Source organism: Oryza glaberrima, chromosome 4 (assembly GCF_000147395.1).
Source record: "Oryza glaberrima chromosome 4, OglaRS2, whole genome shotgun sequence".
Taxonomy (NCBI): domain Eukaryota; kingdom Viridiplantae; phylum Streptophyta; class Magnoliopsida; order Poales; family Poaceae; genus Oryza; species Oryza glaberrima.
This window is the reverse complement of record NC_068329.1, coordinates 9,721,064-9,793,152: the sequence shown is the minus strand read 5'-3', so window position 1 is coordinate 9,793,152 and position 72,089 is coordinate 9,721,064. Positions and strand designations below refer to the sequence as shown.

The window sequence follows — 72,089 nt, the reverse complement described above, 5'->3', positions numbered from 1 at the left end:
AATCATCCCCTCTGTTGTAAACTCAGATGCTATGGAACTGTGACTTCCCCTCTGGTCCTGAGGCCTGATTGTTGCAGGTGAAGGTGAGCTCTGTTAGAGGAAAACACGTAAATGTTTTGGCAGACCACAAAGCTAGACCATGGATGCCATCCTGTGGTTGGGGTTTATCCTATAGGCAATTAGTTCTTGAGCTCCACTGTACTTTTGTTCTTAGGCTAATTTTCAATATCATATTCCCATGTGGCAGTAGATTATTATTACATGGTAGCTCAAACTAATGTGATGCAGTTTCTGGGTATTCCAATTTGTGCATTTCTTAATTTAATCATATATTTGACTGGAATGGGCATATATGTGACTTTGATAGCTAGATATGTAAAAAAGTTTTGAGATTTCTGGACATCTTTCATTTGTCAATGCAGTTCCATTTCTTTTCTACTATTGAAGGCAAGAAATATAATTTACCGTACCTTTTTTATCAGCTATAGTGTTTTTGTTGTTAGCCTTTGAAGCTATTGCTTTTAAAGTGCTGTAATCATCTCGAAAAATTATTATTTCAGCCAGTTGACATTGCAAGTTAATTAAGTAAATTTACATGTGGCATAAATCCTTTGTAGCTTGTTTATCCTGTTATGATAATTACCCATATTTTAGATACCATATTTGAATTACACTGCCACAAGGATCACTGCATATCTACAATATTGTTGGTAAGAAATATATACATTGTTAATACTCTTATTTCATATACTCGTAGGAGGAGTTATGGCTTCAATCCATTTCACCTGTTTGGACTGGAGAGCATTGTAATGGACTGAGTATAGACAACATGTCTCAAGATTATTGAAATGTACAGAGTATATATAGACCACATGTCCAAAGATAATTGAAGCAAGGAACGATTTGTTTAGACAGGAGAGCACTGTAAATGTTGCTGCTCTCCAAATTTCTTCTGTAATGTATCTCTTACACTACCTCATATGTATGTATATTGCCTAAAGGGACAATTTAGGCCCATGTGTTGGATACTGCCTAACCCAACTTTGGCGATGAACATCAAGGTTCAGAGAAAAAAATGTTTTTGTTTTACAGTGATTCAGCAGGTGGTATGCGAAGTTCAGATAATTTCAGCAGGGTTTTGTTTTAATGTGTATCTGACAAATCACAACATTCAATGAGATGATTTTGATAAAATTGAGAAAAACAATATGTTCTAAGTCTGTATATAGAAAATGGTTTTATTAGACGTGTATTAAACGTGCTTGACCATTGCAAGATTTTCATATAGTAATTTTGGCAAATTTGGAAGCTGATTGATTGACAGCTGGAGGTGTGGTTTTGTTTGCAGGTGCTCAAACCAGGCTGCTTTAGGGCTTCAACTAGCTCATCCAAGACGTCGCCTCTCACATCTACCTCAACTGAAAAATGACAAAAAAATGCTACAATTTGTAAACAGATTTGCGTACTTCAGTACCATCAGCGTGACAGATGTCACTGTGCCTTTATTCTGCCTTTTGGCTCACAACTTCATCACTATAACTGCAACCTTTTCTTGCAGAAAGATCATATTGTCACAGCAACCTGATGATGTTATTAGCAACCATCCAATTTATCAACCTAATGATGCTGTTAGTAATTATCTAATCAAACCGTAATGAAAGAAATGACCATTTGCATAAACACTAGCAAACAGTTACATGACCATGATAATTTGTAACTTGTATTTCATAATCAAATTTTCTCTTACATAGCATCAATGCGAGACTCTTTGAGTATTGTTGATTTATGCCATTTTTCTCGGAGATTTATCCCTGTCACTATGCTTCCGTTAATCATCCGATTTTAAACTGGACCAGCAAAGCAATTGTTTGCACCACCATTAACAAACAGTAGCACCATTTTGGATAATTATAAATACTAAAAAAATAACTGAATTCTCTCTGCCTAAAAAAGAGAGTGTGGCTTGGGGCCAACATGCAAGGCGTTAAGTAGGCGGGGATGGCAATGGGCCGTAAACAATTATCGGTGATATATTATTTGATTGTTTGTTTTTTAGAAAAAGAATAATCGATTTGTTTCTCTCTATTGTTACAGTAAAGGTTAAGTTTTTTCTGTTCCATATATGTAAAGTATTTACTATTCAATATTGTTGACGTGCCTCGCACGTGCACGCTAACTAGTCAATAGCAAAAAAAAAAAAGAACTTGTTAACGACAAAATTTTAAATTTCTCTTAAACAAGCGGCAGGGTTTTTTTTTCTTGAAATGGCTAGTACTAGTAGAGAGTACTCCTCCGAAGTTTCGGGCTGGTTCAGATTAATACCATTTCAAACCATGTTTTTTTTAAGTTGTCAGATATGTGCATTCATTTACTTTCTTGCCAAATTTTGATAATATATAAGAAATCCTACTAAAATTTTGACAATATACCAAATTTTGATGGGTCCAGATCCCCTGGAGTTGGGGCCAACTCCACCGGGTGGATTTGGCCGAATCTCAACCGTCCTTTTGACTTATACGGCTGAGATTTTCTCTAATCTCTGTAGCCGTGTTTCTTTCCTTTCCTAATTAAATTACTAGTACCAAAGCAGCAGAACATCGTTTCCCCTCCAGAGCCGCGACAGCTTCGTCTTTGTTATCAAACTTTAGTTTAGCTATGGTGATAAAATTGGCATATTGTTCTTCATTGCCTCAAACAGTCAAACTGAAGATTCAAGGGTATTCCACCCACCATCTCCACCTCCAACCATGGTGAAGAACATAATGCTAATGTTTATTTATATGGTTTTGTGATGGCCAGAGTTGTTTTATTGGTACTATTGGTCGGAGAATAATCATGGTTATGGTGGGAAGTACTAAAAAAAAACTAAATATTTTCCTCTAAATCTATATGATTAAGATAGTTGATTAGAAGAATAGTAGGTGCCATGATCCCAGCCGTAGAAGCCAGAAGAACGGTTAAGATTGAGCCAAATCTACCGGTGGAGTTGGCTCCAACTCCAAGGGATCTAGACCCAAATTTTGATAAGGTTTATTTTAGATACAATCTGAACAACCCTTTCATATTGATTGGAGAAAAAACAACAATGTATGATATATGTAGATATTGGTTCATTCTACATTTTGGTATTACTTATTCAATGAATAATGGATCGAGCCAATCTTATGTTATCCGGGCTATTTACAGGTATATTATAATATCATAATTTTAATGGAATGTCAATATAATTGTTAAATTATATCGGCTGATATTATCTTTAAAAAAAAGTATACACGAAAATTAGGACTTGCTAATTATTAATATATATAAATAATTACATAAAGAGTCAAAGATGGTATATATATTCCCAATATCAAAATTATTCATTTTCTTATTTCAAATTTAGAATTTGAAGTTGATTCCTTTTTAAATTACCTTTGAAATTATTTAATTAGTTTTTGGCAATGGTACAATAGGAAAAGAAAAAATAAAATCCAATAAATACCAGCATAAGGAAATTTTGAAAATGGTTTTTAATTATTTCAAGTTTTTGTTTTCTAATTTCAGATTAAAATGCTTTCAAGGTAAGAGGGCCTAGTGATTCCTAAATAACTGCAGTCACCAACCTCTGGTGAACTGTTCTGTAAAATACTTTGTTGTGTGTTCTTTTCTACTTCATTTAACTTTATTTTTTCTCCTTTTTCACGTGCACGTTTAATGAACTATATAAACAATACAGTCTTTACAAAAGTTTTCCGTACGGAAGTTTTTTCACATGCACGTTTAATGAACTATATAAAGAATACAGTCTTTACAAAAGCTTTCCATACGGAAGTTTTTTCTCCTATTTTCCCAACTTCTCTCTCGCTTTTCATTTTCCGCCGTGTTTAGCTCCAAAGTTTTCTTCAAATTTTCAACTTTTCCATCACATCAAAACTTTCCTGCACACACAAACTTTCAACTTTTTCGTCACATCGTTCTAATTTAAACCAAACTTTCAATTTTAGTATAACTAAACACAGCCTTCATAGGCATGCTTTCTGAACAAATGTTTAAATGTTACGTTTCTAAAAAAAAAGAAACTTGATAAAAAGATGCTTTTAAATAATCATATTACTATCCACCATTCCATTTTGCATGCGGAGGAGGAAGGGTTCCTAACCCCCCTCCACAGGAACAGTACCTCATGTACTAAATAGAACGTACTCCCTCCATCCAAAAAAAAACAAAGCCTAAGTTTCCGTGTCCAACGTTTGACCGTCCGTCTTATTTGAAAAAATTATGAAAAAAATTAAAAAGATAAGTCACGCATAAAGTGTTAATCATGTTTTATCATCTAACAATAATGAAAATACTAATTATAGAAAAATTTCATATAAGACGGACAATTAAACGTTGGACACGGAAATCAGGGTTTGTCTTTTTTTAAGGACGGAGAGAGTATGAATTTTATAGTACTAAAATCCGATGTAAGATTATTTGTACACGATTGCTTTGAACAGAGCAAGGAGTCCAACAAAATCCTTTGGAAGCTACTACTAAACCCTAAACCCTAGACCCCTACTCTCTTTCTACTACACCATAAAATTTTTAAAAAATAAAAAAATAAAGTTAAAACCATTGACTTTTTCTCACATGTTTGACTATTTATTTTATTTAAAAAATTTACGTAATTATAATTTATTTTGTTATGAGTTGTTTTATCACTCATAGTATTTAAGTGTGATTTATATCTTATACATTTGCATAAAATTTTTGAATAAAACGAATGGTCAAACATGTGAGAAAAAGTCAACGGTGTCATCTATTAAAAAACGGAGGGAGTACTAGGTTATTATATTTGAATTTTGCATAAACTCAAATATACATTGTCTCATGTAAATTCCACATGATATACATGTTTTTCCAATGGTATTACCAAACGCCGTTTTCTATAAATTTCCGATAGACTCGTAATATTATGATACAACAAACCGTGACATCTAATTTCCAAGTTCTTTTTTTTTCTTACTCCAATGTTCTCAATAAATCATTCATTCCAAAGGGGGAAATAAGGAGCCCTTAAGCAACACCCATTCAATACACCACCCATTCTCTAACCGCAGATACATATCCAGTTTGCAATCTTTGTAACGGGTCAATCAGTTCACCACAGCTGATCGAATCAACAACCATACATACCACGAGTTCGAGTAGAGATATATGAGTATATGACGACGATGATCATGATCAGGTCAGAGATAATCACATATATATATATAACAGAGCACAAGAAGAAATTAAAAAGCACTCATCACTATATATTTAGCTGGAGAGATAAAAGTACTTATTATTATTACTTAATCATGCTCTCGCCTAGCTAGTAGTAGTACCCAAGCACGCAGCGGCTCAAGCTTAGTAGCTGGGGATGTCGTGGTGGTGGTGGTCGTCTTCTTCTTCGTCTCCAGCGGCGGCGGCGATCAGCGGGGGAAGGCGGCGATCTCGACGCCCTTGTTGCCGAGGGAAGGCTGGGGTGGGTCGTAGGCGCTGAAGAGGCGGTAGGAGGAGATGAGGGAGAGGAGGATGTAGCAGGCAACGGAGGCGAAGGTGATGGCCACCGACGTCCTCGCCTGCCGGCAGAATCCACCGAAGACGCCGCACGCCTCGCTCCACGTCACCTCCTTGTCGCCGTTGTACGCCAGGTACAGTAGCTCCCCCGACGCCGCCCCCGCTGCCAGGATCAGGTACGTGAACACCTGCATATATGTGATCTCATCTCAGCTTAGCATGTCCTCTCAGTTGATTTGATAATTTTTTTTGGCGCACATAAAACGAGAAAGTTCATTAGCATATAATTAATTAAGGGAGAATAGCCAACATGATCCTTGAAGTTTTGCTCTAGGAACAATTTGGTCATATGTGTATGGGCAAATTGGGCATTTCATCATATATTTACATTGAAAGATGACGTGGCATTGAAAGATGACATGGCATGCCTACATGGCAATTTCCGATGGGCCAAAGGACTATATATATGTCCACATGATAAAGTTTAAAAAGTTTAAAGGCTCACTTGGACAATTTGAAAGATCATGGACTAAAATGATCTCAGGGCGAAACTTCATGGAGCAAAATGGCTATTCTCCCACTAATTAAGTATTAATTATTATAAAATTTAAAATGGATTTATTTGAATCTTTTAAACAACTTTTACGTAGAAACATTTTGTCAAAAAGTATTATTTAACAGTTTAAAAAACAAGCTAACGGAAAATAATAAGAAAGTTGAAGTTTGAAATTGAGAAAAATATTATGTTCGAGACGGTCCCAAAAACATGGTGGTGTATCAATGTATAATTAATTAAGTATTAGCTTAAAAATAACATAAATATATTAAATGATTTTTTAAAGTAAAACTTTTTTTAAAAATATACCGTTTAGTATTTTAAAAACCATGCATAAGCAAGACGAAAACCATGCATAAGCAAGACGAGAGAGGTGAGTTAGGAAAGAGAAGAAAAGAAGTCAGCCTTAGTTAGTTCATCATATGGATAGGTATGATATGATCCCTCAGAATCTTTTTTGCAGATGTTATCGGTCGGTTCAGTTCGTCAGTTGGGTTATATATGAACTAAAAAGGATCAGATCTTTTTTTACAGGATTTGTTGATTTCTCGGTTTGGTAAGCTAACAGATCCATACGGATCCAAGGAAAGGTTCACACCGAAAACACCGTCCTACAAATACCTCAGTGAGCTCGACACAGACATAACGGAAATTCGGGAACGAAATTTCAAGAACATCTGAAATTTCAGGAATTTCCATCCTCTGATAGGATATTCTTTCGTCCGATATATTCAAAAATAAATAAATTAAGTCAATTTTACTCAAATTTAAACAAAATTTTATCGAACTTCAACTTTCCCCCTCTAAATACCCCGAGATTTCTGCTTTTTATTTCCGACGCATCGAGCTTTTTTTTTTTTCATTCTACTACAGGAGCATGATTGCTCGAGCAAAATGAATCAAAAGGGCTGCAAATTGGAGTGAATCCTTGTTGGGAAGGCAAGAAATGGAGGAAGAAGCAGCAGTGAGGGGAAGGCAACCTGGTCGAGGAGGAAAACGACCCAGGAGCGGGACAACGTCGCCGGCCTCGGCACGGCGATGTAGAACGCCGACGCCAGCGAGTAGGCGGCGCAGAGCCCGTTCGCGTACACCAGGTACCTTGGGAAAAAGAAAAACAACAAAAAGAAATCAGATCAGAGGAGAGTGAGCCATGTCGATCCGCCGCCGCCGCAGGAGAGTTCCAGAAGCGTACTTGAAGCCGCCGAGGTCGGAGTAGGAGACGGTGCCGTACTCGTTGGTGACCGAGTTGCGGAGCATGATGGCCATGGCGGCGACGCAGAGCCCCAGCGGCGCGGCGCGGAGGAGCGTCTCGACGGGCCGCACACGCGCCGCCGCCGCCGACGAAGCCTGCAGGTCCCCTGAGGACTGCATCCCGCCGTCGACGGTGGCCGGCGCCGCCAGCACCTTCTCCTCCGCCATCTTGGACATCTCTCCTCCAAGAACCAAGAAACACACTCTCTCCGGTGGATGTGGAGGAGGAGAGGGAAGGCTCTAGAGCTAGGTGGAGGTGGAGGTGGAGGTGAGGAGGGATGGGAATGGGGGGATGGAGGGGCATTTAAGGCGGTGGGGTGGTTGGAACGCGGCGCGGGCATGAATGCGGGTGGGGGAGTTAATGGCGCGCGGTGGCAGTGTCGTGTGGGCGAGTCGAGCCCTCGAGCAGAGCGATGAGACGACAGACGAGACGAGCAATTGCAATGGCAATGGGGGCGCGCGCCACAACGCGGTCGGCTCGTCTCCGATCGCTAGGGTAGGCGCGTGTGCCACGTTGCCCCGGCGTACGCGCGGTACGGGGCTTGCTGCTGCGTTGTCCGGGCTCACAGTCACATCGTGGACTGATCGTTGGTCCGTTTGTCAAACAAACGAAATTCATTTTTTTGGCGTAAGAACTATACTCCATCTTTCACAAAATAAATTTAGGTTGAATAGTCAAGGTGCTTCTGAGTCTCAGTTTAGTCCTTGATGTTTCAATATATTCGTATTAGTCATTTAAGTTTTCATTTTAGTTCAAATGTAGTTCAAATGTAGCCTTAAACTAACAACTCTCTTGATAAATGACACTTATACCCCTATCATTCACATATATAAGAGAAAAATTGCATGCTTGATTTTCTTATAGGTAAGCATAGTAAATTATGTAAAACGAAAATAAATTATGTACTAGAAAGTATATACAATAGCAATTGCTTAAGTTTTATGTGCACATGTTGAAATAATGGAAAGCACATTTGCAATGTTGTCTATTCATCTTTGGTTTTCTATTTTCTAGTATATAGTTGTATACAAATTAAGTGTAAAAGGGACATTTTCTAATAGAAATATTAACTAGAAATAGCCATATGGCATATTAAGTGGGCCTAAGGTGATTTCAAGCCAAAACAAATATTTAGAGGAGCTATGTGGACAAAATAAAATGTAAAGGACTAAATTGAGCCTTCGGTAAAACTCGAGGGATTAAATTAGCTATTCAGCCATAAATTTATTATTTTACTTATTTATCTACTAGTACTCCCTCAGTCACAATTGCACGTTGAATACAAAGTGTTGTCTAGATTTATGGGACTAGCATATACTGCTGCGTTGTCCGGGCTCACAGTCACAGCGTGGTCTGATCGTTGGTCCGTTTGTCAAACAAACGAAATTCATTTTTGGGTGTAAGAACTATACTCCATCTTTCACAAAATTAATTTATTATTTTACTTATCTACTAGTACTCCCTCCGTCACAAAATATGACTATTTAGGATTGCACGTTGAATATAAAGTGTTGTCCAGATTTATTGGACTAGGATATATCCCATCCAATTATAGGTTGTTATATTTTGGGACGGATATAGTATATATAAATAAAAAACTAAAATACTATCCCTTTATCAAATCCCTAATGTAACTATTTTTATTATTCGGTAGTTTATCTATTCTTAATATATTTATCATCTATTTTTATAATCTCCAAAGTAATAATGGCTGAAAAAATGAACTTATCCGAGGATAAATGGAGGGGGGAAATGAAAAATTTATTCATTCTGAGAATTATGAAGTACTACTCGGACCATATCAAATACAAGCATTTTTCTTTAACTACAAAAGTAGCCCGTGTGAAGCACGGCCATGCATCGTAGGCTACGCTTGACAAGACATATAAATGACATCTAAAGTACGAGTTCTCCATAAAATTTCTTGAATGGTGTTGCTTTGATAAACATTTATGCTATTTGTTAGATTTATACTATGTTGCTTTGATAAACATTTATGCTATTTCTTAGATTTATACTATATAATATCTAAATCATCCCTATTAGCAATTATATCTTCTTTAACATCAGTAAATAATGTAGATATTTTTTTGGCGAGAAAGGTAAACTTAGGCTGCATTCATTTCTCCTCTTTTCCCACTTCCACCCTTTCGTTTTCCATACGCACGCTTCCTGAACTTATTTTTAAAAATACATTTAGAAAGTTGCTTCAGAAAATCATATTAATTAATATTTTAAATCTTTTGTAGCTCATACTTCATTAATCGTACGTTAACAAGGTACCTCATTTTTTTGTCACGCTTGTTTTGTGACAAATTTTTAGCCACGTCGTCTCGCATATTAGAGGAAAAAGCGAATAATGTATTTGCAAACAAAAAAAATTGTGAATAAAACTTTTATGTACTCTCCTGCGTATTTGAGAAAAAAAACTTTTATATACTTATTCTTAACGATCTAAAAGCACAGGCTGAAAAATAAACTACAATCAAAAACCCCGAAATCAGCTCCAAATTTAAAGTTGAAAATTCAAAATTTTGGCTGATAAGTATAAGCATAAGCGAAAATATGAGGTTGTTCGAGTGAAGTATTGTTGACGGTCGTTATTGATCAGTTTCGACCGTCAATATTACCAAAATAGAGGAGAACTAGCCATGCTTGCAATGCATAAACATGTTAGAATAATAATATTCCACTAGTATTAGGTATACTAACCTTTTGCAGAGAATGACAATAAAATGGAGGAGAATTGACGTCAACGCAAATGATAAATCAATCGGACGATGTCGAGCACCAGACTTATCTATGAATGGGCCAAGAACTCAGAGTTGACGAGTTGACACGATGAATTGGGCCAAAATTCATAAATCTGCGGAGAAGAGAATTCCAGGAGGCCACCAGCCAAATTGTGGGCTGGTTGGGCCAGCCCCAGGTTCGGCCGAACCTGGTGGTTTGGCCGAACCCATTTCTCCACCGTTGGATGTGGGGTTTGGCAGAGACGCTCCAGATCTTCTCCTGATGGCGGTTGCGGGGTACTTCGGGTCCACAACCGTCATAACTACCCCTATATAAGGAGCTCACTCTCTTCACTTCAACACACACCTCAAGCAATAGCTTTTCATTTCTCTCAAGTTTAGTTTAGTAGTATCTAGCTGGTGGAATAGGAATAGAGTAGAAATCAGGAGTCCGGAAGCCTTCGGAAGAGTTCGGGTATGGCTCTAATAGCTTCTCTCTTCTCTTTTGTAAGCTTTGTACTTTTATTAGAATACTCTTCTTTATACATTTATGGTATTGGAATACTTTCTGAGTATATGAATGCCTACTTTACATTATGTTTATGTTATACTGAATATACGGCTAGCTTGTCTGGGAGATGCTTTGGTGCGGGTATAATGTTTGCTTATGCAATTACTCTATGTCACGACGATGATATTAGAGTAGTATCTGGTAGTTTAGACGTGGTGTCTAGATTACGGGATATCATTATTTCGGGTTATATATTGCGGATGAGAGGTGGGCCGCTAATTGTGACAGCTCAGTACGGGTATTCCTCCGCGCTGGTATATAATCCTAAGTTAATTTCCTGGGGAGGGTATTCCTCCGTATTTAGCCCCGGTTGTATGGTCATGACGGGTTGTCGTAAGGAACTCGACAGTCAGGGGTGGCTTCTCGAAGTACCAGGAGGGCATCGGATAGAGGGTATTAGCTAGTATATCAGTTAACTAGAATGTATGTATACTATGTATATTAGAAGTATAGGAATAGATTTTCTTTCTCTTTTCTATCCACTTAACTTAGATGATATATTATGAGAACGAGTAGTTAATGCTTGTGTGTCACTCGACCCTTGGATTATCTTAACCCCTGCTTAGAATATGATTATCACAAGTAATATATAAATTATTAATCAAGCTGTTTCTACATGATCTTCCCACGGGATAAAATAAATACGATACCCTTGGAATACTCTCGGGTGAAATGCTACAATGGTATATCCGTGCGCTTACGGATAAACTCTGTAATCATAATATACCAGGAGTATTTCTGCGCCATTTGTGAGAATTATATTTCTATTAATGTCGTTAAGAAATACCAACAAGTATGATGGTTCAAAAGGATCTTTAAAATAATATTCTGTTTAAATGATATAAATAGTTTTATAAAAAGAATACTACTAGTAGTGGTGCAATAGTGCATGAACTACATGGAGTCTTCTTTTTCGAATGATGTACATGAGGGAGAGAGAGAGTATACGGTACTATTTTTGGTAATAACATGAGGCTGTGTTCGGAAATTCTAGTTGCCAATCTCTCTCCCTCATTTTCCACGCGCACGCTTTTCAAACGGCTAAATGGTGTGTTTTTTTTAAAAAAGTTTATATACGAAAGTTGCTTAAAAAAACAAATTAATCTATTTTTTTAAAAAAATAGCTAATACTTAATTAATTACGCACTAATGGACTATTCCATTTTCCGTTCAGGGAGATGGGTTCCCAACCCTCAAGTAACGAACACAGCCGCGTATCTCTTCCTTTGGAATGAAGTGCGTCGCGGTGGTTAGCGCTATAGAGAAAAAGAACCATCCAGAACCACCAATGCTTGCCTTTTTCTTGCCGTGTACTTGTTTTGTTTCTAATCTAATGGTTAAAATTATGGGCCCACCGATTTAAGTGGAAATCGAAAGATAGATATTTTGTTTTGTTTTTACATTCTAGGATTTTTTTTAATTTATTAGAGTGCCACATAGCGACTTAGAAGCATTTGTAGGAGTGTCACTTGGCAGGTTGAGAGAGTTTGTAGGAAGTTTAGTAGGCTTTTAATATATAATAGATATTGTTGCAAAAATAATGTAGCACACACTTTTTCCAAAACATTCTTTATGGTTTACTTTTTTTAAGAAAGAATCTATTAGTGCTACATCATGGTTCTCTACTATAGGATTGAGTGGTTATGGGATAATAGGGCTTGAGGCGAAAGATTGCATGACTTTTAGTGGTGGTAGTAGTGGGACGGCTAAGATTTCAGATGAGTTAGGGTTTCTCCCTAAGGACATTTGGATAATGTTTAGGGGGTTTAGCCTATAAATAGGGAGATGGATGCTAGTGTTTGTTGTGTCCCTTGCGCGCCTCTTTGTGAGAGTTTGCCGCTTTCGGATAGTTTAAAATCAAACATATGTGAAGTTGTATGTTTGCTTGTCTTTGAGTGTTTTCTTTCAACACTTTTGTAATGAATATTTTCTGAAGTTATGAAATTTAATTTCAGTTCTTGCATCCTCTCTCTCCATCCACAATTTAAATTTCGCAATTTGGATGTTTTTGTCTTGCCATGAATGAAGCGACAACCGTATTTGTTTTTGGGCACGTGGAGAGGTTGAAATCCTCAAACTAGAGAGGTCTTGGAGAAATATTTTTGACGAGTATTTTGGGGATGATTTTTGATACGCTATAATATTGTTCCTTCAGAAACCATTTCAATATACTACTACAAGATTAAACTCTTAATTAATAAGTTGTATTGAAAGTTCAACCTAAATGGGCCATGTTGCTTGATATGGTAGTATGCATCAGAGATATCAGTCGCCCTAGGTTTTATTGCTTCCAACTCAATTGCTTCCATTTACTGAATGAAAGTAGAACATTAATTTGTTTTGGGATGAAATAAATATTGATGATTGCATTATCTAAGTTAGTTGCAATCTATTTTTTTATTACAAGTAGGGTAGTACTATAAAATGATGTCATCAAGCCTATGTTATATGTAACTTATGCTGGACTAGTGTATACTTAACCATAAACTTAATATATAGATAAGATTTCTAATGCATTCTCATGATTAGACCATGCTAAGACATTATTTTGTGGTAAAGTTCTGTTTCATCTCACACCATTGTAACCTTTGCTAGCCTCCTTTTTTTTTCCAACTTCTACCTTTGTTAGCCTCCTTTTTTTTTCCAACTTTTACCCTTTCATTTTCCATGTGCACGCTTCCTCAACTGCTAAACATTCTTTCTAAGAACATTATATAAGAAAATTACTTTAAACAATCATATTAATTTATATTTTAAGTCTTCTCTAGCTCTTACTTAATTAATCATGCGCTAATAAGATACCTCCTTTTTTGTCACACTTCTTTTTGTCACACTTGTTTTTTGACAAATTTTTAGGCCCATCGCTTGGCATATTGGAGGAAAAAGTGAAACGACATATTCGTAAATGAAAAATGATTTGTGAATAAATCTTATGTATACATGTTCTTAACGATCTAAAAGCACCAGTTGAAAAAAAACTACGATGAAAAAACCCCAAAATCGAAAAACTTTACTATAAGAAAAGATGCATAACAGATGGATGATGCTTGGAGGGTAGAATACTAATTTTTTTCAGTCCATTACTAAAAAAGATTTAGAATAAATATCGTCTTGCAGATCTGTGATCAGTCTGGATAGGTTATTTATTTGCATAAGCAAAATGTAAGTCTAGTTTTAAGAATAGAATGAGGATCTCTACTTTTTCCACAATGGGTTTTGATTTGTTAGATCTATTCTCACATCCAATAATTTTGGACAGTCTTGTATATCCTTTCTCTAGCTTGATTAACATAATCTTTCTGATAAAGACCTTTGCCAAATGGGTTTAATGGTTATTTCTTGAAGAAATGTTGGTATATCATTACTAAAGATTTTTACAGGCTTACAGCTCACTTTCATGCTGGTTGATATGAACCCGCTAGGGTATAAGAAGAGGGGGAGAATGACCACAGGGTCGTGCTCTAACCCTAGGATGCGCCCCTAATGGGCCCAACTTATAAACAATCCATTGGACCCAAAAGAGGTGATGTAGCACCGTGAACAAAAAACACTCGGTAGTAAAACGACAATTGCGGCTGCTCCATAACTGATATGGACATGTGGCTAGATCCATTTGAAAGTAGACTTGATAAGCTTTCCGTGAAGTACTTGCACGCCCAAATCGGAGTTTGCATGAAGTCGTGGCGGCCATCAGAAGTTGGCGCTGTCCTGCAATCCGAATCCAACCCGCGTGAATCCTCTCCCCTTTGTATCCTCTCCATTGTTCCTGAGTAAAACAAGAGTGCACATATCTCCGGGGTATAAAGAAGTGGAACATGAACTCAAGAATGAACTCTCCTGATAGTTGATTTGACGTGCATGAGCGCGGGTAATAGGACCATGAAGTTGTACTTGTGGGGACGTGGATGTATCAATGGTGTTGATGTCCTCATCATCCTCCCCTTCTTGCATTTTAATCGTCCTCGACTCAAGCTCATCTTCTTCTCCCAAATACGACTTCAAATCTGCAACGTTAAATGTGGAACTAACCCCAAAATCTGCAGGCAAATCAAGCTTATATACATTCTCATTAATCTTTGCTAACACTTTAAATGGTCCATCAGCTCTAGGCATCAATTTAGATTTTCTCAGATCAGGAAACCATTCTTTTTGCAAATGCAACAAAACTAAATCTCCAGGTTCAAAATTCAATTCCCTCCTACCTTTGTCACCAGCAAACTTATACTTAGCATTCATGCGCTCTATGTTTTCTTTAGTTGTCTCATGCAGTTTTAACATCAACTCAGTACATTGCTTAGCATCAAAATTCAATTTTTCAGAAGATTGCAAAGGCATCAAATAAATTGGAGCACGAGGCAACAAATCATACACAATCTGAAATGGGCACAACTTTGTAGCAAAATGCAAGGAACGATTATAAGCAAATTCAATATGAGGCAAGCATTCTTCCCACATCTTAATATTTTTTTCTTCAAAACAGCCCTGATCATAGTAGACAAGGTTCTATTCACAACTTTAGTTTGTCCATCAGTTTGGGGATGATAAGTAGTACAAAACAAAACCTTAGTCCCCAATTTGGCCGACAAAGTTCTCCAAAAATAGCTAAGAAATTTAGTGTCACGATCAGAAACAATTGTGTTTCGCACACCATGCAAGTGAACAATTTCTCGAAAGAACAAATCAGCGATATGAGTAGCATCATCAGTTTTATGATATGGTATGAAATGTGCCATTTTAGAAAATATATCCACAACCACAAAAATGCTATCATGCCCCCTCTTAGTCCTAGGCAATCCCAACACAAAATCTATTGAAATATCTTTCCAAGAAACAATAGGAACAGAGAGAGGCATATACAAACCATGTGGATTTAAGCGTGACTTAGCCTTTTGACATGTAGTGCAGCGAGCAACAAATCTCTCCATATCTCTTCTCATATTTGGCCAAAAGAAATGACTAGCAAGGATGTCCTCCGTCTTCTTGGCACCAAAATGTCCCATCAAACCACCTCTATGCGCTTCCTACAACAACAACAAGCTAATGGAGCTAGCTAGAAGGCATAGCCTGTTAGCTCTAAAAACAATCCCATCATTGAAGATGAATTTGTTCCATGTTCTTCTATCCTTACAATGCAGCAACACATCTTTAAAATCAACATCATGCGCATATCGGTCTTTAATAGTTTGGAGGCTAAAAATCTTATAGTCAAGTTGTGTGAACAAAGTATATCTCCTAGACAATGCATCAGCAATGGTATTTTCCTTCCCTTTCTTGTGTTTGATAACATAAGGAAAAAATTCAATAAATTCAACCCATTTAGCATGTCTACGGTTCAGTTTCCCTTGATTACGAATATGCTTCAAAGACTCATGATCAGAATGTATGACAAATTCCTTGGGCCACAAATAATGCTGCCATGTTTCTAAAGTTCACACAAGAGCATACAATTCCTTATAATAAGTAGAATAATTCAGAACAGGCCCTCCCTCCAGAACCGAATAATTCAGAACAGGCCCTCCCTCCAGAACCACGCAGCCCAGCCCAACCGACGGGTGGGCCCACTTACACATACCACGCCGCTTACACTTTCGTCCTCGCTTAGTGTAAAAGGGTTAACACGGAAGTGAGATGGTTGGAGGAAAGAGGCCTTATTAATTAGTTCCACTCATGCTAAACTAGCAAGGTGGTACTAAACATGTGCACACAGTTCACATGGGCAACACAGGCCTCATCCTAATTGGGCAAGGATGTCACATACACCCCTCCCCCCTGCCCCCCTCAAAGGACCCGACATCCCTGTTGGTCCAACTTACCCAGCCACACAGGCAAATGTCCAGGAACACGCCCCCTCTTAGCGCACGTTTGTACGCCATATGCCATGATATGTGCCTCACATAGAGCCCACATGTGCCATATGCCCGCACACTGACCCATGTGTGCAATCGCGAGGGTCAGCTCTAATACCATTTGTAACAGCCCTCCCTCTAGAACCGCGTAGCCCAGCCCAACAGACGGGCGGGCTCACTTACACATACCACCTCGCTTACACTTTCGTCCTCGCTTCGTGTAAAAGGGTTAACCCGAAAGTGACATGGTTGGAGGGGAGAGGCCATATAAGTTGGTTTCACTCATGCTAAACTAGCAAGGTGGTACTAAACATGCGCACACAGCTCACATGGGCCACATAGGCCTTATCCTAAATGGGCCAGGATGTCACAAATATGCAACAAGTTTTCCTTCTTGTAGCAAAACACCACCCAATCCAATCCCACTAGCATCACATTCAAGTTCAAAAGTCTTTTTAAATCGGGAAGTTGGAGCAGAGGTGCATGGGTCAACTTATCTTTCAAAATGTGGAAGGCGTTCTCTTGTGATGTGCTCCAAGTGAAAAGCACTCCCTTCTTTGTAAGCTCATTCAATGGTGCAGCAATGGTGCTAAAATCCCGCATAAAGCGGCGATAGAACCCCGCGAGTCTTAGAACGCTCCGCACCTGTGAGACCGTTTTAGGAGTCGGCCAACTCTGAATTGCCTCAACCATGGCTTGATCAACCTCATTCCCCTTTGGAGTAACAACATAGCCAAGAAACGGGACTCGTTCGATGCAAACATAACACTTCTCAAGGTTACCAAACAAACGTGCAACACACAAAGCATTAAAAACAAAATGTAAATGATCAAGATGGTCCTCTAAAGATTTACTATAAATCAGAATATCATCAAAGTAGACCACCACAAATTTTTCAATGAAAGGACACAAAACCTCATTCATCAACCTCATGAAAGTGCTTGGTGCATTAGTTAAACCAAAAGGCATCACTAACCACTCATATAACCCAAACTTCGTTTTAAAGGTTGTTTTCCATTCATTCCCCAACTTCATACGAACCTGGTGGTAACTACTATGCAAATCGACTTTAGAGAACACAGTAGAGCCACTCAATTTATCAAGCATATCATCTAACCTAGGAATAGGATGACGAAATCTAATGGTAATATTATTAATAGCTCTACAATCAACACATATACACCATGATCCATCTTTCTTTGGTACCAAAATCACCGCAACCACACATGGACTAAGAGACTCGCATACGTACCCTTTTATCATGCAATTCCTGAATTTGACGCTGAACCTCCTTGGTTTCCTCAGGGTTGGTTCGGTATGGCGCACAGTTGGGTAGTGAAGCACCTGTGATCAAGTCGATTTGATGCTCAATTCCACGCACCGGTGGCAACCCCGGTGGTACTTCCTTGGGAAACACATAAGAGTACTCCTAAAAAATGTTAGAAACAACAGGGGGGAAAAGAATACTGCATATCGTGAAGTGAAAAAAAGCATTTTTGCATACCGAAGCATAGGCAACCGAAGGTAAGGTAATCAATTCATTAATATCAGATTTAGTAGCTAGTAAACACTTTGTTTTCAAATTGATCTCAGTTTTCTTGCTAGCAGATTGGGCATTTTTATGACTCCCACCCTTGGATTTGGCAGCTTTAGCAACATCAGCACGCAAAATATCTTTAGGAGACATGGGATGCAACACAATTTTCTTATCATGGTATAGAAAAGAATACTGGTTTGACCTACCATGATGCATAGAATCCCTGTCAAATTGCTGAGGTCTACCTAGCAGAATATTACATGCTTGCATGGGCACAACACCACATTCAACATCATCATGGTAATTTCCAATTGCAAAATTAATGTAAATTAGTTTTGTTACCTTTGCCTTACCACTGTTGTTCAGCCATTGATGTAGTATGGATGTGGGTGCGGTTTGGCGCTGAGTTCAAGCTTCTCCACCATCTCGCTGCTAGCCAAGTTATTGCAGCTACCTCCATCAATGATCATGCGACAAGAATGCTATTTGATGACACACTTTGTTTGGATCAACATGTGTCGCTGATTTTGCTCCGCCTTCTTCATTTGTGCGCTGAGGACACGCTGCATAATGAGGCTCTCATAACGATCCGCATCTTCAGCCCCAATATGCTCTTCAGGTGGCTCATTATCTATATGGTCAGCCTCAAGCAAAGCAAGTGTATCCTCATCGAAATCACTAGTAGACGAGTACTCACCATCATTTTTTACTACCAAAACTCGCTTGCTAGGGCAATCACGCTGCACATGCCCAAAGCCCTTGCAACGGTGGCAGCACTGAACATCTCTTGTTCTGCCCGTGAATGCCATTGAAGAAGCACTCGCTGCTGGCTGAGCATCCTTTGTCGTAGAGCTAACTGGAGGGCCATATTAGTGTAATATTTGTAGTCTATGATGTCATAAATCTCGCGGTTTAAACCACCCAAAAATCTAGCCATAGCAGCGTCCTTTGTTTCCTCTAAATTACAACAAAGCAAGCCCATTTGTAACTCCTGATAATATTCCTCTACACTTTTTGCACTCTGTCTCAATTGTTGCAACCTATTCAGCAAGTCACGTGCATAGTAAGAAGGAACAAATGTTGCCCGCATGACCCATTTCAAAGCATCCCATGTTTGTGGCATGTTATTAGGAATTTTCTTGCCATGTTCTATCCACCAAACCGAAGCAAACTAAGTGAACTCACTAGTAGCAGCTTTAACTCTAGTGTTCTCAGGAAATTCATGGCATGCAAACTTTTGGTCAACAGCAATCTCCCAAGAAAGGTACGCATCAGGATCATATTTCCATCAAAAGGATGTATCTTAAATTTAATTTTAGAAAAAACATCATCATGGTTGCGTACCTCGTGTCGGCGGTGGCCGCCCATACCTCTACGATTGTTGCATAGCGGTAGACGATCATGAGCATCTCGATCATCTTGTTCAGTGATGAACCCTGAGTTCCTCTCGACACTCAAGGCTGTTGTTGGCCCGATCTTTCAGTGAGTTGTGATAACTACGATTTGGGAGAAACGTTGACGATCCGACTACAACCGTACGAGACGTTGTGTTGCGCCTTAGCGATCGATACACCTCTCCGTGGATTGTTGATCTTGCTGGTGCAGATCAACCCTATTCCTGCAAGCAAATCGAAGAAACAAGCAAGAACAAGATAAAAGCAATCTGATATTGCAAATAGGAATTTAATACAAATGATAAGTTGGAGTTCCGAAGAACAAGCAAACGGACGGTCTAGCCGACACGCGCGCTGCAAGCAAGTAGCAATGGCTAAACTTTAATCTATCAAAACTCGCGATACCCTGAAGGGGTACCAAGCTATTTATAGAGATAGGAGGACCCTAGCTCGTCCTCCACCTGATTGGGGCGCACCCCACATGGGCCCCACTTGGGCCGGGGTCCCAGACGAAGTTACAAGCCCATAGGCCCATTACAGGTGTCGCAGCACCTTGTTTCTTTAGTTGCTGCCAACTGAGATGGAATTTGGCAATGAGGCTTGATGCATTGGAAAGAGGACTCCGAGAGCTTTCCATCAAGTACTCACGGGCCGAAAACGGAGGTCGTATGGAGATTCGGCGGCTGTTTGAAGTCAGCAGTGTAGTAGGTGGCCGAATCGAATTCCAGCACTTGGAGGAGTTGAACTTGATATCTTGTTGTTCATCCATGATGTGAGCAACGGATGTATCCGTAGTAGCCTTGGTCACATCATTCAGTATCACCAGTATATTCATCCTCCAAATTATCATCGACGTACTCACCATCAATGTCATCTTCATTACGCCCACCATTGCCTCTAGCATTGAGATAATCAAAATGCCTCACAAGAGCAGCAAGGCTAGTGTCAATGCGGGCGATCAATGTCTCCAACCCTGTTAGCTTGGTGTTGGTGGTGATCTGCGTGGACTCCAATTGCCCAATCTTCTTATTTGTCACCTGCAAATCTGCATCAAGTCCTTCTGTGTGCTGCTTTGCTTGCCTTGTAAAATATTGTATGATGCCTTTGGTGCATGGGGAATGAGACGCACCCTCATCATCTTTATCCTCGGACCTGCCATGGTTAATAAAACAAGAGCAACAAAACAACATATGAGGTAATTTAAGCCCTACGGCTATTGGGATGTAGCTTTTGCAAGGCGCTCACTCTCAGTTCACTCGCAGCCTGTCTCACAAGCTCTTACCAATTCTTACCTTGCCCATAGAATGGGATGGCAACCAACAAGTCTGCAACCATGGAACGAGGTGTATCGGTGCCGTAGCAACAAGACCTGTCAAGCTGTAGTCGGGTTTGTGGTGGAGCTGGCGGTGGGCTGAAAGTAATGCGCAAGAAAAAAAAATAGATAACCACGTTAGCCAAAGAAGTTGAATAATCACTCAAGTGTGGTACAGTGCTGGTCCTAGGCTAGCCGAAGTAGAGACGAGAGTCTAACCACAAAGGACGCCACAAGACAAGCCCAAACAGGAACGATAACAAGAAGGTGGGGATGACAACAGGGATTTTTGGGGGGGGGGGGGGGGGCAGGAATGCTCACACAAGTTCGGCTCCTCTTCTTCTTGTTTTTTTGCTTTCTCTCTCTAGTGCTGAGGAGAGAAATGCGACTTTTTATTTTTCTTTTTTTTGATATTTTTTTCACAACTCACAGCACACTGGAACCAACCACAGAAATTCTTAGCTCAAATGGACAAATTATGAAGCATGTGGAATTTTTCAAAGTTCTACCCGAAGGGGTCCTGAAGCTTCTCGCCTTGGAAACAAAATTTTGCAAGTGGAATTTGGCTATTTTAATTTTGCCAAACATAGATTGATTTGGCTTACTAGATTGACCGATAACATTGGACCATTAATATATCTTCATAGAATTAAGCATCGTTTTGGATTTCCACCTCAAGCTATATATACATTGGCTAGACTAGTATTAGTCAAAATGGGAGCAACGATAGCGCCTTTCAGTCGGCACTTCCTTCCTAAGGGGATGCAGGACTGACAACTATACTATATAGGCTGACGGGGCTTGTTTAGCCTAGTCCTACCTCGATGAAGCTGGTGATTGTGAAGTTGGAGTTGTGGTGTTGATAGAGCGCAATGTACGTAATGATGACATGGATCCAATTAACTTGGGCTTCGGTGCAAGTCGGGTTACATTCCGAGTTCTTCTTTTCGACGGGCTAAGCCGCCTGATCATAGGTGCAACGATGGGATGACAATGACGGTCATTACCAATGTAAAAGGAAACAAACTCGTTATGTGTTGAGCTTGCTAGTCTTGTTGTAATAGTTAATTAGGTTTGCTAGGTAGTAATTTTGGTGTGCTCAGGGTTTTGAATCGAGATATTTCTCTTAATTAACCGAGCATGTACTCTTATGCCCTATCGTTTAGTTTATTCGGAGAATAAGCCAAGCGGCATATTTTTTAAAAACATTGTAAATAAAAATTTTATATATGTATTCTTACTTATTAAGCAAAGACTAAAAATAAACTTCGATTAAAAAACCTCACACCGGCAATTTTGACCTGAAGTCCGGAGGGAAAAAAATAATAGTAAAGCATGGTTATGTGGAGCCTGAGGGAAAAAATAATAGTAAAGCATGGTTACGTGGAGCCTGAGAAAAAAAATAATAGTAAAGCATGGTTACGTGGAGCCTGAGGGAAAAAAATAATAGTAAAGCACCCTTAACCATCCACCCGTTGATCCATCCATGTCTCTCTCCACGCTATGGGCACGCATCATCAATTCATCATCATATATCCCCCCATGCCTAGGACCATCGATCAGCGCTGCGACCACAGCCACTAGCCCACTACTAGTAGCTAGATCGATGGAGCAATCAAGAGAGAGACGAATGTGTGATACAAATGCTGATAATAAATCCCATTTATTACTGGTCATACCTCTTCTCCCCAACTAGGCAACTAATGCTCCAAACATTATTAATCAACGACCACCTGCTAGCTTAATTGACCAGTTTAGGGGTGTTTGATCCACGGGCGTAAAGTTTTGGCACGTCACATCGGGTATTATATAGAGTGTCGCATAGGGTATTTGGACGCTAATAAAAAAACTAGTTACATAGTTCATCAGTAAACAGTGAGATAAATTTATTAAGCCTAAATAATTCATCATTAGGAAATATTTACTTAGCACAACATTGTCAAATCATGAAGTAATTAGGCTTAAAAGATTCGCCTCGCAAAATTAGTCGCAATATGTGCAATTAGTTATTTTTAGCATATATTTAATACATTATGCAAGTGTTAAAACGTTCGATATGACAGGATGTAAAAATTTTGTGTAGGAACTAAACAAGGTCTTAGAGCAAGTTTAATAGTATAGCCAACTACTAACTCCAAATCATCTATAATCAATTTAATAGCCAATTTATACAATAGTTAACTACAAATATATACTTCTACATTATTAATATCGGTCCCACATGTCATACACACAACTACTAACTCTAAATCATCTATAGTCAATCTAATAGATAATTCATACAATAGTTAACTACAAATATATACTATATCACTAACAGTCCGTGCTGTAGCTAGCACAAATATTTACCCAGTTTCTCTTCTCTCTCATCTTTTATCTTCTCCGCATGTGCTTATAGCTGATTTATAGTTTGTTATTGTACCTGATCTTAGGCTGAATTCGTTTGGATCTTAAGAGACGACAACTTCTATAATTAAGTTATAATTAGTTAAGTATTAGTTGTTATAAATTTAGCAAATAAGTCTATTTGCTTTTAAGAAGACTTCTATAAACAAAAAAGTTTTTTTAAAAAAACCACACCGTCTAGAAGTTTGTTTAGAAGCTTAGAAAGGCTCCGTTCGTTCACAGGTGATAGGGGAGATTGTCACTCGTTTTCCACGCGCACGCTTTTCAAACTACTAAACGGTGCGCTTTTTACAAAAAATTTTCTATAGAAAAGTTGCTTGAAAAAATTATATTAATCAATTTTTGAAGTTTAAAATAGTTAATACTCAATTAATCATACGCTAATGGCTCACCTCGTTTTACGTATCTTCCCAATCATCCCAATCCTCTCTCCCTCCAACACAGCCAAAGCGTGCTAATGAAAAAAGAGAAAAATTACCACCTCAAACTCTGAAACGACCTCAGCCTTCTCCGATCTATGATCCATTCATCCATCTGCGTCGCTCTCTCGCATAGTACATATATCCATCCGCTTGCAATTTTGCAAACATGCATTGACAGGGGCACAGGACTAAGCCTAATTACTAGTTAGTGACGGATTAATCACAACTACTAGTGACAGATCAAACACGAAGCTAGAGCTGGTTTAATTTCGATCAGCGACCTGCATGCGTGCCTGTCTCTTGAAAAATGATCGACGGCGACCGGCTCCCCTCATGAACTCGATCCTTGATTTCGTGTTCTAGTCAGGGAGACGTACGTGTCAACTGCATACGGAACAGCGGTAATGCATTAATTGCAATTAATCACGACAATAAATAAACCGTTGTCGGCTTAACTACAGAGTTAAATGGAGCTAGTGTACGTAATTAAAAAAAATACATTAATGAATGTGAATTTATTTTGGAGATTATTGTTAATAACCATCGTTTTGAAGGGGCGTTTAACTATGCTGATGTGTTTACCATAAGTAAATTTTCTACACCTACAATTATTTTTTTTTCTTCGATCCTTCATCAAATGGTTGGTTTTGCTTTGAAAATACACAGCAAAGTTATTTGTGAAAAATGAAGAAAATGAGAATATTTTAGATGATCGACAAATTTGGAAAAGAATATCTGGACACTAGATAAATCATAAGCATAAAGTAAACATAAAATAGAAGTTCTTAGTCATAATTTTTTAAAAAATATTTTGAATTATAATATATTTTCAGTGTCACATTTCATTAGGCGGCCACTACAACAAAAACATTAGATAAAGTCACTTTAGTAAAAACGGTTTATAATTTGCTACTAAAATCAGAAGTTCCATATCTTAGAGATATTCAGAGGTACTTTTAAAATCGTCTAGAATACTTTTACTCTAGAGATAATTTAGAGGTACTATTAAGTATGTTTATGAAATTTTTGTTGCAGAGGCGTCAGTTTGGTACTTTAAAATTCGCCTCATATATAAAGGTATTTTTAAAGGTGTTTTAACATAAGTAGAGACACTTCTTCAAGTACCAACGTATGCTAAGCAACTATATATAACTATTGCAAGACACACATTTATAATAATGACCTGAGGTTAAGATGGTTAGTGCATTAAAAAAAATATTACTCAAGAGGTAATGTGTTTAAGGATTTGCAAGGGATAACAATTATTACTCAGAAGTTGCCGCACACTTTAATGTATCTAGAAAGTGCCTCTATTTTCTTATATAGACATTTTATAAAATACCTCTTGGTTTCAAGAGATAATTCGCTAAAAGACACTTATAAGACATCATTTAAAATGCATCTACACATCTTTCGCCCTTTCAAAATTGCTGGTAGGGTACCCAACCCAATTTTCACCTTCTCTCCATCCACCTTTGCACTCCTATGAAGTCCTCACAAGTCTTCACCAGAGTTTTCAATTTCAAAATTTTGGAAATTGTTTGGCCTACATTATTTGAAATTTTGACTGATTTTGAATGAATTTGAATAAAATTTAACCAAATTCACAAAAAATACAAAAAAAAGAAAATTTTGGGTGAAATGTGGGCTTGCCATGGGGGGGGGGGGGCGAAATTACCGAAAATTCAGAAATATTGGAAATTTTGAACCGAAATTTCGAAAATATTGGAAATTTCAAACCGAAATTTTAAACCCTGGTCTTCACACATATCTACAAGTCTTCCTTCACTCTCCTCGGCGTTCACCCATCTCCACCAATTTTAGCCTATCCCGTTGAGTCTTTGACTGTCTTCATTGGTTTATACCTATCTTGCTAGAAAAACTAATATTTTTAGGGTTAATTGAATCCACACCATTATAAATTTTACTGTTTTGAAATATACCATTACAATTTACCTATTTGGAGTCATGCCATTATAATTTGATAGGTATTTAAATTGTGTCACTACTTTTTGGACTGGATTGCCCTTTCTTCTTCCTCCATTCATCCCCTGGTGCCTCTCTTCGTTGGTTCGTCCTATCTCTTCCCCACTGATGAGCTCGACAAGTTCCGAGCGACCCAGTGGATGCGGCAGCTATGGCAAAGCACCCTAGCCAGGATGAGTATGACAACCTCGTTGGTGGTCGGATGCATGGGGGGTTGATCTCGTTGGTGGAAATTATAGCTCTCGACGAGATCTACAATTTTATAGGTGATAACTTTTTCATTTGAAATCTTTTAGATATTCAAATCTATGATTTAAATCTCAGTTAGGTAGGCTCAAATGGAACGATATGCATTTTCCAACAGAATTGATGCGTAGGTGAGTTGGTAAAGGAGAGCACGCGTGAAATAAATAGATAGGATGATAGATTAATATTTGAACTTTTAAATTTGGTACGTAGAACTAATGCCACATATGGAGTGGTGGCAATAATTTTTATTATAACGATGTAAAGTGTTGCAATATAATTTATTACCACTAAATAAAAATAGTTACAATAACCTATTACCACGTTATTTCTTACCATGGCTAGCAATGATTTTAAAATTGTGGCAACATGTATCTATTGCCATAATTTTAATATTGATGCCACGATTTTTTTCGTGGCAACAAATGATTTTTCTAGTAGAGCGAGTTATGGCTTAGACCTTTTATGGCAGATCTCGGTGCGCAGACTCCTTCTTTTTATATATTTTTAGAGAGAGAGAATTAATATATGATCTATTTGAAGCTGCTATATGTATGCGAATGATGCATAATTACTTTCGCATCGGAGGAGTTGCTGCCGATCTGCCTTATGGATGGATCGATAAATGTTTAGATTTCTGTGATTATTTTTTACGAGGAGTTATTGAATATCAACAACTTATTATACAGAATCCCATTTTTTTGAATGAGTTGAGGGAGTTGGTTTTATTAGCGGAGAAGAAGCTGTAAATTGGAGCTTATCGAGCCCTATGTTACGAGCTTTTGGAATACAATGGGAGGTATGCAGCTGGATAAAGATGCACATGAGCAAGAGATGAAGTCGGCCAGGAAATCTGGCGGCACCGGTGGTGGTCTACCGTGGCCCGGTCTCCACGCGCGACCTCGTTACAGCGTGCAATCGCCGGAGCTGCAGCGGAAGCCCCGCTTCCTGCTTCTGAGCCCTGCCAGGTGGCCCGTCGCCACCAACGTCCATCGTCCACGGTGCAGCAGTGGAATCACTATTTATTTTTTTTTCCCGTTCCACTACCCCAGCTGCTATTTCGCTACCACTTCCAAAGCACGGATGCCTGCCATTTTCTTGCGATTAAGCATCTAGTAAATGCAATCTATTCCGCCACTAGTTAACCCCACAGCACAGAAGAATTAAAGCTACTGAAGTCCTCCTGGGCACAACTAGTTCCTCCCAGGGCTTCCCTAAGCGATTCACCCTCCACGGGGGCATGCGTGAGCTACCACGTTCGCATCCTCCCTAACACCGGCCCCTGCCACCTCCACGCGAAGCAGCAGCCATCTGCAACACAAGCGACGAGTCGAGCAGATCCGAGAGAGATGGGAGGAAGATTGGAAGGAGAATGGGATGGATTAAGGAAGAAGAAATGGGTAATTTTGTCCAAAATTATCTTTCAATGTGTTGAAGAGGTAAGCTGTGGTATATTTCGAATACTTGTCAAATTATAATCGTATGGTTTCAAATAGATGAATTATAATGATATATTTTAAAATCATGAAAATTATAATAGCACGAATCTAATTAACCTTTTCTTATTAAGGATCAGAAAGATATGGATAATACACTGATACTGTAACATCAATTATAGGATGAGTGAAAACTGGTCAATGGTCACTCATCTTTTACAATTGCTCGAACAGAAGTAAGTCATAAAAGTTCGAATCGAAGGAAGCCGATCAAGTTCAATGCATACAACGAGGTTCGATATATGATCCGTACGTCAACATTAAATTAACCTCCAGTTTGTTAGTCTTCTCATTTGGACCTATAATTACGACTGTTTAGTAAACCCATTGAATAGGATGGAGATGGATGGCCAGTCCTGAGGACAATGTTTTCACTATACCACTGTCACATCCTCATTTTCGTTTTAGAATTTATAAATTATTTAATAAATTATTATTAGAAATTATATTAAATATTCATTAATTTATAAGAGAAGTTAAATGTGGGAAATAAAATTTCCTAAATATAAAGCATGGATAGATTTATTTTTTATTAAATTCTCCATGGTTAATTATACTCTCTGGAATTTTCTCGGATTTTTCGGAGCTCAATTCCTAATTTTAATCATACAAAGAACATTTCAGTAATTATCCACATATTAAATTAATAACTAAATGGTCTGTTTTTAATATTCCTAAATACTTTGAGTGTCCAAGTATGTTCAAGATTTTTCTTGGAATTATTTGAGCATTGGAAGTATTTTTAACAATTCAAAGATCATTTCAGTGATTAATTTAATTGGAAAAGTAATTCAAATCCCCTTTTCCTTTTCCGGCTGAAACTGGAAAAGTTCACCTTCAGTCCTCGGCCCATTCTCCCTTCCTTTCAGCTGGCTTTATTCCTCCTCTGAAGTCCATTTCTTGTTCCTCCTTCAATCGGGCTGGAGAAAAAGAAGCCCAGTCAAAGTCTAATTCGCGTCCCTGCTACAGTGTCGTCTTCAAGCTTGGACATAGCCCGTGCAGCCGCCGAGCCGTGTGTACCGCTGCCGATTCCTCCGCCCGATTCGCTCGATTCTCTGAGCCGTTTCTTGAATTAGTTGAGGGGAAATATTCTTCCTATCCTCCTCTATCTTTTCCCCCCAAGAATCGGACTTTATCCCGAAGAAATCAACGCGGAATCGAGCTCGATTCGAGTTTATCTCTCCACCAAACCTTAGGTTTTCCCGGCGCGATTCCTTGCGTTCCAAGCCCGATCTCTCTCTCCCATGCCTATAAATAGAACCCCCAGGCTCTTCTCTTTCGTTTCCAACCTCTAGCTCGAGCTCCCGTGCCCTAGCCGTCTCTCCCCACGCTAGCCATCTCTCTCCTCCTCCGGCCGCCGCTCCAGCCGGCTATAGCCGTCGGCTCCGCCATCACCGGTCAGCGCCGTCGCCTCCATCGGGACCGCATCGAAGAGAGGAAGAGCGGCCTCCACTTCCCCGAAGCCGAAGACAACCGGAAGGCCATTGCCGACGTCAAGCCGATCTGCTTCGCCTCCATCCGCGCCGTGCCGTCGCCTCGGTCGTCCCCGACTTGTGCCGCCACCTCCCTCGGCATCGCAGCACCAAGGAGAAGCCCGTCCACCCCTCCGTTGCCGCTGCTCGTCGCCGAAAAGCCGCTGCCATCGTCGACCAGTACCTTGCCGCCTTCGGAGTTTGTCGCCGGCCGTCTTCCGTCTTCGTTCGTCGTCGTGCCGCCCCTCAGTGAGTTCCCCGTGTCGTGCTCGTCGCGTTGGTGCCCTCCGTTCTCGCCGCCGTGACCTAGATCGCCGGTGACCGTGATGTCCCGAGAGGCCGTTGATGACATCATCGATGATGTCATAAAGCACTTTTCCCTTCTAAAAATAAATCTTAAAATCAGTTTAATCTTGTAAAATTCATAACTAATTCATATGAACTCGGAATGAGGCCGTTCAAGTCTCTAAATTCATCTAAAATCATGATCTACATGTTTGTTTATTTTTTATATACTGTTTATTTGGTATTTATTAGTTTTTTCTCCGTTTTGCGTGTTAGCTTGCTGTTTCCGTCGTTGCGAAGGTTCGTGAGTGCGTCGGAAGTGTTCAAGAAGATTAATTGAAGACCGATTATTGCAAGGCAAGTCACACAGATACTAAACACAAATCCTTTGAGCATGTTGATCCTATATTTAAATTCTCTATTTATTTCAACTGTGCATTTATTTTCGAATGTCACCGGGTGGTGTGAACCTATTCCTTTGTTATGGCCAATTTGCATTGATTACTTTATTCCTTGATACCTTTGGTAATAAAATGATTAGCTTGAACCTTATATATTGGTTTGGTTCAGCTAAAAGCTATATATATATAATTGCTTAGCCATGCTTAGAAGCATTAGCTCATTAATGAGATGAATCATACTACATTATTATTTATGATTATATTTAATGGTAGCTCACGATGGTTAATCGTGTTATGATAATTAATTAATAATTAATCGTGTTACGATCCGAGTAAACCTTATAAATTTGTAATGCTCGAGTAGGACTGTTTTTCTTTTCTTATCGGGACTCTTTCCTTATCTACTTAAGTCCTCTGCCATATGTATGAGGCTTGATTCCATATAGAATTTGGTATACGACCTGGTAGGCCTCGTCAAGCCATATTTAGAACCGATACTTGCGTACATGCATATACCTCAATAATAATTCTATATACTTTCTCCATTCATTTTTATCGTCATATTTTAGATTGGCACCAAGACCAATGAAAGCACACGTGCTTATCATCCTATTCCCAGGCCAACGGGCCATGCATGCCTCGGCCCATGCCCCCACGTCGTACTAAAGGCTTTGACTCCACCCACGCTCGATCGTTCGCATCATTGCCAGCAGGCAGTGCTCTAGACGAAAATTGGATTGAGTATTGCCCGGGCTCATATTGCCAAAGCAAAATTCGAAAATTGAATTTCACAGGTTCATTGGCCCTAATGGGGAGGGGGGGTTGCAGAAAGCAGGGGCGAAGCTAGCATCAAGATAAGGGGGTATACTATCATTGAAAATCTAGAACATTTTATTACAACACTATATATTGTAGTCTTTTTAAGTGAGAAATTAAGAATTTAGAGGTTCATGTGCACCCCCAAACACTAAATAGCTTCGTCACTGATTCAAGCATGTGAGTGTGTTTCTGTTATGCAAGAATGGTTGGGGGTGTTTCGTATTACACATAGACTACTTTTTTAAAGTTAGCTTGCTAAATATAAATCCTTATATTTTGTTTTGGGCTATTTTTAGTGGGAGTTTTATTCTCATTAAATAGGGTACTATGTCAGCAATGTTAATGATGTTGTAAGAAATTAAGGAAGTAAGAGATGAAATGAGTTTCATCTGGATGAAATTATGTCTCCACTGTTTTTAACACTATTTATCTCTTGCATGTACTATGTACGAAACAACAAAGTTGAAACAACGTTGTATAAGATATTTTAATCATCAATTAAATACCTTGTTATTTATGTGATACTCTTGAAAACATAAAAATGATACATTTTACTGGAAATGGACTTAATTATTTGCACCGGGACGGACGACCCTGATCATTTCAATTACTCTTGATAGTAACTTTTCTAGCTTCACTGTTGTAATGAGAGACAGGTCAAGGAGACAATTTTTCATGTGAGAATAAATTACGCACATGGACTGCGGGGACCTCCAGTACTAGACTACTAGTCCACTGCGGTAGCTTGGTTAAAAGAAAAAACAGCAACATGAAGAGTTGAAGACCGTTGGTAATCGCTAAGAAGAAGCTAGCCACGGGTACCAAGTGTGAACTTTGCCATTGTTGCATTTTCCTTTTACTAGCTAAAACAAATTATGATTATTTTTTTGTAATTATATTTTTGCAAATGTAATATTGTACAAATAAAATAAGATAGAGTCGTTTGTGTAGAGAAATTATTTTATAACAATAAAGCATATAGAGTAGTTGGTAGAAAACATGACAGAGTACGTAGTTGGTAAATAAAAAAAATAGCATATTTGATGAGGTGATGGCAGATTCACTGTCACAACTATTAATATCTTTTAAAGGGAGCATATATGTTCAATTGACCGGATATTCTCATTTCAGATATTGTAACGTACATTGTTATGGTTCACTAGCTTGTTTATGTAAAGAGAAGTATGGGCATTTTGGACTTTACAAGAAAACCAGATTCACTTAATAAATTTTGACTAACGGTGATGACACACAAAGATGACTTGATATACCATATATTCAGTATTTTATATATCTAGGGGTAAATATCCAGCTGACTCGGTTCAGGTCAGCTTGGTATGGTTCGTTAGGATAACGAGTCAGCTCGGCTCAACTCGTTTGGATAACGAGTCGGCCTAATGAGCTAGCTAGAAACCCTGTTCAGCTCGAGCCAGCTCATTTAACTCGTGAGTCAAGACTTCAAATCAAAAGTCTGCAGCTAGAAAATATGCAATTTAAGTCAATTTGCAAATGATCTAAGTACCACCCCAACAAACAAACGCAACATCATTCATCAGTTCAGTACTTTCTTGGTTTGAACCACCGAAGGAGAACCCGAAGAGAGTAGAAAGTCGAGCGACGACGGAAAATAAGAGAGCACAAAGCTTCCTTTCTTCTTCATCCTCCATGGCCATGGCAGGATGCACGGCCAGCAGCCGCATGGGTGTAGCGGGGCAGGCGCGACCTTGTGAGAGTCGTAATCAGGGCCGGCCCTATGATTTTGAGGGCCCTAGGCGAACTCATCGTGATGGGCCCTCTAAGCGATATATAAAATTTATTGATATATATAAACGCTAATTTTACTTGCAAAACGAAAACAAGTACATCTATATATTAAATTTAACATGCTTGGTAATTATCAAGAAATAAAGTCGACCAAAATAATAATATATTTGTAACTTGGAACTAATATCATTATTTATTAACTTAATGAAGAATAGAACCCTATTCCATTGCTTCCTATGAAAAGATACTTCTTCTGACATTTCTTGATGCAAAATCATCAAGAACGGTATTAAGATCAATAGTGTCCAAAATATCCTTCTCTATTGAGCATATAGCCAAGCCATTTAACATTTCTTGCGACATAGTTGATCTCAAATAGTTCTTCAACAACTTCAATTTTGAGAAACTTCTTTCAGCTGAAGCTACCGTCACAGGTACGGTTAAGAGAATTCGATAGGCAACTAAAACATTTGGATATAAATCTACATCCATAACAAACTTCAGAATCTCAGACGCGGACATCGAAGAATCTAGCAAACTCACCTGCAACACCTTTAATTCTGAATAAATCATTGATCTCAACATCGGATGACGTACTAGATTACTAGTATTAGGTGTTGGCCCCTCACCATTATGGGCCCCCCATCATCATGAGCCCTCGGTGGTCGCCTCGGCTGCATAGGGCCAGAGCCAGCCCTGGTCGTAATCCGCGAGGCCGACGGCGACAGGCGAGCTACGGTGAGGCCGCGTCGCCATGAGCTCGCGGTAGGATGGTGGGAGCGCAAGCACGAGGTGCAGCCATGCACGCAGCCACCGCGTTGGGTGGCCGCTAGGGTTACTGGTATTGATTTTGGAGATCGAGGAATGAGGAGGATTGCTGGATTGGGAGAGGATCGACCCATTTTCTAGGTTTTGGTCTTTTGGGGTTGTTCTATTCAAGCCTACTGAAGAATGGAATGTTTAATTTGGACCTACCGAGTTTTTTAGTTGAGCCTACTTAAGACTGGAGTGTATTGTCGAAATTCGGAGCGAAATCATCGAAATTTCAACCGGAAACTTAAAAAAAAGTTAAACTAAAATTGTTTTCCTTTTTTAATCCATTATTCTTTTCTTTCCTACTGTAAATTTCAGTAAATACACGAAATACATCAAATTTTTTTAAAAAATTTATATTCCAATAGGTTCTACGAATACCATACTATTTATAAGATATTATTCGATTTTTTCTTTTTTATCAATTCAAATTTAAATTTGGATGAAACTCATCGAAATCTCAGACGACTTCTACTTTCGAGCCTCGTCGAAACCTTGAATTTTTGCGGAATTCAACCGGTTTTCGTCGGAATTGTGAACCCTGCCAGGGTTTACGATTCCGAGATGGCCTTCTGTTTTGGGCTATGGTAGAATGACGGTTTTCGCAAAATCCAGTGGAAAGCTGCTAGATTCTGAACAAATTTCATAAACCAAAATTTGAATTCAAATTCCTTGAGTTTACCGATACGCTCGCGAAAACCAATCGGCTTTGATAAAATTCCGAGCGAAATCATCAATATTTCAATCGGTAACTAGAAAAGGAGGTAAAGTGATTTTTTTATTTTTTTTAATTCATTATTCTTTTCTTTCCTACTATAAATTTCAGTAAATACACGAAATGCATCAATTTTTTCAAAAAGTTATATCCCAATAGGTTCTATATGCATATCATACTTTTTATAAGATTTTATTTGATTTTTTCTTTTTTTATCAATTCAAATTTGAATTTGGATGAAACTCATCAAAATCTCAGATGGCTTCTACTTTTGAGCTTTGTCGAAACCTCGAAATTTCTCGGAATTCGACTGGTTTTCATCGGAATTGTGAACCCTGCTGCTAGATCCGGGCAAGGCCTGTCCGCTTGCCATGTGCCCTCGCTGGATCCGCGCGCCGTCCGCTGTGCTCTTTCGCTAGATCCGCGTGGACCAAAGCGAGGGATGGCCGCCGTTGTCGTCCACCGCTGCCCGCTGTCGTGCGCCCAGTGGCCGCTGCCACCCGGGAGGGGAGTTGGGGAGAGAGAGAGAGCAGAGAAAGTTCTCTCCCGGGAGAGAGGAATTTGAGAGAGAGAGAGAGAGAAGAGGAGGTGAGACAGACAAGAGGGGACAAGAATGACTTGAAAAATTTGAAGTGCTAACAATGACATGAGGAGGTAAGTCAGACATCTAGGCGGACCTTTAAGAGGTCCGTAGTCCTATTTTCGCATAAGGCTTCTTAAGAGGTATGCCTGCGAAGATAGATTTTTACATGTGGGTCTCTTAAGGAGCCGTATGCGAAAATGTGGGTTAATTTTGCAGACGCGAACACTTATGATCTACCTGCAAAGGATGCTCATCCATGAAAATCATTTGCATAGTAATGAATTTATAATGAAGGGTAGTTTTACCATTCTTGGGAAAGTACTGGGGGTACCATATTTTTTATTTGAAATTAGTATCTTCAGATACGTTGAGGTACCAAAATTTTTTAGGGCAAAGTTTAGGTAGTCTGAGGTATACTTCTTCTCAAGGACCATAAATTTTCTCTGTAATGAAGTCTTATTTTAAAAGTAAAAAGAAATACATTGTCCAAAGTAAAAAAATGATAAATAGTGTTCTAATATAAAACTTCGGTAATAAAAACTCATTTAAAGTACATATCACTTATAAATAAAAAAAAGTTATTAGGTTTTACTTCCTAGGCCCAATGAAGAAGCCAGGAGCCCAGGACTACACCTAAGGTACTAGCATGCACATATTCGTTAATTTACTACTACCTTTTTTAATATATAATGTTATTAATTTTTTAATAAACATTTATCATTCGTTTCCTTATTCCTTTTGCAAATATGAAGAAATTTAAGTTAATAATGCTTAAAGAACATTTAACGATAAATCAAGTCACAATAAAAATAAATGATAATTACATAATTTTTTGAAATAAGACTAAGACGAATTTTCAAACGTATCTAAAAAGACAATGATGTCATATATTAAAAAAATAGGAATTACTATAGCAAAAACGGATATAAGTTTTTGTTTTTTGCTTTCTTTGGCTAATTTAAGAACGATCTATATGTGATTTTAAGATAGGCCGCAAGTCTTATGGGTATTGTTCGTTTGTCATTGCTTAAAAAAAGTTTAAAACATATTTTGATATTTCTTATCAAATATAGAGAGATTCGATCAAAGTAGTTCTAGATATATTTTCTGAATATTTTCTGAAGATGCCAAATGGCATATTTGCAAACGAAAATCAATTTGTGAATAAAACTTTTATATATGTGTTCTTAGCGATCTAAAAGCAAAAGCTGAAAAATAAACTTCGATGAAAAAAAAACTCTAAAATCAGCTCCAAATTTAACGTTGAAAATTCAAATTTTAGCTGATAAGCATATGAATTTGCCAAACGATGAGGCACCCAACGAAATAACACAAAAATAATTTGGCAATTAGTCTTTCCCGTGAGTACTTTAATCCTAGAAAAAGGCTACGCACGTAATTAGTGATTGGACATTTTTTTTTTATTGTACGAAAGTGCATACACCTCTCTCGGGAGGGTTCACCCGTTAAAAAACTGGTGAAGCTCACTCTGTGGGTGTTTTAGGTTCACCGTGCGCATTACCAATACCAGAAATGCACTCGCATGATATATTGCAAAATAGGGTAGAGTTTCTGACTGCTGTAACTTATTCAAAAATAAAAAAATTCTTTAAATAATCTAGCTTTTTGTCTAGGTTTTATGAAAATGTAGTTGTAGAATTAAAAGATTAACTAGAAATTTGTTTTTTCGTTCTTCTGTTTCTCAGAATAAAAAGCTTCAATTCGACGTATACTTGTGCGTGCAATAACAGTAGTAATAGAGTACGCTATAAGGCCGTAACTAACCAAGATGATGTTAACCTCTTTGCTAATAAAATACTCCTACAGGCACAAGAACTCATGATTAAGAACCTGATTGGTTAGCGTTCTCATTGCAATCATCAAATCTTTTGTCTTGTCTCCATGCTGTGAGAAACACAGGTCGATATATGAGAGACGGAGTCCTCCGATTACACATGTTGATGCGGTGCTGAGGTGGTGAGGTCGTAGGTGCATGACATTATCTATCAAAAATCAAATTTCAGTTCCACAAATATTATACACAAATGAATGGGATTTCAGTAGGAATTTTTAGTAATGCTAAGAATATACCGTTAGATCTCTGTCTCTGTGAGTAAGTGTTAGGGAGACACTCTCATGGTATGTGTGAGTGACAAGTGACATCCGTATAGTGGTGTGTCCCTACGACAGAAAATGGCATCAGTGCTTGTTCATAACTTGGTATCGGTGTACGAAAATGAATCCGACATAAAACTCATCTCTGTTGGATGTTCTGTACCCTGCACCTATTATTACATGTGTATATACGAAGCCCCAACCACTAGTATCTTTTTTTCTAAGTCAAATATAATTTTTGTCAGGTAGGGATTTGATCCCGAGACATCTCCCTCACGTGCACCTATCTTTACCAACTCACCTACATATGTACCAACTCACCTACATACATGTGTGTCTCTTGTGTAATAGAAACGAAAATCTACTGCATATATACGAAGTTGTTTGTTTGATTATTTCATATGCCATTCAATATATATGGATTTAGTGATTTGCGTCTTAATTGATATTAATTAATTAATTAATTGTCATTCAATAATTGAGTGTTTCTAATAAAAAAGCTGCTTTAACTACTATTTTCTTTGCAACTTCCCTGCTAATCACTGGTCCACCTTAACATCCTCATGTGGGAGGGGTCAAATTTTGCATGAATTAAAGCGAAATTTTTGACTGGAGGGACATTACTAAGAAAATGGCTAAATTTGATGTTTTATTAAGAGAGCCAAAGAATTGATTGACATATATTTTAGTTATCTCTATTGATTGGAAATAGTTATTTTCCCATTTCTTAAAAAGAAAATCAACATGTAAGAAAAATAAATTGTAACAAACGTCCTGCAAGCTGGAGTAGTTTATTATAGATTGAGATATGACTATGACACAATGTACACATATGTATGTATAATATCTCGCATGAAGCGCCCGCACGTTAATCCAAGAAGAAAATGACAGACGATATAATATACATGCATAGAACACACATATGGACGTACATAACTAAATTAATCCTGATATAATCCTAGTCATCCAGCTATAAAAGGTTATCACAGCAGGAAACCAAACTGAAATTAATTTCACATCGAACCATACTACTTACTGATCACACACACTGTCACTATACAAAACAATGCCAGGAGGAGGCAACAGATGCGGTTTGCAGCCAATTAGCCTCCTGCAGGCTCTGGCAACAATTATCCTCGCCGTCGCAGCAGCAGCAGCTGCAGCATGGCCGGCTCTGATCGCCGGGACGTCGTCGTCGACGTCGCGTGTGGCGGCGGCCAATGGCACGTGCCAGTCAAGGGTGGCACCGTTTGGCTACGCGTGTGAAGAGCACACGGTAATTAATCAATTGCTTAATTTATAATGCATCGGGTTGATTTCACAGACACTCTATTTTTTGGTTTTTGATATATCTTTTGTTTCTTCGTCTTAATTAAAAATTTTATATAAAATTTTATATGATTGTTATTAGGTGACTTTACGCGTGGCTATTTTTTTTATTTTTTTCATAAGTTTTTTAAATAAGATGAACGGTTAAATGTTAAACATAGATATCTAAAAGTGGAGTCTTTGTGGGACGGATGGTGTATATACGTGTGATCATCGTAATCGGAGCACTCAATCGTGATGAGAAATTGAGAATGATCGGGTGTTATAGTAATTAATTAATCGATTGATTTGGGGAATAATTTGTACAGGTGACGACGGAAGATGGGTACATCCTAAGCCTGCAGAGGATCCCGAGCGGCCGCGGCGAGACGGCAGCCGGCGGCGGCGGAGGAGGCAAGGTGCCGGTGCTTCTGCAGCACGGACTCATGATGGTACGTGTGGAGGAATTAACAGCACGTAAACATTGGTGTGTGAATAAATTTAGAATCCGTGAGTAGTTAAATCAAGTGGTTGAGAATTTTCTTCTAAAAAATGATCTTTTAAAGAATTTTCGAAGCCAAATATTGAATTAGTCTTACTTGTCTTGATTTTACGACAAAAATATATTCAGTTGATGGGATAGATAGGAAATTAATGTTATGGATAGAGCCTATATGTTTAGCACCAAAGTTAATTACTGTTTGCTTTGCAGGATGGGGTGACTTGGCTTATGAACTCGCCCAATGAGTCGCTAGGATACATTCTAGCGGACAATGGGTACGATGTCTGGATTGCCAATAGCCGTGGCACCGTCTATAGCCGCCACCACACTTCGCTCGTCTCTAGTGACTCGGTACATTCTTCAATTTATTCTCTAACGTAACCAACATTTGGCTATAAAATTAAAACACATGTCTATACAAATTATGTTTAAAAGTTAGGAGTACCATATCATGGTAACATGCAGTGGTGTAGCCAAGATTTAAACATGAGGGGCCAACTTGACAACTGATCAATCACGATTATAAACAAAAATAGCGGTTTTTCGTAGGTAATAATATATCGTATCAATGTAAAAGAACATTATAACACAAAAGAACAATAGGCAGATTGCCATATTGCATATACTTGTTTATTTCAACTAGAAAGAAAACCTGCGCAGATGCGCGGGAAATTTATTTAATTGTTTGTAAAAAGAATACTAAAAGAAGTCATATCTCACTATTTTTTATAAGAAAATAGATTGTAATAGTAAATATAGAAATATTTATATCCCAGTTATATGTGAACTCGCCTATCATCATTCTTCACAAAAGTATGAGTTAATATGTGTTTGTTTTCTCTTTCATTATACATCCGATTCATCTATGCATATTCATGGGTAATATACGATGGAATAATCTTTATTGTCAAAATTATTTGTGCTAATTATCAACACTGTTTGGATGAGAATGTCATAATTAAATGGGATATAATGTGGTTCCATGTGATATTTTTTATCGTAAGTATGTATGTTTTTTCTAGCGAATAGTAGTCACCTGTACGAATGTACTTTTTCCTTTTTTGATAAATATTTTTCTCTGATAAGATAGGTGTGTAATTGTATTTATAAGTTGGATGTGCATGCATTTATATGAGTGCTCACAATTCCCTTTTATACCATTATTAAAATAAATACTTTGAAGAGATTTGGTGGGATGGTGTGAAGCAGCACTGCAGCGGCGTGGCTTCTTCGACAACCTCACCAGAAGTGGTCACTGCATATATACATAATTTCAGAAAAAACCTTAGAGCTGCAAAGAAAGAAAGAGAAAACTACTTGATGAGTTGATTATATACACACACTTTTTCTTCTTTTTGACATCTCTTGTGTACGTACGTACATAGGGAGGGATTAGCTGGTATTTAGGAGCGAGGGATTACATAGATATATTCTAATGGTTGATAATAATAGATCCACTAGTCTAACTGTAAATCAATGGCTAAATGTTTTTTTTCTATTTCTTATAATTTTCTTACATTTTCTCTATTTTATTAGAGCGTCTCGTGGTATCTTAGAAGTATATGCAGGTGTGTAGGAACCCTATTGATAATAGTCGTAGTCTACTTGTAATCAACTATTATTTGTTCCAGCTTGGTGTATCTCTACTTACATATCATTTATTGATGGTTCTCACTTAGTACTTCCTTTATCTTTGGTACTTGATAATACATGTGCTTATTGGTTATCAGCTAATTATTAGTTGCACAATGCATGGATGCCTCATAACCATTATAACTTAGCGATTGGTGGATAGTGGTTTCTATATATAACTTATATACATAGGATTAGTGGGAGCATAAGATTGATATATTTGGCTTGTTCCTGATTGACAAAGTATATTATGTACTTCATATTAAGTGTTTTAGTATGTAAGGTTGACTTCGAAAGTGCTCATCTGATTGGCTACTTTGTTATTTAAGATGAGCATGTTTCCCAAACTACAGAAGTTTCTTGAGCTAAACGATGCGTGTTTTCTAAATACTTTCTATACAAAAGTATTTTTAAAACATGAAATAAACCCATTTTCAATTTTGTAATATTTAATACCTGATTAATCCTTTTTTTATGACGTGCATCATTTTGTGTGCCCTAAATAAACTCAGCCATATCCATTGAAGGCCTAGGTAAGAGATAAAAGACATCGACACGGTATCAAAAGAATATATTTCGTCGTTAATTTTCTAGCAATATATGAAAAGAAACTATTCAAGATAAATTTAGTAATGTCATTTTAACATATCAATATTTTTTTCTAGTAGGTATTGAGTAAATTTTGAGAATGCTACTCACAGTCGAAGTTGTTTTAACTTTTAAAAATAAAAATCTAATAGAATTATACATGTTGTTAAGTGATATATCTATAATTTTAATTTATTTATATTTTTCATGAATGTTTCCATGAGATATATTTTTTATTTGAACATAACTTGAAATAACATATATTTTTATTTTTACAACTTAAATTATAGTTAAGATGTGCTAATTATTAGATTGGTTTTTCAACTAAGTGAGAAATAAAAAAAAAGGAAAGAGAAGTGCACGTACAATTTTTTTTTGGGTCGGGTGTGGGTTTCGGGATACAAATGTACGTACTCACGTACAGATATGGAACAATTTAGATCTTTGGAGATATAAATTTGATTGTTAATTTAGAGGATAGATCTAATGGTTAAAAATAATGGTCCTATCAGATTAAATGAAAATCAATGGCTAGATGTTTTGTTTTTTCTTAGATTTTCTATGATTTTTAAAGTGCCACGTGGCGACCTTGGAGCGTTTGTAGGAGTGTCACGTGGTGGCTTGAGAGCGTTTGAAGGAAGTTTAATGGACTTTTAGTATATAATATAGATTTAGCGATAAGAATACTGTGCAAATGGATCATAAACGGTGATAATATCTTCTAGGCGAAAAGTCTAAATAAATAGGCAACAATTAGAAAAAAACTTCTCCGGGATGTTTAGATTCGTAGTACTAGGATACGTTCCATCCGATTATAGGTTGTTATATTCTGGGACGGAGGGAGTAGATCTTAGCAAAATGAGAAACAAACTATCTATCTTAAAAGTATTAAGTAATGTTTTAGAAATTTGAGATGATAGCCATCTAATGATGTAAATAATACACATGATTAACAAAATGTATTGTTATATAAGAAAAAAAAGAGGTTGTTATGGGTCACGGGCAAAGACCCGTGCTCCTTTTGATTAGGGATTAGTTAAGCTGAAAATAGTATATATATTCTCTCCAGTACATACAATACATTATTATCAATTAATTCTTTAATACTTTTATAGTCTGATTCTCTACCGTCCAGACTTCACTCACTTATTATGCAATATAGACGTACCTTATTTTGAGGACGCTACTCTTTATCTATTTATCGTATGATCGTATCATGCCAATCTTATGGTGCACACTTAATTAATTTTATGGATACTTGCTACTACAAGGATTCAGTGCACAGCGTGCGCTCGACAGTTCGAGTTAGTTTGTTTGGAAATAGAAATATTATTTGGTTGTTTGTTCAGAAAAGAAAATTATAATTATTGGATTCCCGTGAAGAAAAAACTCTCGATCAGCCTGTTCATGTAAAATATTATACTAATAGTAGACACGGCTCCTCTCCCTCATCCCTTCTCTATTTCACCTTATCGTCTGAACCTATGTTGCGTCTTAGGACTAACACTTTTGTGTTTATTTTACTTGCTCTTGCTTATGCCGCTAATTAAAATGGGAAATTTTACAAATTTATTGGCATATGAAACCTAGGCATACTGGAACTGGTCATGGGACGAGCTGTCCAGCAAGGACCTATCAGCAGTAGTGCAGTACGTGTACAGCCAAGCCGGCCAGCAGAAGATGCACTACGTAGGCCACTCTTTGGTAAGTGAAATGGCGTTAGGAACAAAAAAAAAAATGCATTTCAGTTTCAGTACCACATGGGTAAAAATTCCCGCAGCCAAACGAATTTTGGCCATCCTTAAAAAATTTTTAAATTAACTCTATTTTTCGGCTTATTTAAACGGATTATGTACTTCACGTTCTGAACAAATATGTTCTCTTAAACGTAAACGTACTTCTACAGTATTGCTTAGACAACTTATTTTAAACTATATATCAAGTTTATTTTTAAAATATTAAATTTATCACTATAATTGATTGAGTAGATAATCCGCTCGATAATCAACCACCAAGTTTAGGCACACAGACAAATCGATCCTTTGCCCTTGGTTGATCTTCTGAACTGTGGATGCAGGGCACGTTGATCGCGTTGGCTGCCCTGAGCGATCAGCAGCAGCAGATCGGGATGCTGCGGTCGGCCGGTCTGCTCAGCCCCATCGCCTTCCTCGACAAGATGTCGTCGCCGCTGGCACGCGCGGCGGCCGACGTCTTCTTGGCTGAGGTAAGTTCGCCGGAGCTGACGCCGCCGACGCCGACGACGACGACGACGAATGGCGTGGCCATTAAACGGGCTAGCTTGCCGATTGATTCTGTGTGTTCTCTGCTTGTGCAGGCACTCTACTGGCTGGGGCTCAGTGAGTTCGATCCTACAGGGTAAAGCTCAATTTCTTCCCATTGCTTTTCAGAAAACCGAGTTTCAAAAAATTCAAGGAGATGAAAGGAATTTTCAGATAAAGTTTGAAGTTTAGTTTGCTAAATTTGAACAAATAGTATAGGCTTCATTCGAGCAAATGCAGTTCTGTTTGCTACAGGCACTTGTAGGGTCCAACGGTAGATCTAAAATTTCAGAAATAAGTTCTAAAAAAAATCAGAAATTTTAAACAAAATACAATTTCAAATTGAGTGATTTTACAGTCCTTAATAAAGTATCAGAAGATACTATATTTTTAAATGTTAAAAAATTTTAATATCTCTCGGTACCTTCGGTAATTATGGGTACTAATTTTTTTAAAAACAATTGATAGTTTTTTACCTCTCAAGTACCGTGGAATTTTAAGGTAGTTTCAAGCCTTCGATTTCTCCAATCTTCAGACCAAGATGTTTTCAGAATTCCTATTTATATCGATATTTACGAGGTTTGGTGAATTGTGTTTATTACTGTTCATTCATTTCTTGCTGACAAGTGACAATTTATATTTCTATGCAGAGAATATGTTCACAGCTTGGTCACTGACATTTGCAAGCAACCAGGCATCGATTGCTACAATCTGATGTCAGCATTCACAGGTAATAGTAGCTATATGCATAAGTTGTCACGACCGAATATAATTGTGTTCTTTTTTCAAATCTAATATGTTATTGACCTGCATTTTGACGATTGGAGCAGGTGACAACTGCTGCCTCGACAACTCCTCTGTTCAGGTCTTCCTTGCTCATGAGCCTCAAGCTACAGCCACCAAGAACATGATCCACCTGGCTCAGAGTGAGTATGAGAACTGACAAATAGTCTGTACAAATGATTTTTAAAGAATCCTACCACCTGAAAGAATATGACAGTTTTCCCATCTTTAGTCATCCGTAGTATTTGAGAAGGTAACATGAGATACCACACTTTTTAGCATCAGTATTTAGAGAATTTTTGAGGGCTTTGAGAGGGTGTCATGAGATACATAATCATCACTCTATAATATGACGAAGATAACAAGAGGTAGTATAACAAATCAACATTAAAATTGTGTTACTACCCGATATCTCTTGAGAAACCATACAATTATTAACTAGATACGTCAATACTTTCGCACTAAAAAAAACTTATCATCATACTTTTTATTTCAAGTGTCCATATTATTTTTTTCTAAAATCAAATACCTATACTCCAGAAAGATGTGCAATAATTTTGGCATAGCTATATAGAGATATTAAATTTTACGCTGAAAAATATAATATCTTATCCGCATTTTTCCTAAAACCAAAATGCTTGTGCCAAGCAGTGATTAGAGGAGGCACGATCGCCAAGTACGACTACGGCAATGCCGGCGACAACAGGGAGCACTACGGGCAGGCGACGCCGCCAGCGTACGACGTGACGGCGATCCCGGGCGACTTCCCTCTCTTCCTCAGCTACGGCGGCAGGGACAGCCTCTCCGACGTCCAGGACGTGAGCCGCCTCCTGCGGGCCCTGGGCCAGTCGCACTCGCGCGACGGCGACAAGCTCACCGTGCAGTACCTCGCCGACTACGCGCATGCCGACTTCGTCATGGCCCGGAACGCCGGGGAGAGGGTGTATGCGCCTCTCATGGCCTTCTTCAAGCTCCAGGAGAAGTGAGAGCGGATACATATATGGGCGAGATGGGTAGTGTTGTCGATTAATTGTGTTTTGAGCATCTGTGAGATAATTAGTTTCAAGGGATGATATCTCATGTTGTAAAAATTAAATCAGGTGTGATAAGAAAATGATAAAAAAAAGGTTAATGATAGTTAGAATTTTATATTTGGAAGGAACACTACTGGAGAATTGATCTTTATCCGGATGGCAAAAATCACATTAGTCCCGGTTCCAACAAACTGGGACTAATTCATCTTTAGTCCTGGTTCAAAAGTCCATCTTTAGTCCAGGTTCGTTACCAACCGGGACAAAAAAATCATATCTTTAATCCCGGTTGGTAACCGGGATTAGATATCTCTCTCCCACGTCATTGGCATCTCTCACTCTCTCTCCCCCCTCTCTCTCTCTCTCTTCTTTATCTCGACATCGGCAACAGCGCCTTATCCCCTCCTCCTCCTCCTCCTCCTCCTCCCCTCTTCACGCCTTCTTCTCCTCCTCCTCCTCCACTCCTCCTCCCCCTCCCCTCTCGTCTGATCCCCTCCTCCCCTTCCCCTCTCCCTCTCCCATCTCCACGGCGACACCCTCCCTTGCGTCGGATCGGGCGGGAGAGGAGCCGGCGGGAGAGGTGGGCGGCGGTGCACGAGGCGGCGGCCTCCCCTCTGCCAGATCCGGCGGGAGGGGAGGCGATAGGATGGGAGGGTGGCCGGGTGGCAGCCCGGTGGAGGAGGCGGCGGCGGCGGCCGGGCGGGGCCCTCCTCCTCCTCACCCCCGTCTGCTGGCTATGACTGATTTGTTTTTAGATTTTATTATAGATTTTTTTAGATTTGGGAAGATTTTGTGGATGGGCCAGTGATTTGTGGATGATTTTATAGATGGGCCTATGAATTGTGGATGATTTGTGGGGATTTGGGGTGACGGCGTCGGTGATTTCGGCTCAAAATCAATAGATGCAAGCAGCAAAGAACAATAGAAAAAGAAAGAAAAAGAACTTTAGCACCAACCTGGACTAAAGTTGGTAGCACCACCAACTGTGACTAAAGATGGATCTTTAGTCCTGGTTATTTCAACCAGTACTTAAAAAATGCTCATCGGAGTCTCGGTTTGTAACCTAGGACTAAAGGGGTTGTAAACTAGATCTGAAGATCACTTCTCCAGCGGTGGAAGAACAAAGAAGAGAGAAAGGTAGAGATCATCAAAATGAATACTCCACTACTTTTAGATCATCAACTGTTTTATTTCCAAAGATTACCCAAATATAAACCTTTCATGATATATAAGAAAGTACCCAAGATTTTTGGCGTCTGCGCCAACTAGGAAAGCTGACATGATTATCCATGAACTGGAGAACCGTTAGTTCTTCGGCCTAATTTCGATCCCCTCTACAATAATTTGGCATTGGTGCGATCCGGTTAAGCCCCTAAACTCAATAGAAATGTCTCCATTCTCTTCATTGTTCTGTTTTACCACTGATATCTCTGTACTAATTTCCTGCTCCATCCATCCATCACTTCTTACACAAATGCCTACATATTTCAGTTCTTTCTTCTGGTTATTGTTGGTTTTTACAAATGATGATCCATCATAATCCATGTTGAACAACAGTGAGCGCAGATGTTTCTGCGGCATAAGATGGTTGCATTCATGACTGCAAATGCTGGAGGTGGATGATGACCCAGATGCTGTTGCATCTTGTTCTTTGTAGCCTCCATTTTGATCTTCTGTGTGCAAGAATTGGACATTGTACACAAGATAAGCTCCGTAGGATGTACCGTTTGAGAGATGCTTTGTGTTGAAGATACCATAGATGTCCAACCAACACAAGTGGGAGAGGATGGCCACCTCAGAAAACCTAGAAATAAAGAAGGGAAAATAATGGACATATAATCGTCAGAAGGGTTGTCTGCTATTTATGGGAGAGAAAAATCAACAAGGAGTACATCCCATGACAAAAAAAAAGGACATGTTTACAATGTTCTGTGGTAGAAGAACCAATCTAGATTTTCTAATCAATATGGACCATATCTACTGATAGCAGAATTCATAAATCAACACTTAAGATCATTTCTACCGATGATAATACTCTTAGTATTCAAGAAGGAAATGCATGATATTTTGTACTCCCTCCGTCCCAAATATAAGCATTTTTAGCTATTAATCTGGATGACCGTGCGTCCAGATTCATAGCCAAAGGTGTTACATTTTGGGACGGAGATAGTAGTACATGATATCACGTACAGAATTAAATTTGAAAACATACTGTCGATTTGTTTTTTTCTTATAAATATTCGGAATGTAAATGTTTTGGCGGAAATATACCGTCGACCTCGCATAACCGTTGCGCAAAAATGATGTAGGCGTAACGACGCGGGCGATCTCGCACGGCGAAGATGCGAGACCGCACGGTCTTGCGCGAGGAAACAGCTGAGACCGAACGGTCTCGCATAAGGAACCAACAAGACCGAACTTCTTGTCCAACGGTGCCCTCTAATTAGTGATTAATTACCAGATTTATGATGATAATTAATCACTAATTAATTAACCATATGAATTGGCATGGCAGTCCGGGATCGCCGGCTGGTTCAGCGAGACCGCTTGGTCTCGCGGTATGGCTGCGCAAGACCGCTCGGTCTCGCGCCGCCACGTACTGTCCACGTCCTCGTTTTCGCGAAGCGATATCGATAATATATTTCTCCCAAAATAATTACACCCCGAACAATTTAAATAAAAAATAGGTAAACAATATATTTCTAAATTTAATTCCGTAAAGCCTTGCAAAAATAACACATATAATATGGGATTTCTTCATTGGTTTTGTGCACCAACCACAAACCTGGAATCCGGATGGTTTTGTATCCAGACGAGACCTCCGTAGGGATAGCCGCTCCATCCAAAACCGAGAGCTCTTGCTGGCATCATGTATTTCTTGGCACCACTACGCTTCTCCAACGAAAAGCTCTGGTGCAATGAGAGCAGGGATATCAGTGAACTGAATGCCCAGTACTGTTAGTGTGAAGGCAAAACTGGTATGAACTAGTCTACTACTCTCTCCATTTTATATTATAGGTCATTTGACTTTTTTTTAGTTAATTTTTTTAGTTTTTTTAGTTTAATCAAATTTATAGAAAATATATAATAGTATTTCTAAAACAAAGCAAACATATTATCAAAATATATTCAATTCTAGATTTAATAAAATTAATTTAATATTTTAGATGCTGCTAATTTTTTTATAAACTTGATCAAATTTAATAAAGTTTGACTTAGAAACAAAAGACAAACGACTTTATAATATGAAATGTAGGAAGTATCTATCTATTTATGTATTTAGTTGTGCTATTCTTCTTATCTATCTATCTATCTATCTATCTATCTATGTGCTATCAGTCAGTGAAATGAATTACGAAGGTCTAGATTAAAAGAACAGATCATATCAAGAAAAGTTTCCAAATTCCGTAATTGTGTTTTATCAATAGAAAACATATATTAAGGTTCACAAAATTAATCTAGAAAAAATAATTGTCCACAAGTATGTGTTGAAAATAAAAATATTCAATAATTTTTTACGTACAATTTTGAATACAGTTTTAAATAAATAACAGTTATTAAATAATAGCCTTGACAAACTTACCCATAACTACTATATGCTATGAAAATTTTCCTTTTAATCATTACAATTTACATAGAATTTCAATAAAATCCAAATGGATAAAAATAGTTTTGTAATATATTGTATCCACCTATTAATATATTTTGACAAACCTATTAATTCCATATTTACCTGTCAACCCCTTTATTTTTACTTATAATTGGTCAGTTAAGATTTGGAGCTTCAGAGTTTAAACATTTCATAGAACGAGATTAAGGCACTGTTTAGTTCCTCTAAAATGACATAAGTTTTGCTGTTTTTAGTACTTTTTGTCAAAATGGATCTAAACACTAATATCAAAAGTTAGCAATTTAGCATTTATCATTTGGAAGTCTAGAGTAGCAAATTTTACCAAAAAATATATTGAGAGCAGTGCTCTATCTGTCTTTACTAGTAAAATGGTAAAACTTTACCATGCATCTAAGTCATCTAGACACCAACTAACAAACTTCAATGCCAAATCTTTTGCCACCAAAACTTTTATCAAAAAAATTTGCCACAGCAAATTGATCTTAACAGGCCCTACAAAAGAGGCAATAGTAGTACATAGTACTTCCTCCCTCTGGTTTTGGTTCCATAAGGCTATTCCCAACCCAAGACACTAGACATAGTTTCCATAAACTCCACATAATCAAGAAATTAGTACTAGACACTACTCTTCCAAACATCACTATTCCATACTTAAATTTAATGCTACTTATCTCACATGATGTCTTGGATGTTGTGTAGAAACTATGTCCCATGCAAGACGTGGTTTCCTTCTCTTTCCTCATTTATTCACTTGTCACCTCATTTTTTATCCTAGGTGACAGTTTATTTAATGCTATGACACCATTCTAGCCATTGGATTGGAAATGGCCTAATGTTTGGAACAATGACATAGTTTCTAAAATATATATTTAACTATGTTTTTCTATTATATTATATAGAATAAATAAATACATTTTTATTTTTATATAGTACTACTATATATATTGCTCAAGTGCCTTTATAAACTAAATATTTATAAAATTATTGGTAGTCAAAATTATAAATGTTTGACCAAACCGTGTTCAAAACTTCAATAATTATGGAACCAAAGGTAAAAAAAAAAAGAACTAACAAACAACGCAGATAAGGAATTAAATGGCTTTTGATTACCAGCTTGCCGCCGTCGAGAAGGACAGGCGAGTCGCAGAGGCGGAGGAACATCTCCTTCTTGCTCTCCCCCTCGCGGCCCCCCGGCTTACCGTCCAGGGCGTCGCCGTCGCCGTCGCCGGCCCACTCCGGCGGGAGGAAGCTCCCCCACACGTCATCCGAGTCGGCCACCGGCCGGAGCGCCGCGGCCGCCGCCGCCAGCCGGCACGCGTCGCCGGGCGACGTCAGCGAGGCAATGCACGCGATGCAGTCCATCGGCAGGTCGCACATGCCGCTGCCGCCGCCGCCGCCGCCGCCGCTCGACTTCCTCTGCATGTTGGATATATGTATATATCGTTCTCACGTCTGCCCTTCTGCTGTTGTTGAAGCTGCTTGGCGGCGAGAGGTGGAGGATGAATGGCAAAATGCGGGCATATATATGCATATAAATGCTTGTTTTGTGGTAATGAAAATAACATGGTGTCGCGACCATGGCGACACGCAGAGCTAGTCACCTGCGTCCTGTAGTTTCTGTTTTCATTGTAGGCGAGGGACGAACAAGCGTTCTTGTGTTCACATAATGACGACATCGTGTATAAGAGCGTACATAGAAAGGTTGACCCAACCGGTCGGTCGGTGAAGAGAACAAATGATGACTAGCTAATACTCCCTCCGTTTCACGATACAAGTCATTCTAGCATTTCCCACATTCATGCTAATGTTAATAAATTTAGACATATATATATCTATCTAGATTCATTAACATCAATACGAATGTAGAAAATGCTAAAATGACTTACATTGTGAAACGGAGAAAGTAACTCTATGTTAGGTTATATACTTATGGTGTACTCTTTTTTATCCGTGTGTCACTGTGTTTTGCAACAAAATTTTATGTAAAAGAGAAGTAATGTTAGTATGTTGTTGCCATTTATTACTGACATGTCGATTCTTTGGTCCCATGACTTTTTTTTCTTTAGACATCCTCAATGTTTATTGTAAACTAGGTAGTAAGGTGGACTCGTGCCATGTGGTAATAGTAGGATGGAGAGGCACCACAATATATATATGTGTAAAGTAGGTAATAAGGTGGGACCCATTTAAAAAATTCTTCAAACATAAGTCATGCTACAATTAAAAAATAGATGCGACCAAACATAAAGTGCTAATACATGGTAGTAAGTTTATATTGCTAGTTGTTAACCATCTCCACGATGTGATGCATTCTGTTTATTACCCACAATTTCACCACATGTAAGCTCTCTAACCCCGTATGTTACTAGCTGATTTGCTCGTGCGTTACTACTGAATTTTTAGAAAATAAACTTTTGCATTCATTTTTAAATCCTAAAACTATCTACCTATCAAGCTATACTTCACCATGAGTTTTTGATGATTACAAAGGTGAAACACGTGATGGTGATAGATTCAGTATCACCACTATTACCAACATTTAAAAATAGTATAGCAAATAGTAGGCAGTTGGTGAGGTTGGGGGTGGCGAAACCACCACCACTCCTCTGTTTCAAAGAAGTATAAATAATACCCCTTATTTAAATATATATATATAGTGAATTATGGTTTGGGTCAACTTTTGTTACTAAAATTTCAGCTTCGACCATTTTTTATCCAATATGTCTACTTTGTACTAAGGTAATTTTTACCTTTGTGTCACTTCGGATAACCCAAACTTTTATATATATCCACATCTAGCTTAGACTAAGTCAAAATCTAACCTGCATAATTAATTTTAGGGGTTCATCAGTCGGCGTAATATTATGATCTACATATAACTTTTATGAGTTTTATGAGTTAAAGCCTTTTGGCCTTGAAGCATGTAACTAACTAAAATTTACTCCCTCTGTCTAAAAGTATAGGGGATTTTGCCCCCTAGCTATGCCCACAAATATAGGCCTGGTTTAGTTCCTAACTTTTTGTTCAAACTTCCAACTTTTCCATTACATCAAAACTTTCCTACACACGTAAACTTCCAACTTTTTTCTTCAAACTTTCAATTTTAGTCAAACTTTTAATTTTAGCGTGGAACTAAACACACCCATAGTGGATTTGTCTCCTCCCAAAGCAATCAGGACTGCCAGCCACCCATCAATCAATTGCTGAAAACGTCTGATATTACTACTACTACTCCATTCTTCCTCTGTCCCAAAAAAACCAACTTAGTATTGGATGTGACACATCCTAGTACTACATACATTTGTTCAGATTCGTTTTACTAGAATATGTCACATCCAGTAAATTTCTTTTTTTTTTACGGAGGAAGTACCATCCATGCCAAAAACTTAAAAAATTACAAAGAATGTACTTGAAAGTACTACTTAGCAGTACTACTTTGTTTATTGTGCCAAAGATGCTTTTTCAAACTTCATAGTTGTACTGCTTACTCTTTCTTAATTTATGCTATTTTAGGCAATAATACCTTATATACCTGGACGGAGGGAGTAATATATATTGTTGTTACTTGTAGAGACTTCGATCAAAGATCAATGACAAAACTGGTTTTATTGAATATATTTGCTGCCGTTAGTTGGGGTAAATTAGAGATGACAATGGGCCCCGAAACCTGGAACCCGACGGGTAATTACTCTATTAGGGGCTGTTTGTGGTTCAGTTTTTGTCCCCATGGGTCTCTTAGCGGGCAAAAGTGTCACCCGTCGGGTGGAGCGGGTGCAGGTCCGTTATCTTGCCCCCGTACCCGTTAACCCATGGGGCTGATATGCAGTTCTTGTTTAATAGGTGGCCCATCAGAATTTCGTTTCACATGCATTGTTTGGCCCAAGGCCCATGCGGAGAAGAGCTCTCCAGTAAAAATCAACGCAACCCTAATCTCATTCCTAAGTCCTGACCAGCCGCCTCCCTTCCTCGTTTCTCCTCTTTCCTCTCTCATCTCGCTGTAGTCCACACGCGGACATGCCGCCGCCGCCTCTGCACTGCGCCGCCTGCCTGCCTGCCGCGACCCCATTTTGTCCGCCATCCGTGCTGCACCTCCGCCTCGATGCCAGCCAATAGATCGACGACCGGCGGCCCCAGGCGCACTGCGTGCTCGACCACGCCGCTTCCTCTTGTTCTGCGCTGCTCGGCTTGCTGTCGTGGTTGTTGCTGTTATGTGTGGAGACCCGGTGGGTGCCCCATACCCGTTGCGGGGACGGGGACGGGGGAAATCTACACTCGTGTGCGGGGAAGGGGAGGGTGGCGTTCGATTTTTTCTGCTGCGGGGGTGGGTACGGGGTGGTCGCACCCGACGGGCGCAGCCCCGTTGCCATCCCTAACCATGAGCGATGGCCACATCGTCCAGGTGCGCTACGGTGACACAGGTGCGGTATTGGGGAGGAGGAGCGGGTGGTCGTGGCGGAGCCACCCTGGATGCAGCGAGGTGGCACCTGCTCATGTTGTACACCGACCTAGCACCATGGTTCAAGTACGCCACCGTGTGCGCCTACGAGCTCAGCTCCTGGTGCCACCTCTCTCACTCGCCTCGACGGGACAGGTGCATCCATTGTCGCCACAGACGACGCCGACGATGCGAGAGAAGAGGAAGGGAGAGAAGATGGCAAAGAGAGAGGGTAACCGACTCACTGACATGTGAGTTCCACAATATTTCTGAATTTTGTCAGCACCACGTTAGCAGAAACCATCATCCAAATTGACTTGGGAAGGGTGTGTCATATCTAGTTCTACGGTGCAAGATGAATTTTAGACTCAACAATTGAGGGACCTAAGTGAACTTATTCCTTTCCACTGCAGTTGCTAACTTGCTATCATGTATAGTTAGTTGAACTAGCTAGCACTGTTGCGCCACGGGTGCCTTTGCGGTACTAGGCTGCGAATGGATTTACGGGCCTGTTCACTTTGATGCGAAAAAAACCTTACCAAATTTTGGTAAAGTTGCCAAAAAAAAATAGCTACATTTAGTTTGCTGTTAAATTTTAGTAACTATATAAAAAATCCTGCCAAAATTTTGGCATCAAAGTGAACAAGCCCTACATTATTTCCGTATAGTTGGGCCACGCAGAAAAGGACCGACGAGCTTGGTGATAATTAACTATATACACGAATGACTCACGATGAAAACTGAGCAAGACTTGTACAACGCCGCATACAGACGCCACGCCACAAGAAGCTCCTATGATATCATTTTTCCTCTCATGTGGGTTGATATATGAGCCTCTCCCATGAGGCTCATATATCAGTCACTTGAAGTTATAGTTAAGTCAGAGAGTAATAAGTTAGAGGATCCTGGTTCCTACGGACGCAACATATCCCATCCGTTTTTCCATCGCCAATTAACCATGTGGTACTCGTATCGATACAAGTCCATTCTGAAAACTGTGGCATGGGACTCAACAAATCAAAGCTCAGTAGAAACCGGTACCCTCCCAAGAATAGACTTTGTAGCAAACATTCAACTGTATCATATACATCTTTTCTTTTTCGTTAGTAACTTGCAACTAAAACTGCGGTTACCTGTAGTATGCATGATTGAACAAGTCAGTCCACCTGCTAACTCAAGAGGATTCTTCTCATCACATCGCATCAAAGAGCGAAAAGTCCTGAAAATGATCAAAGTAAATGTCGACAGCACATTTTCTGAAAGACCGGTCACAGGTATTGCGTGAAAACAAACCTTATTAGGATTAGTGCTGAAAGCAGCACTAGTGAGGTCAAGTTGGGGTCAAATGTATGAATTGTCAGCGCCTTAGCGTCGTCTTTTTCTGGAAGAGTGAGTATCCAACAAGAGCAGACAGTAATATAGTCCATAAAACCTGCAGAACACAAGGGGTTTTAACTGATGAACCATGATATGCAATATTTAATTGTTTAATCGAACATAATGCCAACGCATGCAAACTGAATTAAATCTTAAGGCAGTTGAGAAAGAATATGGGTCTTGAACAGCATCTGAAAATAAAGAGAAATTACCATATTAATTGTATTCCATCTCTCAAGCCTCCTTAACCTAGATTGCACATCATCAAGCACACTATCTGTAGAAGAAACTTCTCTTGTAGGTGAAGATAAATCTGAATTGAAGCTACCTCCCTGCACCACAGAATTATTCAATATATGAGAATAAAGTTAAGAAAGAACAATAGCTAATTAGCCATAGAATCTGATCATACAAACACATCTGCTATTACAGTTCCGTCGAGGAAAATCTCGAATAAGTATACTACAAGTTGTAAACTAAACAAAACGAAGTAACTAGAATCCTCAAATCAAAACTAGCGCATGACATGCAGTCACACAGCTGATGGAATCATTTACAACATACATTAAATGATTAAAAGTAACATAAATTTTGATATAGGAAGGTGCACGTCATAGCATACACGCACATACTCATACATATAGCTGATGGAGACATTTACAACATACAATAAAAGTAACATTGAATTCATAAAAATAAGTGTATAAGATGTGGAGAGGAAGATACTACCACTGACACTAACTTCTTTTAAAGGACCAATAGACATTTTTTTTAGATGAAAATAGCTACAGTTAAACATGATACAGCCTTTGGAAAATCATCTGTTAACTGTCTGATGTTTGGTAAATAATGTATGGATAAGCATGCTACATGGACTTGAACCAATCAAGCAACCATGCTCAATGGCCTATTTTAAACCACCGACCAGGTGACCACACTACGAAACATAACCGCGTCCAACACAGAAGGCAATTTGCTAGTATGTTCTCCCACAAACAGTTGTAAAGAACAAATACTTATGTTCTGACTACCCTAAATCATAGCCATAAAAAATATCCCATAATGTAACAGTAGTATTTACAACTAGTTGGTTTGAATTAACATACTTGTGACTGGATAAACTCAACAAGTTCTTGTAGCCTAGCAGCTTGTTGGTTATGAATACCAGTGTGAACATTTTCATCCGCTGGCAAACTCTCCAGAATAATTTGAAGATAGCTCTGCAGAGCAGAATAAAATCATGAAACTGATATGCAATAATGTGTGTGCAAATTAATCAATTTAACTAGCTAGGATTTTCTAGGAGACCTTTGTCGTGTATGAATCATCTAAGCTGAGTGCAGATGCAGCAGAGGAAACTATTTCCTTGTTCGTTCCTTTAATCTGAAGATACGGATTTGTCTCACCTTGTAGACTATCAACCTCTATAAGAATCTTCAATCAAGTAAACAAACGTTTTAGAAGTTAGTGGTTCCAGAACCAATGACAATTGCAAAACAGGAAATCCGCTGGCATCATCATAATGTTAACTAACTTCTGTAAAAATATTACAATTATGAAATGAGAAATATGGGGAAAAAGTAGGCATTATCATAAAGCAGCTTCAAATCAGAAAAATATTAGCTGTTCAAATTCTGTGCAACTGGGAACAACAATGTCCTGATCTGACTCCTAATCCCAGTAAGTATGAGAACACTCAACAATGTCCTAATCCCAACAAGTATGAGAACACTCAAAAAAAAGTGGTGAAAATTATTCCAATGCAAATAAATATTATTCCGTCGACCCAAACATACATAATAAATTTATTCATATACAAGAGTGTCACTATTCCTAAAGCATACCAGAACTTTCATTGAATAAACTTTTTCTTTCAACAATTCAACAGATATGAATACTACTACCTCCGTTTTTTAATATATGATGCCGTTGACTTTTTGACTAACGTTTGATCATTCGTTTTGTTCAATTTTTTTGTGCAAATATTAAAAATTTAAGTCATGCTTAAAGAACATTTAACGATAAATCAAGTCACAATAAAATAAATAATAATTACATACATTTTTTTGAATAAGATGAATAGTCAAATGTATCTTAAAAAGTCAACGGTGTCATATTTAAAAACAGAGGGACTATAGTTTTCTGCATAGATATCAATACAGGTAGAGTACAGGTTGAGGCACAACTGTTAACCAAAACAATTTTAATTTACAAATACTTCAAACCGCATCATTTTATACTATATATAGTGAGTCAACAACAGTAACTTAAACTCCATTCATTTGACTGTTTCACAATATAAATCAGAACCAACCATACACACAGAGGAAGCACTCAAAAATTTCTGAAGGAATATTTGGTAGGTACTATGTCTAAAATTTCATAAAAATGCATCAAACTAGGTGAAATTTTCCATGATTTCTATATATCAATATCTTTGAGGAAAATATTAGCCAGCAGCCCAGGCCCAGCACTTGCTGACAATTTTTTGGCCATATCAGCCAAAACATCAGAAAGTAGACAAAGAGTGTCTCCAAAGATACATTATTTAAACTACGGCAGCAGCGCAAAGATTGTATCCTGCCTTTTTGAGTTTACCGGAGGAGGGGACACTACCCACAGTTCAAGGAAATGCACCTATAACAGCACATCCCATGGTTCATTTATAATAACTTGCCCAACAATTACTATAAGACTTACGCTTCATTCTATTCAGATGGTAGAGCAATTAGCTCGTTGGCTTACCAGCGAAGACACCCAATGAGTGCTAGATTAATTAAGTTTAACCATTACAAACATGAAAAATGAATTTGCTTAAATTTTTGAAGGAACTTCCATATACTACCTCTGTCCCAAAATAATTGTATTTCTACACAAATGGCCACAATAACCCTACATGCATAGAACAAAAGAAAGGTTGAGGCAGATGGAGAGGGAATGATGGGAGGGCAGAAGGCAGAATATCTCCTTCTAACTAATTGGATGGGTATCACCTTATTACAAATACAATTTTTTTGGGACAAAATTTGAATGGTAGATATACAATTATTCTGTGACAACTTTAGCAGTTTGAAAAGTGGGCCCATGATAATCTAGTAACCAGTAGCTGAAAGGAACTGAGCCTCATAAAGAAACATCACACATTGATCATATGAAATGCATGTACTCATAACTTATTATACAGAAAGAATGAAAAGAAATATAGATTTGATGGAAATAATAACCTTTCCATCTTGGTAAATCGTTGCAGAAGCTTCAATATATGCCACAGCTCGGTAACTATTAGAAAAGGAAGTAAGCATATGAGCAAATTTCAAGATATGCCCTAGTGCATGAAAATTTTCTTATATATCAAAGTTATCTTTCAGAGTATCAGCAGACAGTCACAGCAGACAGTCACTAATGACTAATCTACAATCACACCTATTTATCAAGTTTGATGTTTCTTGGAGGGTCGCCCAAACATTAGTTAAACCACAATATTATGTTTTGTAAAGTTGTTAGGGATTTCATAAATAAAAAAAATGTTAGGGACTTCATCAAAAAAATGCTAGGGATTTATACAGAACTAATTAGTTCCTACTTGATCCAACTAGGTAACTTCTTTGATCATTTAGTGTTGGACACGTAATGTTAGGGACTTCATGAAAAGAATGTTAGGGACTTCATCATTTAGTGTTGGACACAGAAGTATTGAGATAGAGTTGCCCATCAGGAGGATTAAATAGTTGTAACAATGGTAAAACTTAATGATGAGTAAATTGCGCATAAACTTGAGTGGAGATACCACATAAATCCCTATACTTCAGAGTTTTCTAGATGGACCACATAAGCTTGAAAAAATATTCAAATTGTGTCACAACTTAACAGGAGGGATCAGGTTCAGTGCTAGAGAGGTTGAAGCAGTGTAGCCCAGTCAGTAAGCAACTAAAATCATGTAGCACAAGAAGCTTAATATCTCTTCTGTGAAGTTAACCAACGATGCCAGGGCTTGATTAGACACTAATGCAGGTTTTTAGGAGAAAATACAATGCTTTGTGCTCTGGTATGTGCACTTGCCTTCTTGGTGCTTATTTATTACTCCCTCCATCCCAAAATATAATGGATAATGCCCATTTCATTTGTCCAAAAAGGGGATTTTGAGATCCCGAGGCATATAATACAATAGCTTTTTGTAGTTTAATCCTCACCTACTAGCTTTTGTACTTGTTTGGTCATTTATTCTCCATATGCCAACCTTTGTACTAGTGTATTTCCCCAGCTACCAACGTTTGTACCACCTTTTCATGGGTTTGAGGAATGTGTTTGTCCTTTTCCTACTTATTTGTTAAAAAAAAATGGTATAATCCCTTGCATTTTGGGACAGGGGGTAGAACACTAGTTGACATGCATGATTCTCCTCGAGGTTGTTCTTATGAACAGAAGACCATGAGTTGAGCATAATATTGATGATATTTTGCTAATCCAAGGCTTCAAAAGTCAACTCATGAATTCTATTCTGAATTGCAGATTGATGATGCAAGGAGAAACTTTTATCAGGCGATATGCTTCTGACATGATTTAGTATGATTTTAGCAAGAATCAATCATGATAAAGCATCAGTTGTAATCCATTGCTGAATCCAGCCTGAGTGAGGACAATGTGTTGGAAGACAGAAGTTGCCATGTACTCCCTCCGTTTCACAATGTAAGTCATTCTAGCATTTCCCACATTCATATTGATGTTAATGAATCTAGATAGACATCAATATGAATGTGGGAAATGCTAGAATGACTTACACATTTTGATAAAACATACAATCTCAATAAAAAGACCTCTAGAAAATCAGCTAAATTAATAATTAACGTCATAAAGCATATCACTTACCCAAGCTTAAGAAGTCCTGCGACAGTGCTGGCACTAATGTCAAAATCAACCTTTGGCTGGATAATAAAATTTCCTTCCCTTATAGGCTACCATTAAATGAACAAAGGAAAAACGTAGCCTGTCATTGACTGTCTCATGAAAACACAAAGATAAATGGTATGCAAAAGGTAAACTAACCTCTCGTATTAACAGTGCAAATCTTCCTTCACATATTCGGACCCTAATACACTCGCCTTCTGTCAGCTGTCCACTCAACGGTATGCCAGGAAGTCTTAGATACACATCAGTAAAATTCTGGACACAGCTGCAGGCTTTACTAGCATCGAGTACTTTCAATATGTCTTGATAAGATACCTATTCATGAAACAAAAATAGATAAATAATCACCAACGTAATAATAAGATGAACAATATAAAGCTCAAACTTACCTGTTTTTTACTTTTTAGTACGAAAAGTGAGCTTTCAGGAGAGAGCACAGGGTCAAAGTCATTTTGAATCTTAAGCTGCAAAGCACGTGGAGAAGGAACATTGCGTGAGTCCAAACAAGTTACTAAATACATGATAATGGAAAGCCATAAATGATAAATATATATCAAATAGGTCAAATTCATGTTTCTTGTACCAACATGAGCATCGATAAGATGTGGTTCTATGTATTGCTGAAATAGCGGAAACACGGTAGTCATAATTTCACTCTGAGAAATAGAAAAGCCTGCACGATTCTTGTCTCTCTGTATTCTTGCAATAAGATGAGAATGTACTCCACCAACCTACTAGACAGAATGCAGTAAATTTCCAGGGAGATATTTATGATGTAAAAAAAAATCAAACTAGATAAACAGTTTTTTCAAGATTTGAATAAAATCTTACAACTTTTTTTTGAGGGTAAAAAATCTTACAACTGCAATCCATAAATCCAGTGATTTCCTTATAGCAGGATGCAAAGCATAGACACCTTCGAAGATTACCTAGTAGTCCAAAAGAGCAAGATAAGAAACAATGTTATCACTGAAATTTGAGGTTGATTGGTTCAAAATACCCAAAATAAAGGTTAATATCAAATCAAATTTTATATGTGTATTCGCTACATCAAATCTAATTGATTTTTTTTTCTTGTACAGCACTCACAGTCAAGTATAACAGCTATCAACCACATCATATAGTTTCCAGTACAGAATAAGTAGAAGAATTAAAATAACTAACTACAATACCCTGTTTTTACAATTTTATGTTATCTCCAATAGAGTTGCTTACTACAAAAAGAAAGATGCCCTCACTAATTCTTGATTTGAAGAAGCCGTTTGAAGTTTTAAACATGTACCTCACTCTGATATTCTGTTTGCTACGTATAGAATATTTTGCATATGGAAGTCATTTAACACCGCGATTCAACATAAGATATTATTATCGCATATTTAGGAAAAGGTCACAACACCAAAACAACATTATTCACCAAACAGGTGGAATTCCATTGACTATATGCCACTATTTTTAGTTGGCACTAGATTTTCCCTCCCAGTTCTTCATTTTTTTTTCTCGAAAATGCTTCATTTCATTAAGAAGCAGAAATACGTACAACAAAGCGGTCCACAAAGAAGGAACCCTCTAGAAAGAAAAAGGCATCACAAAAAGTGACGCGCAACAGATTACTCCTAGGAGCAGCTAACCAACCAAAGGAAGTGACCGATACAGGAACTCATTGAGAGCCCTGGCACAAGCCGTACACCAAAGAACACTCTTTCTTGCTATTGCTTGCAAGACAACCACGGCGCTGGGCATGGCCTTATTGAAGACAATCATTCTGGTGCTTCCGAATTTCCCATGCCACTAGGATAATCAAGGAGTTCAATCCTTTCTTCGTCTCCTTGACCACCTTGGACTACCAACTAGAGAAGCGGGTTGCCGAAGGTTGGGGAAGGCATTATGGACCATCATAAGCTAATCATGAAATGACCAGTGAGACCCCATATCTGAGAGTGGCCACAGGACACCTAATCACACTTTGAAGATCTTCTGCCCACCAGAGACAATGAAAAATATAGTGCCTGTAGCACCATACAAGTGAACAGAGGCGGATGCTCGCCTTACAGCACCAAAGAGAGTGACTTGGTGTGAATCAGAGAACGCCGCCACCGGCACATAGTATAATAGACCAGTCCAGGCCAGAGGTTAAACTGGAAAAAGCCGGAACCAAAAACCTTAGTGGTTCGGTTGACTGTAAGAATCGTTCACGCAATTGAACCAAAAGAAACAGACGTTTTCCGATGGAATTCCAGCAACTTATTGAGAACACACAGGCCGCAGTTCTCTTGGAGTCCAGCTAAGATATGGCCGTTGGGTCTAGAAACGCCTCTTGCTAAGGCTCAAGAGCACAGTGTTCCAAATATATGCGAAAAAATGGTTTTCCCACTTGTTTCAATGGCCATCTAAACTACTACGCTGATGTGTTCAAAGGAAATATGCATACAACATAAACGTCCAGTCCTGCAGTATCCAGCTGACTGGCAAAGCAGGTCAGCCGGTCCGCCCTTTTTCTATTATGCACCAGCATCCTGCTCAAACGGCGTGCTCTGATATTCTGACTTCTGTTGAACCCAATAAATGATCTCAGAGCTAAATTGATGTTTCCAAGTAGCCCAAGAACTCCATCACAAGATTCTGCTTTCGCACACCTTGATTGTGTACATTCTCATGGAGTCATGGTGATCCCTAGTGAGGTCAAAAGTGATTGAGGAAGGCTGATAGAGTATTAGGACACCATAAGAGGAGAGGTATGGTTTCAATAGACAGTGAAGGAGATGATGAGTTGGGAGGAGAAAGGGGACAGAAAAATGGACAGTCCGAGTAACATAGTATGTATTACATCATGTGGGATTACAGCTTCTTAAGCAACAACGAATATTGTAGTATAAAAATAACCCCCCTCCATATGTAACATGGTAGTTACCAAACCAAGAATATTACCCAGAAATGAAAAATACTGGGTCCCTTCTGAACCATAACAAAATGTATGTCAATGAAAATATGAAAGAGAAAGATGGTTATGTATTTTACCACTCCACATTCCTCAGAGACTTGAAGCTCCTCGAATTTCTTTCTTTTGCACTTCTCAAAGTCAAAGCAAGGAACTTCTGCTTTGTGATTCTTTCTGATCTCCATAATGTTCTGCGGGGCGATAAGAGAATCGTCATTTAACAGGCACTATAGAACCCAACCATATGATTCCAGAAAAGAAAAGGCAGCATGCAAAATGCTGTGGAGTAAGAATAATTTTATCACCACTATTGAATGCTTAATATAACCAATACATATTTCCGGCAAATTAATGTCACATAATAATTTTCTGTCTCTGTTGAATTAAAATCAGTTTTGTAAATACAAGAATTATCTGGTAATGTGGTTGTTCACCACCAGATTTTGAACCCTAAATTCAAGTGATCTCGCATAGATAGAAACATGGTTCAAGATGGCGCTAGGTGCTAGAGGGTCAGCAGAGCTGGTGCCTAGTGCCTAGCAGGCGCCTAGGACATACCAATCATAGAATCCAAGAAATTATCAAGCATATTACATAGAGAAAAATAGCAACACAATAGCGCCCAAAGTAGGTTAGCCTCCTAATGCACTATCTAATGCCTAATCGTGGCAGCTACCAAGTGCCTAGGCGGCGCCTTGCATCGACTTTTAGAACAAGATAGAAATTTGGAAGCATGCTTGAAATATTTAAGATTCTAGTAGTTATGCACAGGAATTTGTAATTCACATGATAATACAGAAAATGAATCAATATAAAAAGGAATCACCTTAGTAAGCAAACCTATATCCAATGAGCTATACTCATCATATTTATAATCCCTAACTTGTTCAGGCTTATAATAACTCTCCAAGCTTATAACTTCACAACCAATTATATTGGCCATCTTCTGAGCTAAACTTGTCTTGCCTGATCCACTAGGGCCACCTACAAATAAACAGTGTATCAACTTAAACAGCGACAGCATAGTCAGTAAATGTAATTTGCTGGGTGTGTGGGTCATATCATTTTTGCACAAGTTTAACAGAATTATTATTACAGAATCAATCTATTCCATACAATATAAAATTCTTAGAAGAATTCTTGTATTCACATACATGGACTAGTAAAAAAACAGATGGGGCGCAAATAATCGCTCAGTAATCTGCCAGAAGGCCCATTTATGTTTATTGTCTGCTTTAGCACACATTTTCACAATAGATGGTTGTTCGCCATAAATAAGGGACAATTGCTTATATTTAGAAGCCGAACTACCAAATTGACCCTACTTTTTCAGGTTTGCTCATTTGACCCTGTTTTTCAAAAGCGAAGCCACCATCTGACCCTGTTTTTACTAGTCCGTTAGGGTTTCAGTTAGAAAAAGAAAAAAAATAATTTTACTCGCATGAACTGACCAAAATACCCCTCATCCCAACCTTTATCCCACATTGGCGTGGCTGGCCAGCGCGTGGAGGGACCAGGAGCAGGTGAGCAGCGGTGCTGGCGAGCAAAGAGAGGGACGGCAATGGGCGCCAGTGTATGGAGGAGCAGCGGCGGCGGCTGCTGCCGCACAGAGAGAGGAAGGGAGGGGCAGCGCCGGCGCGCGGACAGGCGGCGGCGCCTGTTCGCGGAGGAGCAGCGCGCCGGCTTTTGCCGCGCTGAGGGAGGGACGGCTCCAGCACGTGGCAGGAGGAGCAGCGGAGCTGGCGCCGGCTGTTGCCGCATGGAGGGAGGGATGGGCGGCGACGGCTGCTGCCGTGTGGAGGGAGGAAGGGAGGGAGGGCCAGCTCCGGCGCGCGGAAGGAGGAGCGGCGACGCCGGCGCACAGAGGGAAGAGGAGCAGCGGCGCGGGCGCGTGTAGAGGCGGTGGTGGCGATGCGTGGATAAGCAGCGGATGGTGCGGCGCTGATGGGGAAACGCGCGGGCCGGCGCTTCCTGTGTGGACGGAGTGCGTGGCCGTGTGGACGGAGGCGTGCAACGCTTGCCTGGCTCAGCCAGAGGCACAGGTCCTGCGTGAGGCGCTCATGTGGCCCACATCCTTGCTCGCTCTTGCTCTACCCACACCTCCTCTCTATACCTTGTTCTACTAGATCTGGAAGTTGCTTTGCTCTTGTTTTGCTGATCTGATTGAATAATCTCTCTTGTTTTACATGTATTAATTTCACACTTTTTTTTTTTTTTTGCTTTGGGGTCGACACAAATTTGAGCTTCGTGATTTGCTTGGGGCAATTGTTGGATGTGAAATAGCATATATGCTTTTCTTTCTTCAGCGTGCAATTGGATGGATAATATATTTCCAAAGTTTTATTAAAATTCAGTCATCTTTGCTTAAGTTATCAAATCTAACTCAAATTCACACACAATTTGTCAATTCCAAGTCAAATTTATTAAAACTTTCATCACATACACCGAGTACACAAAACTAAGCCAAATAAATAAAAACTCAGAGAGTATACTCAAAATGAGCAGGGGTATAAACGGCATTTGGCCCCTAAGTTAACACCGTTAGGTTGGCCTGATAGAATAGGGTCATAGCTAATGTTCATTTTTGAAAAGCGGGGTCAAATAAGCAAAGTTGAGAAAATAGTCAAACTGGTAGTTAGCTTTCAAAACAGCGTCAAACGTGCAATTGCCCCATAACTTAAATATATTACAAAAAAGGCATGACATGTAGCCCCAGCAACTGGTACAACAAACCCACAGAGAATTGTAATACAAGTTAATCCTAAAATAACAGGTGTATAGGAATAGATTAGGCACAACCTATCAGGCACTCTTTTTTGCACAGCAAGCATACCATTATAGCACATTAAAAACTGGATCATGTGAAATTTGGAGATATAGATGCTCTGATATCACTTTAATGAAACTGGTAGTCATTGCAAGTGAGACTTGTCACAAGGGATATCTGGTGCAGATGTCTGACTAAATGATTTTAAGTTGCCCCAGCAAAGTAGAGTGAGTTGTTTTAGTTATTTATCATTCACAGCAAGCAGATGCTTGGTCTTAGTAAACACAAAACTACTGCTACTTTATTAACGGTAAAGATGTTATTACCAATCCCAACAATGACAGGAAATCCTTTGTTCTCCAACAATGCCTGAAAGACAACAATTAATGGAATATGTTACAGATCGGTAATGCGTAACTGTGATGAAAAAAATAGAATGTGGTTTCATTTACCTGAATTGCTTGAACTGATAGGAGAAGACCCCTATCTAAGTCATAGGAGTCTGGCAGTGGAGCTAACTGGATGTTACTTCCTGAAGAAGAATCTGCAAAAGTGTAAGAATATATTCATTGGATTTTCTACAGAAAAAATAATAAATAAATATGGTTTCCAATGTACTCCGTAATAGGCATGGTTGGGATTAGGGCACTTGCGCCTATTTCTAGTTGTGTATCCCTGGACCCAAGTGGCAGCGGTGCCATTGAGGCAGCCACGCCACAAGGGCAGGAGAGAAGGGGAAGACTAAATACTCTTGTTTATTACTTGCTTGATGAGTAAAATACAAACCCCGTCATATAGATGTGTTAGCTTGACCATTAAGAAACCTATCCCTAGTATTAAGAAAATAACTAACTTATAAGTCTAACCTTATCTCTAATAAGACCACCTGACATGAACTATCCACGCACGAAAATTAACCAAGTAGGTACTATTAATGCACAGTACCACCAGCCCTAGAGAGGCAGACCACTCTATGGGCCCTAATGGGCTGCACATGATATCCAATGACAAGAGAAAATGCCCTTTGTTTTAGCATTAAAGAACAGAATATGCAAGGCAAAAATCATAAATGAAAGCACAAGTTTAAAACCTTGATTGAACTGCCATTTTCCCATAACAGGCTCCTGGTCAAACTTTTTGGGTGGAGACCTCGTCCATGGTTGTGCAAAGTCATCAAAATTTGCAACATTTTCGGTCGAAACACGAATTGGCTTTGGTGCAACAATTTTTTTTTCTTGACTTTCAGTCAGTAATTTCCTTGAGATTGGTGGTGGCGTATTAAGTCGTGGGACCCCTGACAACCAACATGAAACTTATTAGTGGATAGAAATTATTGAAAATAAAAAACATGAAAACAAAAATGTTGCACCTTTGCTCTCTAGGATCATTTCAAGGTATGACTTTGTAATCCATGGCCCCTTTATACCGAGCTTTCTAGCTTCTGCTGCAACAATCTAAATTATGCAAGCCAGTTACATATTCATTTTTTTTCCAAAGTTCAATGACAACAAACATCAAAATAAACCTAAAGGTTGCAACATAGAAGTTTTATCGAGAACAGAACAAGATCATTTGGAATTCATAAACATATTATTCACTTCAAAAGATAAGGGTAGAAAATTTACATAGCTATAAACTTATCAACCAAGATCAATATAAATTATGCATCAGTCAATTTCACTGCAAATACATAACTCAACTGAATTAAAAAAAAAACAATTTCAACTCCAATTTCAAAATTTTCTTGGTAAAACTCCAGCAACCTACATAACTCCATTGTATGTTAATGAATTGAATGAATTGAAGACAATTCTTCTAATCAATGTCGCAGAAGGGTGATCTGGTACACCTCAGTCTGCAATACGCTTTATATGAAAAGGTGAAAATAAAATGAGGAACACTGATCCGTTAGTGCACATTCAATAGAAGCCAGAAGTAACCAAAGTTGTTTATGAAAACTTCATCCACATCCTTGGAAATCAACAGTTTGCATCAGTGCAATAGCAAAACAATATCTTTTGGTACAATAGAAAAGTGTGCATATGCATATTACAATGACGAGGAGATAGAGTTAACAATTACAGGAACTGGAGACAACGTTCAGTTAACTTAGAAACTAAATTTAACAGTTTAAATATTGCAGAGTAAACTAAAGAACAAGACAGAGAACTGGGTCATCATAAAAATTTAACTCTTGCCACAACATATAGGTAAATATGTGCTATCCGAAAGTGTATACCTTCCTACTTGGACCTTTTAGCAACAGAAATGTTTCATTTAGGGTGTCAATAGTCTCTGCTGCAATTAATAACTGATCTCTGCTGACAGATGTGCATGTACGTTTGAAGCTAACAACAACACTATATCCTAAGGCCAACAATCCTCCCAGAGTTGTACGTCCAACCTGAGACAAATTCAAATATATGAAGCAGGTCAGAAACTTAAACCTGTCAGTATTGTACTTTTTGTGTAGCACAAGGTTACCTCCATCCCAAAATGTACCTATTTCTAGATATGCACCTGGCCAAGTGAATAGCTAGAAATAGCAACATTTTGGGACGGAGGTACTGAAGTAGTACATCCCAAGTGACATTATCAGAAGATGATCCCCACCCAGCCTCCATGGAAAAGGGACATCTAGCACAAACTTGACTCCAATAGAACACTAATATTCAGATTTCATCTTACAGTCTTGTGTGTATGATCTTTTGTTTCAAATGCAATGAGCTCAACTGGTAACATCAAGCCCCATAAGATACAGATTAAATGCATTGGTTTCTAGGGAAATTGAAAAGGATCTACAACAATGAACACCAGGTATTTGGCCCTGTAATTTGTGTTTCCAGCAGTACTTCAGCTTCATTACATAACCAAAGAATTGTCTACCAGTTTTTGCTTGTTAACAGAAATAAACTGCATGGTTCTGCACTTCAACTACAATGCAGGAAAATTATTCGATCCTACACGCTATCATCAGTATAGAATTAGTTTGAAGAATTTCATAGATGATAGATCAGAAACAAATGGATTCATGATGATGAAAAGTCGAATAGGTTTATTTACATTATGCAATAGTAGCTGATTTATCCCCAAAGTATCAGAATATAAAAAATATTAATATTTAAGGAGGTAAAAGCAACATGGAGTAAGAATTGTACTGTAGTCAATGAATATGTAGTAGCAGAGAAATGCAAGGAAACTAAAAGTACATATGCAAAACACATCAGCACACCCTTATTGTTTTTGGTTACGTCCAAACATTACACTTGTATGTAAAACCCCAAATTTCAAGATAATAAGATCACTTGTGTACCTCAAACTCAGCTTTTGGACGGATAATAAAGTATTTGTCCACAATCCTCTGATCCCCAAGAGACAAGTAATATCTTATTCCACATTGCCTAACTTTAATCCAATCATCAATTTTTATTTCCTCGGAAGCAAAAGGTGGCCTAAGGTACATCTCAATAAAGCTGAAAATACATAAGAAAGAAACTATCACAAATTGAAGGGGCATATTCCCCACAAAAAAAATGAAAATGGACATATCCACACACATAAGCTTGATAAAAGTATAAGGGGATTGAATATCAACCAATCAGATCTAGAAGTATATATGAACATTCATGAAGAAATGTATTAAGTGATATATATGACTCACTTCTCAGTTTCTCCTTCATTTTGATTAAAAAAATACAAATTATGTCCATCTGGTAACTACAAAGACATAAGCAAAGTTAAAGAAGAAAAGAAGGTGAAAATAGTCGGTGCAAAAAAAAAAAGCATTAGTAACAGCATATCTTGATTGTCAACTCTTATGCAGAACCTCCTTTGTTGGAATACTAAAAACTAAAATAAAGTAAAATAGAGCCTCATTCAACGCTAATTTCTGGGGTAAACTATGCTGACACGAAGTGACCTCATACATTTTGGAGCCATTTCAAATAATAAAAACACATGCTTCCATTTCAAACAAATATAAATGTAGATTTCAAGAAACTACAAATCATATATCCCTGTTCAAAGCTTTGGCACATTTTGCATTAAGTGTGGTTGCTTGCTGACTTGTTGCATTAAATAAACTACAGCCATGAAACAAACATAAAGCTTAAACAGTTGAAAAGGAGACAAAGCTTCAGTTAGATACATAATATGTTGTCTACCGACCGGAAACCAATGCTGACCTCGTTTTTGCATTTAAGCTTGTAGTATGGTTCTCGGAATGAGCAGACAAAGCTGTTGTCGATTCTAATCTGCACTAGCAAGTAGCAACTCAAATAAAAAAGAATCAAATGGTACCTACAGACTATAAAAAGGCAAAAAAGGTACAAGATGTATACTTGAGCATGATGCAAGTCTGGCTCAATATGCTTTCTAAACAAGGGAAATATGCTATCAATCAGATAGTCCAACGAGCAAGAATCTCCAATATCATGCTGGACTTTAGACAGAAGGCTAAAATGAACACCACCAACCTGAAGTTCATGGGTGAAATTATTGAGGAGATAAAATAACTGTTCTATAATGAAAAATATTTAGGGCAATTATAATTTTTACCACAGCAACACGAATATCAAGCAGTGACCTCAGTGTTGAATGAAGAGCATAAGCACCATCAACAATCACCTACAAGGATATGTTGTATCAAACTAGCAAAGATATCTGATTCTAAGGTTGCCAAATGTTCATAGCATGTATTTCTGAGATATTTCACCACTCCAGATGGCGAAATCTTCAGTTGCCTCCATCCTGTACGTTTCTTCTCTTGAAAATCAACCAATGGCATCAATGTATCTTTACCCTTTACAAGATCCTGCTCAGCAGACATGATTGTAAGGATACTTGTAATACACCTAAATAAGCAGAAAATTGTCAAGGTGGCAACAAATGAAGAAAATTTTGTACAAATAGATTACCCAAAGGAGTCTGGATATTGATCCAAATAGATGCATCAATTACAAACAACAAGCATGACACTTTTAGAACATTGGAGAAAGCAGAAATGTGTGCATTCCAGCAGGCAGCAGGTAAAGGAGTAAAGCAAGCAACCCTTATAGACCAAAAACGATCGGCTGGATTGTCACTAAAACCAGCAACAGTATAGCAGAGAGATTGGGCATTTCTAAGCCCAGAAAATATGCCAGATCACACATGACCAGCATATTTCCTCATAGCAAATCTACGAGGTGGGAAATTAGGTCCATTATGTATTTCAAAATAAACAGGGTAGAACCCATGCAAATTTGGATTATTTGGTTTCCAAAAGAGAAAGTACTTGAATTGTATTACAATACTACTACTGATCTCTTCATTAATCATTATGGTCGTATGCATGAATGACCAATTGAACACATAGAGGAACACACTAGTAACCTCCACAATGAACATTTTCTTTATTGTTGTTGTTTCTCTCTTCCAATGCAATCACAATATTAACCTATCCAATTGTTTAGACATCTAATGTATTCAGACAACTTTTCAAGGCCTCATTAAAAATAGAATTTATACACAGTTTAAGAATTGTTGAAAATACATAAATAATATCAGAGGGTAATAAATCAAAACAATAATAGCAGAAGAAAGGCTCTAGGGACTAAAATACTACAAGCACATGGGCCCATGAACCAAACAAGTTTATGCAGCATTTTTTTCGTCATTTCGGCAAAAATACTCGATAATTGTGCAACATGATGAACACCGCTGCAAAGTGTCATAGAAAAGCACTGGACCTACAATTATCAGTTATGCAGGCATATGCAGCTCGAATGGCTTTGGCATTAAACACAGGAAAAGGCTTAAGACGAGAATAAGGCATACTGGCAACTCAATTGCACGTCTTCCAGATATTATGACCAGTAGTTGATTTCACTAGTAGAGGCTCCATTTTTTCCAGAAGCTATTTATAATTCCAACTTTCCATTGGAATGCACAGACCTTGACACAGTAATTACACTCAACAGCATCACCAGCATAGCTACACGCCTACACATCGTCATCATACTAGCATTTTGCTACCATTTCGGTTTTCCCTTTGAAAACATGGTAAAAGAAAAGGTAAATAAATATTCCAATACAATTGGTGTGCATGTAAACTGTTCTGCAACCTCCAGATGTAGAGGGCACAATGGAAGCACAAATTGAATGCTCCTCCTAGATTAGGAACACCCATTTACCCCACTTTCCCAATTCCTGTATCATTTGACTCCTTGCAACTACATAGTATCAAACCACTAGACTTGATCATCTTTTAACATATTTTTTTTTATAATTTGACCATGTCATGTAAAGTTGGCTTGGTAAAAAATAATTATTAACAGAGGGATATCAATTGACAATAGTTATCAAGAAGAAACTGTTGTTTTGGTTTTGGACCAAATGGACTGCGATCAAATTATCCGGCTGTATAGAGGGCTAGAACATAAAGTGGCACGGAGACAAGAAGCTGGACATTTCTCTTTCTGAAAATAACTCTACTTCCCCCATTTGTATCCATCCATCAACTCTATTCTCCAACAACAACCACTAGCCCACCCTATCAATGGTAGTAGTACAATGGAACAGAGCATTCAAGCCCACCATTTGTCACGCCATTCTGACCTAGTGACCTGCCATTAAAGCAAGCACCCTGCACGTATCCAATCCCCACCCCTCCAAAAAAAATCCCCAAAATCGAAGGAACGTGCGGGCACGGACCTGGAGGTTACGAGCGAGGGCGTCGAAGTCGATGGCGTCAACGTCGCTGCCGTCGTCGGCCCCGGCCACCGTGCGGTAGTCCTCCATGGAGACGATCACGACGCACCCCAGCACCGACGCCACCTTCTCCGCCAGGCTGCGCCCGGCACAAAGTGCACAACACCACCACCACCAATCAGCAACAGCAACCAGCGCGCGGCGGGAAGGAGGGGAGCGGCCCGTACCTGGTCTTGCCGGAGCCGGTTGGCCCGCCGATGCCGACGGTGACGACGAGGCCGTCCTTGCGCTCACGCAGCTCCTGGATCGCCTTGACGAGGAGGTAGAAGCCGCGGTCGAAGGACTGGGGATGGAATCCAAGCCAAGCCAGCACAGCGGATTAGAACAGCAAAATGGAGGAAGGATCGAGAAGGTTGGGGAGGGGGAGTTACCACGTGGAGGGGGAGGGACTGGAGGATGGAGGAGGCGGCGGCGGCGGAGGCGGAGGCGGAGGTGGGGGAGGGAGGGGAGGAGGGGTGGTGGAGGAGGAGGTCGCGGCCGCCGGCCTCGAGGCAGCGCTGCACGAGGTCGGCGTCCATGGCGGGCGGCGAGGTGGGGGAAGGAAGGAAGAGGGGGGGGGGGGGGGGGGGGGGTGGAGTGCGGAGGAAGGAAGGAAGGGGGAGGAGGCGGCGGAGGGGGTGGGTTGCTTTGCTTGCTTGGAAGTTGGACTCTCCACCGGGTTTGGGTCGCACCGGAACGACCTTTGGCCCCCCACCTGGCGGTCGCACAATATTACCGTTACGGGGTTACGACGGGGTCACACCGGACCAAAGGCGGACGCATAATGTTACCGTTACGGCTTGGTCACACCGGAACGACTGCGTCTGCGTATCTGTTGGCTGCAGAAGGTAGCATCTCCAAAATAGGTTCCTAAAAACATAAATTTTGAGAATTTGATCAAAACCAGACCTCCAATAGACTTATAAGAGCATCACCAA

General features: G+C 38.8%; 5 protein-coding genes across 7 annotated transcripts; 2 read left to right on the top strand and 3 right to left on the bottom strand.

Moving 5' to 3' along the window:
- Positions 1-5,182: 5,182 nt before the first annotated feature.
- Positions 5,183-7,619, bottom strand: LOC127772231 (CASP-like protein 2A1). The gene is made up of 3 exons (XM_052298242.1): positions 7,275-7,619; positions 7,063-7,180; positions 5,183-5,714 (listed from the first exon to the last, which is right to left on the bottom strand). Exons 1-3 carry the CDS (start codon positions 7,508-7,510, stop codon positions 5,439-5,441), a joined length of 630 nt encoding a protein of 209 aa, XP_052154202.1. The 5' UTR covers positions 7,511-7,619; the 3' UTR covers positions 5,183-5,438.
- A 29,696-nt stretch (positions 7,620-37,315) lies between these two features.
- LOC127770749 (triacylglycerol lipase 2-like) lies at positions 37,316-44,327 on the top strand. Its single transcript, XM_052296559.1, has 9 exons — positions 37,316-37,525; positions 37,887-38,009; positions 38,270-38,410; positions 41,870-41,983; positions 42,357-42,503; positions 42,615-42,655; positions 43,209-43,288; positions 43,389-43,484; positions 43,993-44,327. The coding sequence occupies exons 1-9, from the start codon at positions 37,316-37,318 to the stop codon at positions 44,325-44,327; spliced, it is 1,287 nt and encodes a 428-aa protein (XP_052152519.1).
- Positions 44,328-45,535: 1,208 nt separating this feature from the next.
- LOC127771411 (putative F-box protein PP2-B12) lies at positions 45,536-49,571 on the bottom strand. The gene is made up of 3 exons (XM_052297324.1): positions 49,114-49,571; positions 47,158-47,282; positions 45,536-46,176 (listed from the first exon to the last, which is right to left on the bottom strand). The coding sequence occupies exons 1-3, from the start codon at positions 49,423-49,425 to the stop codon at positions 45,678-45,680; spliced, it is 936 nt and encodes a 311-aa protein (XP_052153284.1). The 5' UTR covers positions 49,426-49,571; the 3' UTR covers positions 45,536-45,677.
- Positions 49,572-49,960: 389 nt separating this feature from the next.
- Positions 49,961-53,260, top strand: LOC127770199 (uncharacterized). The gene has a single exon (XM_052295864.1). The coding sequence runs from the start codon at positions 52,103-52,105 to the stop codon at positions 52,691-52,693; it is 591 nt and encodes a 196-aa protein (XP_052151824.1). The 5' UTR covers positions 49,961-52,102; the 3' UTR covers positions 52,694-53,260.
- Positions 53,261-53,462: 202 nt separating this feature from the next.
- On the bottom strand, positions 53,463-71,708 carry LOC127770198 (uncharacterized). Of its 3 annotated transcripts, none has more exons than XM_052295861.1 (27): positions 71,544-71,708; positions 71,340-71,455; positions 71,116-71,251; positions 69,137-69,235; positions 68,980-69,048; positions 68,763-68,897; positions 68,607-68,675; positions 68,084-68,139; positions 67,736-67,895; positions 66,662-66,826; positions 65,792-65,876; positions 65,513-65,716; positions 64,875-64,966; positions 64,749-64,791; positions 62,482-62,639; positions 61,736-61,846; positions 59,581-59,649; positions 59,308-59,451; positions 59,110-59,184; positions 58,859-59,035; positions 58,682-58,767; positions 57,040-57,094; positions 55,124-55,249; positions 54,922-55,035; positions 54,028-54,147; positions 53,732-53,870; positions 53,463-53,657 (listed from the first exon to the last, which is right to left on the bottom strand). In XM_052295861.1, exons 1-26 carry the CDS (start codon positions 71,688-71,690, stop codon positions 53,796-53,798), a joined length of 2,886 nt encoding a protein of 961 aa, XP_052151821.1. In that variant the 5' UTR covers positions 71,691-71,708; the 3' UTR covers positions 53,463-53,657; positions 53,732-53,795. The 3 variants fall into 3 exon arrangements, with proteins under 3 accessions (XP_052151821.1, XP_052151822.1, XP_052151823.1); XM_052295862.1 differs by having other exon boundaries at positions 64,875-64,954; XM_052295863.1 differs by lacking the exon at positions 68,084-68,139 and having other exon boundaries at positions 68,607-68,680.
- Between the last annotated feature and the right edge of the window lie 381 nt (positions 71,709-72,089).

Coding starts and splice junctions, on each gene's coding strand:
- LOC127772231 (XM_052298242.1), bottom strand. CDS start 7,510: ATGTCCAAGATGGCGGAGGAGAAGGTGCTGGCGGCGCCGGCCACCGTC. Junction 7,181..7,274: donor TCCGACCTCGGCGGCTTCAA/GTACGCTTCTGG, acceptor CTTTTTCCCAAG/GTACCTGGTGTACGCGAACG. Junction 5,715..7,062: donor TCGTTTTCCTCCTCGACCAG/GTTGCCTTCCCC, acceptor ACATATATGCAG/GTGTTCACGTACCTGATCCT.
- LOC127770749 (XM_052296559.1), top strand. CDS start 37,316: ATGCCAGGAGGAGGCAACAGATGCGGTTTGCAGCCAATTAGCCTCCTG. Junction 42,656..43,208: donor AGTGAGTTCGATCCTACAGG/GTAAAGCTCAAT, acceptor ATTTCTATGCAG/AGAATATGTTCACAGCTTGG. Junction 43,485..43,992: donor CATGATCCACCTGGCTCAGA/GTGAGTATGAGA, acceptor TGTGCCAAGCAG/TGATTAGAGGAGGCACGATC.
- LOC127771411 (XM_052297324.1), bottom strand. CDS start 49,425: ATGCAGAGGAAGTCGAGCGGCGGCGGCGGCGGCGGCGGCAGCGGCATG. Junction 47,283..49,113: donor TTCTCGACGGCGGCAAGCTG/GTAATCAAAAGC, acceptor TCATTGCACCAG/AGCTTTTCGTTGGAGAAGCG. Junction 46,177..47,157: donor CAAAACCATCCGGATTCCAG/GTTTGTGGTTGG, acceptor CTTTATTTCTAG/GTTTTCTGAGGTGGCCATCC.
- LOC127770199 (XM_052295864.1), top strand. CDS start 52,103: ATGCCAGCCAATAGATCGACGACCGGCGGCCCCAGGCGCACTGCGTGC.
- LOC127770198 (XM_052295861.1), bottom strand. CDS start 71,690: ATGGACGCCGACCTCGTGCAGCGCTGCCTCGAGGCCGGCGGCCGCGAC. Junction 71,456..71,543: donor AGTCCCTCCCCCTCCACGTG/GTAACTCCCCCT, acceptor TTCCATCCCCAG/TCCTTCGACCGCGGCTTCTA. Junction 68,140..68,606: donor AGCTTAAATGCAAAAACGAG/GTCAGCATTGGT, acceptor ATGTCTTTGTAG/TTACCAGATGGACATAATTT.